Below are 66,923 nucleotides of genomic sequence, written 5' to 3'. Positions count from 1 at the left end.
GTGGTAAAATGTACATAAAAATCTACAGTGTGCAGTTCAGTGGCATTAGCACATCCATGTTGTTGTGTAACCATCACCACCATCCATCTCCAGAACTTTTTCATCTCCCCAAACTAAAACTCTTGTACCTGTTAACACTGACTTTCCATTCACTCCACTCCCTCACCTCTGGTAACTATCATTCTCTTTTCTGTCTCTATGAATTTGACTATTTTAGGGACCTCATATAAATGAAATCATATAATATTTGCCTTTTACTGACTGGCTTATTTCACTTAGCGTAATGGCTTCAAAGTTCATCCATCCACACTGTAGCACGTGTCAGAAGTTTATTCCTTTTTAAGGCTGAATAATGTTCTAGTGTGTGTGTGTGTGTGTGTGTGTGTGTGTGTATAGTGTATATATATTGTGTATATATATTGTGTATATATATGTGTGTATATATATATACACACTCCCATTTTGTATATACCCATTCGTCCGCTGATAGACATTTGGGGTTGTTTTCACCTTTGGGCCATTGCAAATAATGCTGCTATAATCATTGGTATAAAAATATTTGTTTGAGCCCCTGCTTTCAATTTATTTGGGTATATACCCAGAAGTGGAATTGCTGGTAGCAGATCCTTTTTTATTTACTTATTTATTTTATTTTATTTTTTCTTTTTTGGTACGTGCTCCTAGCGGGAACCGAACCTGGGACTCTCTGGTCTGCAGGCCGATGCTCCAGCCACTGAACCAAACTGACCAGGGCTGCAGAACCTTTTTTAAATCAGTGAGCCACCCCCTCTCATTTCTATGGGTCTAATATGATGCTAATTGGTTTGTGGTTGAACTTATTGAAAAACTGCTATTCCTTCTTGTATTTATTTCATGTGTTCCATTTCAGGTAAGTTTTCTTTATCTTCTTGGTGCACACTCATTAGAAATTTCTTTACAGAAGACTCTATTGGTGGTAAACTCAGTTTTTATTTATTTGAAAATGTCGTTTTTAAAACTTTTGTTCTTGAAAAAAATTTATTATACAATTCTTTGTTTACAGATTTTTCATTATTATTATTATTATTATTATTTGGCACTTTAAATCATTCCAGTGTCTTCTGGCTTTCACCATGGCTATTGAGAAGTATACTACTGGTTTAGTTGTGTTCCTCTGTAAATAATCTATGTATTCTTTTTTTTTTTTTTTTTATCCTCACCCGAGGACATTTTTCCATTTTCTGTTCAGGTAGAGCGGGAGGGAGAGAGAGGAACAGAGAGAGAGAGAGAAACATCGACGTGAAAGGAACACATCGAGTGGCTGCCACCCGCACAACCGACCAGGGCCGGGGACAAATTGCAACCAAGGCACGCGCCCTTAGCGGGAACCGAACCCGGGTCTCTCAGGACCGCAGGCCAACGCTCCAACCGCTGAGCCAAACCGGCCAGGGCAATCTATGTATTCTTTATTCTCTCTAGCCTTTGAGATTGTTTCTTTGTCTTCATTGTTCTGCAGTGTCACTAAAATGTATCTAGATGTGGGTTTCTTTATATTTATCCTTCTTGGTATAAATTGTGCTTCCTATATTTGTGGATTCTTGCCTTTCATCAGTTTTTGAAATTTCTCAGCCATTTTCTTTTCAAATATTGTCTTGCCCCCATTTTTTCCCTCTTCTCCCCTCATGGGAAACCAATCTGAGAGTTGTTTTCTATCTGTTTGTCTCTGCTGCATTCTGGGGAATTTCTTCAGATTCATTTTAGCACACTATTTCTCTCTTCAGCTGTATCTTCTGTTTAACCAAGCATTGTGATTTTAATTATAATGGTTACATAAAAGTTTTTTTAATATTCTGTTTTTTTAAATCTATCTGGGTATTTTTATTTTCTCTGATTTTTTATTCAGTTTTTCTGCTCCATCTTTTATTCATTAAGCACTTCACAATAGCTTCTTTCAATTATCTGATTATTCCAAACTCTGACATCCTTAAAGATCTAAAACTGGTGATTATTATTCCTGCTGATTCTCCCTCATGGTGATTTGAATCCTTCTATATATTTAGTACATTTTTTGTAAGTTTATATTGGGCTGAATTTAATCCAGAAACCTAGATTGAGGATGCTTTCTTCAAAGGAGGATTCAGTTTGCATCTGCTGGACTCCAGAGAGCATTAATAATCTTGAGCTACTTAAAATTTTCAGTGTATGGTTTATTTGATCAGAGGGAAAGAGAGCAGGTCCCACAGGGAAACTAACATTTTTATTAATTTTAACATCGAGTGCTGCAGCCTAGACAGGTTTCCTTGTAGGTTCCTTCTGCAAGCAGGCGAACCTTATTCTTTCCATTAAGAATGTAGCCTCACCCTGACCAGTTTGGTTCAGCAGTTAGAGAGTTGGCCAAGTACCAAAAGGTTGAGGGTTCAATTCCTGGTCATGTGGGAGGCAACCAATCGACGTGACACATCAATGTTTCTCTGTCTCCCTCCCTCCCTTCCTCTCTTCCACTCTCTCTAAAAATCAATGGAAAAATATCCTCCGGTGAGGAGTGACCATTAAAAAAAAAAAAAGACCCTAGGGCTTACTCTCTGGTTCTCCCCCAACCTCCCATCCCCTACCCAGTCCTCCAAAATACTAGGTTTCCAGTTAGATGAACTCTGTGTTTATTTACTATTTACCTTATGTTTTGTATTGTTTTATTTTGTTGGCTTCAGGGGGATGCCTTTGGGAGATAACTTTTATTTTGGGGAGATCATTAAGGAATTTTAAAAACATCAATTTGTTGTGTTCTGTATAGCATTTAAATTTTCTGCTATGGGAGGCTTTTGAGACCTCATACTACTGGAAGATAATTTTGAAACAAACCCAAAAAGTGATTATATGATACATTTTTTTAAATTATTTTTTTAAGTTTTTTTTTTCTTTATTGATTTTAGAGAGAGAAGAAGGGAGAGAGAGAAAGAAACTGATGAGTGAGAACATCGATTGGCCACCTCCTGCATGCCCCCTACTGGGGATTTGGCTCACAACTTTGGGCATGTGCCCTGACCACGAATCGAACCAGCAACCTCTTGGTGCATGGGTCAATGCTCAACCAGTAAGCCACACAGGCTGGGTGATACATTTTGTTTTATAACCTCTTTTTTCTTACCATTTGATATATGAAAAACACCTGTCATATAAATAAATATGAGTGTAGAGCATCATTTTACTGACTACATCGTCTTCTGCATAATATATTTAATCTTTTTCTTCTTTTTTTTTTTTTTTTTGGTTCAGGTAGAGTGGGAGGGAGAGAGAGGAACAGAGAGAGAGAGAGAAACATCGATGTGAAAGGAACACATCGAGTGGCTGCCACCCGCACAACCAACCAGGGCCGGGGACAAACTGCAACCGAGGTACGTGCCCTTAGCAGGAATTGAACCCGGGTCTCTCTGGACCACAAGCCAACGCTCTAACCGCTGAACCAAACCGGCCAGGGCTATTTTTTTCACTATTTGAACAACACTTCAGTGAATATCCTTTGCATAATCATGAACTTCTTCCTTCTTTAAGTGTTTATAAAAGTAATATATGCTAATATAAAATATTCAAACAGTAAGGAAAATGAAAATTCTCCACAACCTTTTTTGCCATCGCCTCAATGAATATCATTTGGTCTATAATTGGAATCTGTAAATCAAACAACAGATGAGAATTAGTTAGGGCTAGAATATGAAGAGAGACCGCACTCTCTGATCTCGCCCCAACAATTAGGGATAGGGAGCCGGAGCAAGTACTAGGGATGGGCTGAAGATAACCAGAGTTAATCAGGAGCACAGAACTGAAGGGATGACAGACACCCAAATAGAATCCAAACACCTGGAAGGAACAGCTGGGGTCAGGGGCCTCAGGCCTCAGGAAAGGCCCAAGCTTCAGAATCTAGCAATCAGCTCTGCCTTGCCAGTCCCCTCCTGCCAGAAGCAGAGAGTCTTCTCAGGCATTCACTCCGGGCTCCCATCCCTGCCCCTCCTTTTTTAAAGGGACTTGGTTTATTTTGATTCAAAAAGCAGTACAGGCTCTGACACTATCCCCAACCCTATACTTTATAGTGGCTTACCCATGATTCTCAGGGTCTTGTCCCAATCTAAGAAAGTCAACCATAGAAAGGTCTCTCTCTTTCTATTTCTCTCTCTTTAGAAAGGTCTTTAAACACCCCTCTAACTCCTTTCTGCCTGCTCCCCTTGAGTGGAGCTGAGATGTTGATCCCAGGGTCTTCTCCCTAAAGAGAATCATGAAAGGAATGACTGCCTCTATGATGGCTCTTAGCTCCTGACTACACTATTTTGAGGACCTGCTGCACTTGCCCTTAGAGTCTGTGAGATATTGCCATATTTCTGTAATAAGGTCTATTTCAGATGGATTCTGTCAACCGTGCAGGTGAGAGCCCCTAAATTGTAAAGAAGTTCAACCTCCTTTTTCCCCCCAATGAGCATGGTGTTCCAGCTGGGATGATCAGCATCTTTTTTTTATCCTCACCCGAGGACATTTTTCCATTTTTTGTTCAGATAGAGTGGGAGGGAGAGAGAGGAAGAGAGAGAGAGAGAAACATTGACGTGAAAGGGACACATCGAATGGCTGCCACCCACACGACCGACCAGGGCTGTGGATAAACTGCAACCGAGGTACACGCCCTTAGCGGGAACCGAACCCGGGTCTCTCTGGACCACAGGCCGACGCTCTAACCACTGAGCCAAACTGGCCAGGGCGATGATCAGCATCTTAAGGAAGCCCCAGAAGCCATGGTTGTTCATTTAATTCGATTCAACGAATATTTGGTGCATACTGTGTACTGGCTTTTATTATTATTTTTTTTTGTTACAGATATTTCTCCTTTTTTACCCCATTGGCACCCCCCTCCCCACCCCACCCCCCGCCCCGTCCCCGGCTTAGTTGTCCATGTCCGTTGGTCATGCATACATGCATGTAAGTTCTGTGGTTTATCTCTTCCCACCCCACCCCCCACCCCCTCTTCTGAGGGATGTCAGTCTGTGCCCTACTTCCATGTTTCTGGGTCTACCATATTCCTCAGACTGTTATGTTCATTATATTCCGTATATAAGTGAGATCATGTGGTATTTGTCTTTTTCTGCTTGGCTTATTTCACTTAGGATAATACTTTCCAGGTCCCTCCATGTCGTGTGTACTGGCTTTTAAACAGACTACAATCGAAAAGTTCCCTAAGTAACTCCAGAATAGCATGGACTCCACCAGAATTCATGAGGTGGATTCTGGAATTTTCGGTTTCTCTAAAAATCACAGTTAACTACTGGCCACTTGTACTCCAACCAGCAGAGCCCATGGACCACTGGACAGAATGGAAAGTACATACCAATGCTCTGGCTGGTTTGGCTCAGCAGTTAGAGCATCGGCCTCTGGACCGAGGGGTCTCAGGTTTGATTCCAATTAAGGGCACATACCTGCGTTGCAGGTTCAATCCCTGGCCCCGGTTGGGGTCATTTCGGGGAAGCAACCAGTCAATGTGTCTCTCTCACAAAGATGTTTCCCTCTCTTGCTCTCACACTCTATTTTAAAAATCAGTGGGACACGCCCTGGCCGGTTTGGCTCAGCGGTTAGAGCGTCGGCCTGCGGTCCTGAGAGACCCGGGTTCGGTTCCCACTAAGGGCATGTACCTCGGTTGCAGTTTGTCCCCGGCCCTGGTCGGTTGTGCGGGTGGCAGCCACTCGATGTGTCCCTTTCACATCGATGTTTCTCTCTCTCTCTCTGTTCCCCTCTCTCCCCTCCACTCTACCTGAACAAAAAATGGAAAAATGTCCTCGGGTGAGGATAAAAAAATAAATAAATAAAATAAAGCTAACAGTGGGACAATGTCTTCAGGTGAGGATTAACAACAACAACAAGAAAGAAAGAAAGTGCATACCGAAATGAGCACCTTCCAGTGAGAGCGGGCACATGCGCTGCAGGGCTGGGTCTTCCTGTGAAGGACTGCGCGCCCCGCGCTGGCTACATCTAGTTCCCACATGGTCAGGCCTTGCATGGGTAAAATAACTTGTTGTCTACCCTAAATCCTTAAGGCTCCCCAAACTCCTGAGTTCTGAGCATATGCTTGTGGGTAAGGTGTATTAACCAGGGAATGTGCATGGAGGAGCTGGCACGGGGGGAGAGGGCCATGAGGCTCTGAGGTGTCTCCGCTGCTGCGTACACCTCCATGTCAGCAAGCCCCTGGCTGGCCCGTTCATCTAGTCTTGGTCTTGACAGCAGACAAGTCACTACCAATACCAGGGGCTTGCCTCAGTGAGAGCAGCTGTCAGGAACTGGGCAGAAAGACAGACCGGGACCTGTCAGCACACTGTTGAATGCTTCACACCTTCTTCTGCCACCTTCACCACCGACTGAGTGAAAACAGGAAAGCTTCATGGTTGGCAGCCAGGCTCTGGAGTTGCACACGGGCTTGGGCAAGGTAAACTATCAGTGCCTGCGTTTCCTTGTCCATAAAGAAGTAATGAAAGCAGTGCCTATGCCCTTGGGGTTGATGTGAGAATTAAACAAGCTTATATATGTGCCTGGCATGTGGCGAGCATTACAGAAGTGTTAGCTATGATCTTAGGGGAGCCATAGGAGAGCTGAGCCTTAGGACCATGAAATCCTCCTCACACCATCCCACCCCCAGCCCAGGCCTGGCAGGTGGTGGAGCTGGGAGCCCCGGGGGAGAAGGGGAGACACCAGCTGCAGGAGTGGGTGGAGTATGAGTTCCTGGAGGGTGAGAACTCCTTGGTGGCACCTTAGGTGCCAGTGACACCTACCCAGCCTATGGCATGTAGCAGGTTGCTTGAGGAAATACTGATTAGTAAAGACAAACACTAAGCATCTGTTTTCCCAGCCCCTTTGGGGCGGGTCTGTGGAGGCGGGCAGACCTCTAGAGACACGTGAGTGGACCAGTTCTTGTAAAAGGAAGTTGTTCAGTAACTCAGAGCAAGGAAGCGGAATTAGTGCAGTGGCTTAGGTGGCATAAAGATTGACCCTTCTCCCCACCCCGAGACCCATATCTACCACAAAACCCCACTCCTAGAAGTCACTCCATCCGTGTGACCGCGAAACTTCCAAAAGCCCCTGAACTTTCCAGCCCGATGTCCTGCAGCAAGATGTGGTGAGTGGAGAACGAGACACAGGATGCCCCTGGACTCGCTCGGGAGCTGCCTTTGTGCCTATGCCCAGGCCAGGGGACAGTGGGGCCCACGAGATCCTGCTGAGTCACGGGGGTCATGGGGCAGAGGGCTTGTGGGAAGCAGGGGGACTTGGGGCCATGGTCAGCTGGTGAAGAGGCCCCTTCTCTCAGGCAGATCGGTAACCCAGCCCCCCTGGTGCCCATCAAGAACTTGCAGAACCTGAAGTTCGTAGCCCAAGGCGGTTTCGGCACCGTGTTTCGGGCGAGACACCAGGAATGGGGTCACGATGTAGCAGTCAAGATTGTGAACTCGTGAGTGCTCCAGCTGCTGGCAGGCCAGTGTCTTGCCCTAGGAGGCAGGTTGCTGTCCTGGGGGGCCTGGGCGGGAAAGGGAGGGGTCTGCCCAGCAGAGCAGGACCCCATCTCTCTCCTGGAATATAGGGAGGCGATATCCAAGGAAGTGAAGGCCATGGCAAGTCTCCGTAACACAAATGTGCTGCCTCTGCTGGGGATCGTGGAGAAGCTGGAGTGGAACTACGTGTCGGGGCCGGCCCTGGTGACTCAGTTCATGGAGAACGGTTCCCTGGCGGGGCTGCTGCAGCCCCAATGCCCTCGGCCTTGGCCACTTATCTGCCGCCTGCTGCAGGAGCTGGTGCACGGGATGTGTTACCTGCACAGCCAGGACCCCGTGCTTCTGCACCGGGACCTGAAGCCCTCCAATGTCCTGCTGGACTCCGACCTGCATGCCAAGGTCAGCCTACCCACATCCCAGCCCAGCCTCTAGACAAGGCCATGCCCCAGAGCTGCTCCAGCCCCACCACTGACGTAGCATCTGCTGCAGCCCTATCTACTGAACACCCTCAGCATCTCCCTCTGGACACAGCTGCCCAAGTGTCGAGGCCTACCCAGAAGCTTTAGCCCCTGCCACACCCAGTGATAAGAGTCCCTGGCCAACATGGTCATTTCCACAGGCCCACCCCACTGGGCCCTCCAAGACCCATGGCTGACAGCTCGAGACTCAGACCTCAACCCAGCCTCATAGAGAGGGGACCCAGACCTCCAAACCAAGGGCCCCATTGGTCCTACTGTTCCCCTAACGCTCCTCACCCCTTTACAAGGCTGGCCCCATACCTTCCGGGTTGGAGTTGGGGAGAGAAGGGGGATTCTGGAAGCTGCCTGGCCCTGTCCATCCCTTACCTCTTCTTCCTTCCCTTTCCTCCCTTTGCAGCTGGCAGATTTTGGCCTGTCCACATTTCTGGGAAGCTCACAGTCAGGGGCAGGATCTGGGAATTCAGGGGGCACCCCAGCCTACTTGGCCCCAGAACTGTTGGCTAATGTAAACCAGAAGCCCACTATGGCCAGTGATGTCTACAGGTAAGGTACCCATGCCAAACACACAACTCCAGTTTTTGCACATCTCTGGGACCTTCTGGGGGAAGGCATATAGGAGTGGAGGGGTTTTGTTTCTGTTTTTGTTGTAATATTTTTTCTTCATTGATTTTAGAGAGAGAGACAGATAGAAACATTGATGAGAGAGAACATCAATTGGCTGCCTCCTGCATGCCCCCCCACTGGGGATTGGGCCCATAACCTGGGCATATGCCCTGACCAGGAATCAAACTGGTGACCTCCTGGTGCATGGGTCGATGCTCAATCCCTGAGCCACACCAGCTGGGCATATGGGAGAGGAGTTTTGCTAGAGGTTTGGGGAGGCCTCAGTTTTGTGTCTCCCGCAGCTTCGGGATCCTAATGTGGGCAGTGCTCGCTGGAAGAGAAGCTGAGAGTAAGACTTGAAGCAGACTCTGGTAGCCTAACCCCAGGTGCCCTCCTCCTGAAAGCCCCCAAGCCCCCCTCTTCCTGCTTCCCTGCTCAGATTGTCCATCCCCTCCCCACCTCCCCTTGGACTATACTCCCTGCCTAGTTCCATGGTGGAGAAGGTGGCCCTTCCTATCCTGAAAGCTTTCTCTTCATATCTCCCACCCCACCTCAGTAGTGGACCAGATATCTCTGGTGCAGGAAGCCGTGTGTAAGAGGCAGACCCGGCCCCTACTGACAGAGCTGCCCCAGCCAGGGCCTGAGACTCCTGGCTTGGAAGGACTGTTGAAGTTAATGCAGACCTGCTGGCACCATGAGCCCAAGCGCAGGCCTTCCTTCCAAGGTGAGCTGGTCATTCAATGGCAGCTGGTTGGGCCTGGATATGTCCTCAGGCAGCTTTCCCAGAGAAAGAAGTTTTGCTCACCTGCCACCCACCCTGCCTTCTCTCCAGAATGCCGGCCAAACACTGAGGAAGCCCTCCGCCTGGTACAAAATGGAGATGACGCTGGTAAAAAAATGTATGCTGCAGTCTCCACAGTGAGTGCCTAACACCAGACCCGACCCAAGAGCTGGGTGGGAATGGTACCACATGGCTCCCTTGGCCACCCAGTGACTCCCCACTGACCACTGCTCTTTCTTCCTTAACCCTCATCCCCACTCTTCCCAGCCCACTCCTGAATTCCAGGGCAGCAATTTATGAACCAAGAGACTCTTCCCACCGCCACACCCAGCCAGTCCCCCCTGTCCTTGCAGGTGAAGAAGTTCCTGTCCGAGCACAGGAGGTTGTCTGCCCCTGAGATAGGTTCAGAAAGGACAGAAACCGATGGCCCTGGGGGAACCCCAGGAATCTCTGATGCCATGATCTCTGACATGCTGGAAAACCTGAATCTGAAAGGGCCTCCCAGCTCTGTTCCTGAAAAGTGTGCAAACCTTCCTGAGAGGACTGAGGCACGGGAGCAGGTTCAGTACGCCGGGACAGCAGGGACATCTGATTCGACAGCCCAGCTGCCCCCGACTTCAGAGACCTCGCTATTTAGAAACCAGAAAACCTCGGCTTGGACCCCAGGGGCTGGACCCCAAGGAAATCAGGTGGGACTTTAGAAGGACTAGGATATGCAAGTCCTGTCCTCTTTCCAGGGTAAACTTGGGGCTGAGGCCGTGCTCTGGAAACAGGCCGCGCTCTGGAAACAGGCCGCGAGACAGGAAGCCTGAGAGCGCTGTGTTGTTCACAGGGGACTGAGAGATGTGGCACCACCTGTCCTCCCAGGGAGCCAGAGCCAAGTCCAGCAGCAGGTACCCACTCCAACGCCTTCTTGCCCCTGCTCAGTTCCTCCACCAGCTTCCTCCTCAAAACTATACACAGATCCAGGGTCCCTTGGGGAGAGAGGGAAAGGAAAGGGCTAGAGGTCGCCTACCCTAACCTTCTCATTTCATAAATGTAGAAATTGACCCCCTTTGGGATAGTATCCTGTTGAGATCACAGCAAAGCCTGGATTTGTCTCTAGGCCTTCTGGCTCCCCAACACTAGCTCTGTGAACCCCCAAATTCCATTGTGGCTATGTCAGTACAGAGGGCCTCCCAGCAGAAAAGACCCAAATATCAGGGTCAGAAACATCAGCTACCACCACTCTTGAGCTTCTGCATCCCCAGTTCTGAAGGGGCAGCCTGCAGGGGAAAGGCAAAAGCATACACCTGACACCCTCCCTGGGAGGCCCTAAGACCCCATCTTTGCATTTCCCTGGGGTGAACACGAGGTGCCGCTGCCCCTCCACTCTGCTGCTCCTCCTAACTGAGTGCCCGAGGATTTAACCCTCCCACCAACACCACTTTTTCTCTTAAAGGGCCACAGAACATTTCCATCCATAACAGCGCATATGTGCAGATCGGAAGCAACAACTACATGAGTTTGCCAGGAGGACCTGCCTTACATACGTGGGGCATGGGTAGAGGCCCGCGGCGCACCCCCCACAAGTAGCTTCAAAAGAAGTGCCTTGAGAACCTGACAGCTGGACTGGGCCAAAGGGAATTGAGGAAGCAACTAAACTGCCTCCTGGACTTCAGGCTGGGAGCCGAGACTCTGCGGGCCTTGAGGCCTGCACCTGAACTGACTTTGTGCCCCCAAGAGTCAATAAAATGGTGGAATTTTAACCAAAGTACTATGCAAGAGGCTAAGGTGTCAGCCATAGGTGGGAAGGGACTTGGATGGGAAGTTAAAGAGTTGACATCGAGGGTGGGGGAGGCATTGCAGTCTCACCCAGACGGAGACCGGAAGCAGAATGCTGAGAGCTGGGAGTGAGCAATGTCACGGCACACAAGGTCAGGGCCCAGCTGGTGGCAGGAAGGAATCCCGGACGCCTGGCTCCTGGGGCCCACTCTAATCTCAGGGCAGAGCACTTCCTCTAGAGTAGGCAAGACCCCACCCTACATCCAAACTCTAGGGGTAGATGCTGTGGTCCCCTTTTCTTCTGGGCTACAGAGACTCTGCTGTGGGGTCCTGGGGAGGGGCTCTCCATGGGAATTTGCAGATCTCAGCCCATCTTGTGCCCTGCAGGAGAGCCCCCTCCAGTATCTCTGAGGTCAGTCCCTATACTATCCACCACACACACTCATATGCACCTTGCTTCTGAGGTGACAGCCTTTGGGTTCTCAGCTTGTGTCTGGGAGTGGAAAGCTATGGCTCCTCAAAGCTATGCACAGACATGCCCCCTCCCACGGAGCTGGAGATGGGTGGTTGTTCAGCCACTGCCACAGCATTTGCTGTCCAGTCTCGGAAGTGAAGGGGGAAATGAGCCCCTGCGCCCACCCTGACCTAGATCCTAACCCCCATCTGACACCACGTTCATCCCTACATCCTGACCAGCCTTCACTCCAGCTCTCTTAGCCTCCCCACATCCAAGCTTTCCGCCTCTGTTTTCACACTTGCCACTCGGTGGGCCCACCCCACCCCCTCGCATCCCTCCCGTAGTCTGCATCCCCCTTTCCAGAGGGGGCTGAGGGGAGAAGGCGGTAATGTTGGGAGGGACAGTAAGAATGGGGGAGGAGGCCTGTGGAGTCCCGCACTGGCACGGGAAGGGCCGGGCTGTTTCATCGGGGAAGTGGGAGGGGGCCGCGGCGCCGGGAGGGAAGCGCCTGTCGCCCGGGGCCCTGAGCCACTAACTTAGCAGCGAGCAGTGACTCCGCAACTAGCCCCCCGGGCTCTCTCCCCGAGCCTTGCACATTCAGCTTCGGCAGCCTCCTAGGCGGTGAGTTGGGGGGTAGGGGGAACCCCAAATCCTGTCTTCCTGGAGATGAGGCTCTTGCTCGGGCATCTCCACAGTCTGGGTTTGAGGGAGGAGGAGCGAAGGATTGGGCAGTGTCCTCACCACCAACTGGGAGAAGTCTGGGAGCCCCAGGGTGTGCCTGGAAGGAGATGGCACTGCTGCGAGGTTGGGGGCGGGGATGCAAGTAGCTTCTACCAGGTGAGGGACACAGTTGGAGCGGCTGGAGCCGCAAGCGGTAACCCGCACGACCCTCCTCAGCCCTGGGGCCTGCTTCCCGGCGCTGCAGCGCCTGACAAGGGGAGACCATGGCCCGACTCTTCAGTCCCCGGCCGCCGCCCAGCGAAGACCTCTTCTACGAGACCTACTACAGTCTGAGCCAGCAGTACCCGCTCCTGCTACTGCAGCTGGTGATCGTGCTCTGTGCGCTCCTGGCGCTGCTGGCTGTCGCCTGGGCCAGCGGCAGGGTGAGCAGGGCCTCCGGTGCCCAAGCTTCAAGGGCGTGGGAGGGTCACTGCCTAGGGGGCATTTTCGGTGCTGAGACCCGTGGGGTCTTCTTTTCAGTGTGCTTTCTTTGCTGGGACCCAGGAAAAAAGCGTTGAAACTTTCTAGGAACTATGGTGACCCTGGACATGTCACGTCACCTCTCTGGGCCGCAGTCTCTGGGTCTACATGGGGAAATAACTGAGCCCCGGATGCTTCCAACTTCTTTCAGGGTTCTGACAGACCTTATGAGCTTCTGAGGTCTACTAGTTCTTGAATAAATCCAACACCGGATTTTCCAATTTTCCGGGGGTGGGGTGTAAATTACACTGGGTCCCGTGGGAACTTGTTTCCTGGGTTTCTTTCCCACTTAGGGGCTGTGGGGCAGTTATACCCACAAACTCCCAGAGGCACCCTCCATCCCGCTCTCATTTAATCCCAAATAAACCCATTTCCAGTTTATTTTGGGGGAGAAAATGGGTCTTTAATTCTATTTCTGGAAACATCCTGCTCCCAGTTTTTTTCTCACTCTTCGGGGCAAGGTGGGGGAAATCACTGGACACAGCCAGTCCTTGTTGATCCACTTCAAAATCCAGAAAGAGAAGGGACAAAGGGTAAAGACACCCGCGGGACTTCCACGCCCTGCACGGCGTGGCGAGAAAGTAGCCCCTGGAGGCGAGGAGGCTCCTGGCGCCCCCTGCTGCCAAAGCACTGCTTCGCAGGACCCGGAAATTCGGAGCCTTGTGCCCCGGGGCAGGGAATCTCCCGAGTAAATGGGCCAGATTTGGGTGCACTCGTTTCTAAGTGCCTTCTGTGAGCTAGGATTTTTCACTTGCTTCCCGACCCCAGGCTGGTGCTATGATTCGTATTTGATAGATGAGAAAACTGAGGCACAGAATGATCACGGATACACAAATGGCCGATATGGGGCCGGAATCAGAACTTCTGGGTAGATAGATGGCCTATGGCTGAGCCGCCTCTGCCGCATGCAAGTGAGAGTTTAGGTTGAACCATTCGAGATTGCTGGCTCTGTACATTAAAAACAGATATTGTCGGCAATTCACATGGTTCAGCCTAATACGAATGGCAAGCAGAGGTGCCCTGCCTCTTTTTTGTACTTGGGTTTGAGACACTTTTCCGAGCTGGTCTGAGTTGCTGCCCACTCTCTCTCTTCTTGGACGAACTCCCCAAACTCCACACGCGCCCCTCCACACAGGAGCTGGCCTCAGACCCGGGTTTCCTGACCACAGTGCTGTGCGCGCTGGGCGGCTTCTCACTGCTGTTGGGCCTGGCTTCCTGTGAGCAGCGACTGCAGCGCTGGACGCGTCCCCTGTCGGGCCTCGTATGGGCAGCGCTGCTCGCGCTAGGCCACGGCTTCCTGTTCACCGGCGGCGTGGTGAGCGCCTGGGACCAGGTAAGCGGGGAGGCAGGTGGAGCAGGGGAAAGAGGGCCGCCTGGGCCTCGAACTCGCACCCAGGACATCAGCAGCGAGCAGAGCAGCTGTGTCAGCCTGCAGCTTCCTGCCCCTTTCCCCCAGGTGTCCTTTTTCCTTTTTGTCATCTTCACTACGTATGCTATGTTGCCCCTGGGCATGCGGGACGCCGCCGCTGCGGGCCTCACCTCGTCACTCTCACACCTGCTGGTCCTTGGGCTGTATCTCGGGCCTCAACTGGACTCAAGACCCGCGCTGCTGCCGCAGGTGAGCACGCAGGTAGAGCAGGCTGCGCCCAGGGCCGGCCTCGCTGGGCATTACTTGGTTCATCAGGGCATTCACCAACCCTTTGCTGAGCTGTGACTGCACGGTAGGACGCAACGCTGGGCGCAGGGCACAAACACAGATAGATCCGCCTGTGCCCTGGTGGAAGGGGTACACCAGTGCAGTGCCATGCCTGCAGACACCAGAAGAGGGTTCTGCACCCACGGGGAAGGGAGTTAGACAGGGGACCAGGGTGGTGGGGACAGATATGGATGATAGAACCCTCACAGAAAACGCAGAAATTGGAGCTTGAGTAGTTTGGTGCTGCTGTGTGTGTTGGGTTATGGGGGAGTGGAGACAGCTGGGGTGATGGAGTGGTATTCCAGGCAGAGGAAAGAAGTATGTGCAAAGGTTTCTTGACCTAAGAAGCCATGTTGTTGGTACAGCAGCCACGGGTCTGGAGCAGGGGGAACGGGGAGAAGCGCCACCTATGGATCCCACTGTGTGGCACTCATTGCCTGGAAATACTTGGGTCTCTAACGGCAGTGTCCTCCCCAGCCCCTTTAGAGACCAACTCCACCTACACACACAGGCACCCCCACCCCTACCTGGGTCTAGCGCGCTCTGAGGCTGACCCTCACCCACAGCTGGCAGCAAACGCGGTGTTGTTCCTGTGCGGGAACGTGGCCGGAGCGTACCACAAGGCGCTGATGGAGCGGGCACTGCGCGCCACCTTCCGAGAGGCGCTTAGTTCCCTGCACTCGCGTCGGCGGCTGGACACCGAGAAGAAGCACCAGGTCTGCCGGTAGTGGGGGCCCAGAGGGACCGGGGCTCCGAGAGAGGGGTTACTTAGATCACACAAGGTTCCTTCACAAGCTGAACGACTTTGAACGGGTCACCTGATCTATTTCCTCCTTTGTCAAAAGTGGCTGTTGCCCTCTTTGGAAGGTTGTTGGGAGGCTCAAACAAACTGAAGCTTGTTAAAGCCCTTTAGAACCTTAAGACACTAAATGAACTCTGATTCCGGCGTTGGTGCTGGGAGTTCAGTCCCTAAAGGTGATCAGTGCAGGATGGGGTACTGGAGCCTAGCTGTATGTGGTGGAGAGGACCTGGGAGAGCACCCTGGGGAACACCTAGTGGGGCTGGAGAAGGGCGTGGGCTCCTGGGGGTTTGGGCAGCTGGGCTCCTAGCTTTAGGGTGCCAGAGGGTTGTTTCTCATAGTGACCTCCCCCAGGAACACCTTCTCTTGTCCATCCTTCCTGCCTACTTGGCCCAAGAGATGAAGGCAGAGATTATGGCACGGCTGCAGGCTGGACAGGGGTCCAGGCCAGAGAGCACCAACAACTTCCACAGCCTCTATGTCAAGAGGCACCAGGGAGTCAGGTATGGGCAGGATGGCTGGAGGGGAGGGGCCATGGGCTGAGACCATGCCCCCACTAACTACAGTCTGCCCTGCCCAGTGTGTTGTATGCTGACATCGTGGGCTTCACACGACTGGCCAGTGAGTGCTCCCCAAAGGAGTTGGTGCTCATGCTCAATGAGCTCTTTGGCAAGTTCGACCAGATTGCCAAGGTAAGAGGGGGACTCTGTCCCCAGCTTTAAACACCCCATTCTGGAGAACCTGTTCCAAGGGCAAGTCCTAACTTGTAAGACCCCAGTCCCACGTCAGAGCCCATGTGGGCTCCCAGATACACCATCAGAAGTAGGAACCCCTTGCAAACATCCCAGTTATGGAGCCACTCACCACATACCTCAAATTCGGAGAGACCTCTCAACATCTCCGTGGATGCACCAACCACAGTACCCCACATGTGCTCAGAACCCCAACACAGGTGTCTCTGGACACTACAACCAAATCTAGGTATTCAGATGCTTTAACCTCAGGAGGCCTCCCCAGAGAAATCCCTGGCTCGGCCCTGCATAGACCCCAGGGATGCTCCCAAGCAACTTAATCTTGGATTTCCCACCAAAAAAAAAAACAAAACTCAATTCTAAGACTACTTTTTATAAGCTCTGATCTGAATACACATTACACATGCCAAAGCTGGGGAGAATCACAGATATCCCAACCCTTGGGAAACCCTTCTGAGAAAGACACCTGCATGGGAGACCTCAGGCAGCCCCATATCAAGTTAAGGGAGTCCCTAGATCCAACCTAGACACTCCCAACATCAGAAGTTCTTCAGGAACACCACATTTGCTCCAACTTTTCCCAACTACCTCCTGCCTCCTCTGGCTTCTAACCAGGTGCCCCTCTCCCTCCTCCCCCGTCCCCGCACACACACACTCCCAGGAGCATGAATGCATGCGGATCAAGATCCTGGGAGACTGTTACTACTGTGTCTCCGGGCTGCCCCTCTCCCTACCAGACCACGCCATCAACTGTGTGCGCATGGGGCTGGACATGTGCCGGGCCATCAGGTCAGCGCAGGTGGGCGGGCAGGAGGAGTACTGAGGGATGGATGTGGGAGAGGAGCTGGCAGGGTAGTGGAAGTCTTCCTGCAGAATGGAGGGGTGTGGCCTGGGTAGGGCTGAAGACAATACTCAGTGTCCCTCACACACCCTGCTCAGGAAATTGCGAGCAGCCACCGGTGTGGACATCAACATGCGTGTGGGCGTGCACTCAGGCAACGTGCTCTGTGGAGTGATCGGGCTGCAGAAGTGGCAGTATGATGTCTGGTCCCATGATGTCACACTGGCCAACCACATGGAGGCAGGTGGCGTGCCAGGGTGAGACCTGGAGCTCCAGGAGGCCACAGCAAGAGGCCAACCAGGTCTCCCCCTTGCTGCCTCTCTTTTCATAGTTCCTTAAAATGAGCACAGTTCATGTGGGGTTCAGGGAGACCCTGGGATGCAGGGAGGGGAGCTGGGAGAAGCCTCCTGTAGTACAGGGTCTTGCTTGAAGTCAGACCTTCAGGAATGATCCTTGAAAGAAATAGAGGTTGGAGCCCCTCCCTCCTAACTCCCATGGTCCCCTTCTTCCAGAAGAGTACATATCACAGGGGCTACCCTGGCCCTGCTGGCAGGAGCTTACGCTGTGGAGGATGCAGCCGTGGAACACCGGGACCCATACCTTCGAGAGCTAGGGGAGCCCACCTACCTGGTCATCGATCCCCGGGTAAAAGCCCAACCTGGAACCCAGGGGTTGGCGCACCCTAACCACCCACAGCCACAGGCCTGGTCTTTTCTTCTGTGCCAGAGACTGAATTCCTGGGTCCTAGTGTGCATGTCGCAGGGGGAGGGGACACGAGCCTCTAAGGCAGTGGTTCTCAACCTTCCTACTGCCGCGACCCTTGAATACAGTTCCTCATGTTGTGTGTGGGCTTATCTGCATGTGGGCGGACCCGCCCGGAGACGGATAGAGGAGAGGTGTCTTGGTTCCTAAGACCATAGGAAATATGTTTTCTGATGGTCTTAGGTGACCCCTGTGAAAGGGTCGTTTGACCCCCACAGGGGTCGCGACCCACTGGTTGAGAACCGCTGCTCTAAGGGGTGTGGACAGAAAGGAGGATTTGTCATCTTGACTGTCAGCCCTCATATATCCCAGGCTGAAGAGGAGGATGAAAAGGGCACTGCTGGGGGGTTGCTGTCCTCTCTTGAGGGCCCCAAGATGCGTCCATCAGTGCTGATGACTCGCTACCTGGAATCCTGGGGCGCAGCCAAGCCTTTTGCCCACCTGAGCCACGTAGAGAGCCCTGTATCCACCTCCACTCCTCTCCCGGTATGTTCACCTCCGTCATGAGCCCCAGCATAAACCCGCCCCTACTGCCCATTCCCAGCCTCCCGGCCCCCAACACCAGTGAGTCACCTGATAACATCCCAAGGTCCTGAACTCTGGTCATACCAGTTACTGGCCCAGAACCTTCTTTGCCCCTCTTTCCAGAGAAAAAGCAGAGATGACTGCCCTCTGAGTTTACGCAGAGAAGAGATTCCCACAGTCACCATGTCTATTGCTCCCCAACCCCCACTCAAGAAGCCACTTCCCCTGGTACCCCGGCGCCTCCTGATTGTGAAGCTAGTGCTCACACTCTCTCACCAGGAAATGTCTCTTTTCAACTTAATTCTTGGGATTACATGCTCTTTTCTTCCATCCCTACTACGCCTGGGAAGGTGGGGGCAATTGGTTGTTGCCCCCACTCTTCAGCACATGTACACAGGTAAAATGAGGTGACAGTGAAAATCTCACATGGCTTTGAAGAAGGAAGTCGCCAGGAGCAGGCAGGGGTGGGGGAGGGAGGAGAAGGAGTGGGCCTGCCTTCGTCTAGGGGCAGCCAGGGCAGAGCTGATCACTGGTGGATCCTGTGCACAGCACCTTCAGCTAATCACTGACCCCCAGCTGGTGGAGGAACCTGGATTTCTCCTACCTCTAGCTCCTGGGGATGGTGCTTGGTGATGAGTGACCAGAGCCTTCATTCGGGGAGCTAGACTGTGTCCCTCAAGAATTAGGTCCCTCAGCCTGCTCGTTCATCTTACCTGATCTTCCCCAAACCTGATAGATTCCGAGCCACCTTCTGCAGATCTTCCCAGGATCCTGTCTGTAGTCGACCTGAATGGATTTATGAGATGACTGCAGAGCACCCTTTCCGTGCCCCATTGCCCTCATCTCCCACTCATCAGGGACGCAGGCCGGACATAGTGACCACTGGGGAGTGAGGCACATTGGCAGCTGTGTACTTAATTTTAAGCCTCAGCATAGGGTCGAGGAGAGGGCAGAAGGGCTAAGCTGTCAGGAGGGAGAGGAAGGAATAACCCAAGACCCTGCTGATGGTTGCAGAATGAGGCCTCCAGAGTGGGGATGGAGTAAAGGGGGGTGTTGCTGGGAGCCCAGGGATGTGAGACAACATTGGGTGCAATCCCCATTATGGGGATGCCCCCCAGAACCCATGCCAGACCTTTCCAACTCCCACAAAGGTGCAGGCTAAGAAGTATCATGATGAAGGGGTAGAAGCCCCTTGTTTTATAGGCAGACCCTCACCAGCCCAGAAATTCACCGCTCAGCCCCTAAAGCTCCAGGGTCCCAGTCACATGTTAGAAATCCCGAGAATCACGATTGGCTTACTTTTAAACAATATAGAACTTTGGGGCGATGGGGCCATGTTTGTTCTGGTAGATCTCATTCATCCAGTCACTCCTTCCACAGTTTGGAGCATCTACTATGTGGAAGGCGCTAGGCTGGTTCTTTAGAAGACAGAGTGAATAAGGTGTTTTCCCTGCCTTCAAATAACTTATAGGCATTGGGGTGGGAGGGCAGGTAGGAGGTTTGAAAAAACTTAGGCCCAGACATAGATGCACAGATGGGCTCATAACTAGATCACGTCTCTCAGTCTTTCTTTGTCTCTGTCCCTTTCTCAGTGTCTATCTTGGTCTCAGTCTCTCCCTCTACTCTCATATACGTAAGGTTTGATTGAGGGGAAAGATGTGGCTCCCAGTGACCCTTCATGTGAGCCCAGGGGGCCAGGGAAGTCACCACGCTCTTGCCCTGGACCGTGGTTGCAGTGTTCCACCCTCTCCCTTGGTGCTTGTCCTCGCCTATTCATTCGCTGTTTGTTTTGTTACCTCTGCACACACTGCACAGTTCTTAAGCTGCTGAAGGGAAGGACTGTAACCAAGTTTCTTTCTCTTCCTCTTTCCCATTCGTCTCCATTTTTTGTTTTCTGCTCCCACTACCTCCCAGTTCAGCCTGATCATGACACAAGGTTAGAGGGGAGTCCAAATGTTCTACATTGTCACTTTAATTCACACCAATAAGGATTTTTGGCAACCCAGGTTGATAGAAAAGTCCCCGACTTTGGCATTGTGTAGTCCTTATGGGAAATGAGACATAGGAACCAACAGTCACTCAAGCCTGTAGAAGATACAGGGTTGCCTTGTAAGTGAGAGAAATTAACAACGAGGAGATCAGAGTATAAAGGCCCTGGGAGTAGCCCTGGCTGGTGTGGCTCAGTGGATAGAGCATTGGTCCATGAACTGAAGGGTCGTGGGTTCAATTCTAGGTCAAGGGCACATACCTGGGTTATGGGTTCAATCCCCAGCCCCAGTCAGGGCACATACGAAAGGTAACTAATCCGTGTGTCTCTCTCAGATTGATGTTTCTCTCTCCCATTCTCTCTCTCTCTCTCTCTCTCTCTCTCTCTCTCTCTCTCTCTCTCTCCTTCCTTTCCTTCTACTCTCTAAAAGTCAATGGAAAAAAATATCTTTGGTTGAAGATCAACCGAGAGAGAGAGAGAGAGAGACCCTGGGAGTCAGGAGGGAGTTTGAGATCTTGGCTCAAATAAATTCTTAAAAAAACTAATAATAAAATGAAGAGTCTGGAGGACCCTTTAAGGAGCAAATGTGGTTTGGATTTCCCTTACGAGCAGGTGGGGTTTGTTGGAGAAAGAGAGAGTCATTAGAGGCAGGGAAAACAGCCAATCAAAGGCTCAAGGGGAAAGATGTGTGTGAATATGGAATGCCTCGCTGCAGAGAGCTTCCAAGGATGCTAATGCTCTCCCCATCTTCTCCCCTCCCCGTGTCCTCCCAACAGGAGAAGGCCCTGGCTTCCTTCAGCCCCCAGTGGAGCCTGGACCGGTGAGGAGGCTCAAGCAATTTTGACAGTGGGCTGTCTGTGTGACCTACCTCCATCCTGGGGGTGGGGGTGGTGTTGCTCCTGCTTGCCCAGATGCTTTGGAGGGTCTCTGTGGTGACAAGCCAGGCTTTCACTTTGCAGGAGCCGCACACCCCGGGGACTAGATGATGAACTGGACACTGGGGATGCCAAGTTTTTCCAGGTCATCGAACAGCTCAATTCTCAGAAGTATGGAGACCAGAAGAGGGCTGGGAGGGCTGGGAGGGCTGGAGCCCGGGGCTCATGTGGTAGGGTAGGGGTGGTGTTCCCCCGATGACCTGGAGGGAAGGGGGTGTCCTTTCTTCTCCAGCCTGAGACAGTCGCCTGACAATTCCCTCCTTTCCTCTTTCCTCTCTGGGGTTGACTGTCCCCACCTCCCACCAGACAGTGGAAGCAGTCAAAGGACTTCAACCCACTGACACTGTACTTCCGAGAAAAGGAAATGGAGAAGGAGGTGGGCTGCACCAGGGGAGGGGATGCCCTGTGGCCCCATCTCCCCTCCCCAGGTCTGCTCAGTTTGTGATCCTAGGGGTGATAGAGGTGGTTGTCCCTCTCTCTCAAAGGAAAGTTGCCCTGTAGATTGAATTACTGAGTGGTGATGGGAAAGGGCAGGGCAGCTCCTAGGAGAACCCGTAGCTGCCACCTGGGACTGAACTGAAGGATGGGGATGTGAGTCTGGGTACCCACTCCTTGCCCTGGTGACCCTGTCTCCACCCTGACCCCCTCCCTTTTAGTATCGACTCTCTGCACTCCCCGCCTTCAAATACTATGCAGCCTGCACCTTCCTGGTTTTTCTCTCCAATTTCATCATCCAGATGCTGGTGACAAACAGGTAAGAGCGCCCCAGAAAATGGAAGCCCTGATTCTCAAAAAATGGACCTCTAATTCTTTCTGATATCCGACACCCACTTTCTTCTTTTGCCTACTCCCCCTCGGCACTAACCCACAGTGGAAATGGAAATGTGTGTTCTGGGAAACTGTGGTAATCACACCCCCAACTCACCATTGTCCATCCTGTGGGTGTTCTACGTCCTGTGGACCAGAGCATTTTCGCACGCCTGTCTCTTGATTCTAACAACATTCCCACGAGGGAGGTTTTCTTCCCACTGAAAAACCCAAATCTCACAGCAAATGCGCACAGAAAGTAGGTCCTCACTCCCAGCCCACTGCTAGGCGGGGCAAGGACGCGGTCAGTCAGCCGGGAGAAAGCTTTGGCCTGAAGGCAGGAAACCAGCCTGCTGCAGCCTCGGCCATTTTTGTGAGCCCCCTGCCCCCTTTCAATATTGTTCCTATCTTATTAGTTCCTGTCCCACCGAACACTGCCCTAGACCCTCAGTTTTCCCATGTCATCGTGGAACGTCTTTCATCAGCCCAGACCCCACTGGCAGCCAGTTCCGATCCCCAGAACCACTGTCCCCCATGCCTTCCAACCAGATGATAGAGCACTCTCCCACGCACGGGGAGCCTGGGCTGGTTCCTCAAGGCCTCACTCTTGTCTCTCTTTAGGCCCCCAGCTCTGACCATCACCTATAGCATCACCTTCCTCCTCTTCCTCCTCCTCCTCTTCGTCTGCTTCTCAGAGCACCTGACGGTGAGGTGGGCTGTGGGGTGGCAGTGGAGAGCTGGGGCTCCGACCATGATCTGGTCCCTGCCCCATGGCTAAGATTCCCACGCTCCTTCCACAGAGGTGTGTCTTGAAAGGCCCCAAGATGCTGCACTGGCTGCCCGCACTGTCTGGCCTGGTGGCCACACGGCCCGGACTTCGAGTTGCCCTGGGCACTGCCACCATCCTCCTCATCTTTACCATGGCCATCACCAACCTGGTGAGGGAAGAGGGGGCCCTATGTACCCCCATCGGGGCATGCTGGACCTGCTAGAGGCTGAAAGGGGACCCCTGGATTTGGGAGGACAGCTAGACTAAGGCCAGGGGATGCTGACACTGTTGGACAAGAAATGAAAAAGAAGCAGTCACCCACGATCAACCACCTGCGCATAACCATTGCTAACACTTGGTGGACATCCTCCTTCATTAAATTTTTATGTAGACAGGTCATCATTACTTTGCTCACTCACTACAATTTTGTAGTGGAATTTGGCTTATTTTTCAGAACTTAGAATCATTCCTGGAATTCTATCCCTGAAAGGTACCTTAGGAATCATCCCCCAGCCAAGAAGAGGAAGCTCAGGCCCAGAGAGGTTGAGTGGCTGGCAAGAAATCACACAGTGGATCCTTGGCAGTCTAGTGCTCATGACACCCACTTCCCTAATGCCTGCTCCCCCCACCAGTGAGGGCCCTCACTGACCAGAAATAGCCGAATCTGTTCCTTTGGAGGAGTCTGGCCCTGACTTATCCCTGGGTCCACTGAAACCAGAACAAGCCACCATTGTGCCCAAGGAGCTGCCTGACCACCTCAGCTCCTCATCCCCTTCTGCAGTTCTTCTTACCAGCAGCATCGAACTGCCCTTTCTGGGCCCCCAATGTGTCCTCCATGGCTTTCAACCTCTCCTGGGAGCTGCCGGGGTCCCTGCCTCTCATCAGCATCCCAGTGAGTGTCCTGAACAGCCCTGAATCTCCTTGTCCAGAACTTTCCTTGGCTCCTCCCCCACCTCCTTATTGAAGAGCACTCCATCCTGTGAATTGGGACCAACATAAGTCACATTTGGTGTGTGTTTGTGTATGTGACACCCCCTGGTCCCCTGATATGACCTGGAAGGGGCAGGACAGGAGCCCTCAGGTGTCCCCCTCCCCCTGCCTGTGGGATAAGCCCCACCTCCTGACTGCCTGCCTGGCCCCACAGTACTCCATGCACTGCTGCGTGCTGGGTTTCCTCTCCTGCTCCCTCTTCCTGCACATGAGCTTCGAACTGAAGCTGCTGCTGCTCCTGCTATGGCTGGTGGCCTCCTGCTGCCTCTTCCTGCACTCCCACGCCTGGCTGTCCGACTGCCTTGTCGCCCGCCTTTATCTGGGCTCCTTGGACTCCAGGTGAGCATGGCTGCTGGACAGAGGTGCCCTGTGAGATGGGACAGGGCAAAACTGTCCTCACTTCACTAACCTGAGCCACCCACAGGGCAAAGCAGGAGGGAGGCTGAGGACTCCATGGGCACTGAGGACAGGGGGAGGCTATCGTGAGGGGCAGGACGAGAGATAACCCTGATCCGTGGCCCCCTCAGGCCAGGGGTACTGAAGGAGCCCAAACTGATGGGAGCTATCTCCTTCTTCATCTTCTTCTTCACACTCCTTGTCTTGGCTCGGCAGGTAAGTCATCCAGCTCAGCCTTCCAGGGCCTCCCTGTGAAGGGTGAGGTGGGGGTCCCCATAGTTGTGACTGGTGTCTCCAGGGTAGAGCCCGAGTTATATACCCATTGAAAGCTTCTAAGCGAAATTTCTTGTTCCCTTTCTTTAACTCCCCAAGGAGAGTACCTCAAAGTCTCCCCTCCCTCCTCCTTCCACCACCAATCTAGGAAAGCCCATGCTTAAGAAAAAGACGTCAATTCTTCCCACCCTGGTTTGAATCTAGTTTCAAGGTAGTTTCCTCAGGGCTGGTTGCACATTAAGCCTTATCTCTAAACTGTGGGGTGGGGTGGTTTTAGTCATCATAGAGTCAAGCAGGAGTTGGGGGGGACACTCAGGATCTGAGGTTTTCCCTGCACGGTGTCTCCCCATGGCCCCTGGTGACCCTCCCCAGAACGAGTATTATTGCCGCTTGGATTTCCTGTGGAAGAAGAAGCTGAGGCAGGAGCGTGAGGAGACAGAGACGATGGAGAATCTAACTCGGCTGCTCTTGGAGAACGTGCTCCCTGCACATGTGGCCCCCCAGTTTATTGGCCAGAACCGGCGCAATGAGGTGACTCCCCACCCCTGACTCCTGAGCCTCAGACACCATAAGGTCTGATTTTGGATGAAAGTCTTGGTCTTTAGCCCAGCCTCTGGACTTCCCCAGAGTGGGTCAGGCAGCTGGCCAAGCCCCTCCATATCCCTGTTAGGTGCCTCCCATTCTCACAAGATCTTAGGCTCTGTTTTTGGTGAGCACAGAATCTCTGCATTCCAAGTTCTCAGAAAGAGTATCCTCTAACTCATCACTACTCCATACCTTCAGAAGCTTTGTAAAGCGTTGATGAGAGTTATGTGGAGGACACAGTCCACCATCTAGACTCGCACTGTTCACTGTAGTAGCCATTAGCCATGTGTGGTCATTTAAATTTAAATTAATTAAATGGAAAATTCATGTGACAACATGGATGGACCTAAAGGATATTACGCTAAGTGAAATAAGTCAAACAGAGAAAGACAAATACCATGTGATTTCACATATAAGTGAACAAAGTACAGGACGAACAAAACAGAAACAGACTCATAGACACAGAGAACAAACTGATTGGTTGCCAGATGGGAGAGACTTTGGGAGGCTGGGTGAAAAAGGTGAAGGTATTAAGATGTATAAATCAGTAGTTACAGAATAGTCATGGGGGTATAAAATACAGCATAGAGGCCCAGCTGGTATGGCTCTGTAGTTGAGCATCAACCCATGCACCAAGAGGTCGCCAGTTTGATTTCCAGTCAGGGCACATGCCCAGGTTGTGGGCCCATTCTCCAGTGGGGGGCATGCAGGAGGTAGCCAATTGATGTTCTCTCTTACTGATGTTTCTATCTCTCTCTCCTTTTTTCCTCTCTAAAATCAATAAAGAAAAAGAAAAAGTATAGCATAGGGAATATAGTCAATAATATTGTAATAACTAAGTATGGTGCCAGGTGGATATTAGACTTACTGGGAGATCACTTCATAAATGCTATAAATGTCTACACTATGCTGCACACCTGAAACTAACATAAAATAATATCAAATGTCTGTAATACTGAACTATAATTGACAATTTTTTAAAAAGGTGAGCCTGAGAAATCCTATGCCCCCGTGACTTAACCCCAATGAAAGCAGAATCTCAGGCCCAGGCCCGTGGGCTCTGTCTCTCTCTCTCTACCCATGACCTCGCTCTGTGGCCTCAGGCATGCTGTGTAATTTTCAGGTCTTATAAGTAAACCTGTATCTTAAAAGAGAGAGAGAAAAGGAAGGAAACCAGTTCTTCAGTCACACTGGCCTCATTTCATGTGCTCAGTGCTGCATGTGACCAGTGGCCAGTGTGTTGGACGGCACATTTATAGAACCTTTTTATCGCCACAGAAACTTCTATTGGACGGTGCTTCCCTAGATCCTCAAATATCTTGCTATAGTCAAACCATCACAAGGTCATACACATATTTGTACCATCTTATTTGTACCACCACCTCTTCTGCTTTAGAAACGCTCTTGACCTGTATTGAGGGACTGTTGAAAGAAACAGCCCAAGGATGTCCTGGCTGGTTTTGCTCAGTGGTTAGAGCATTGGCCTGAGCACCAAAGGGTTGTGGATTTGATTCCAGTCAAGGTCACATACATGGGTTGTACCTGGGTTGCAGGTTTGATCCCAGGCCCTGGTCTGGGTTCGTGCAGGGTGCATGCAAGGTGCTTGTGGTAGGCAACCAATCATTGTGTCTCTCTCACATTGATGTTTCTCTCTCTCTCCCCCTCCCTTCCTCCCTTCCATTCTCTCTAAAAATCAATAGGAAATATCCTCAGGTGAGGATTAACAAAAATAAAGGAAGGGAAGGGAAAGGGAAAGGGAAAGGGAAAGGGAAAAAGGGAAAGGGAAAGGGAAAGGGAAAAAGGGAAAGGGAAAGGGAAGGAAGGGAGAAGGGAAGGGAAAGGGAAGGAAAGAAGGAAGGAAGGAAGGAAGGAAGGAAGGAAGGAAGGAAGGAAGGAAGGAAGGAAGGAAGGGAGGGAGGGAGGGAGGAAGGAAAGAAGGAAGGAAGGAAGTCCAGGGGCTATTTCACAGCCTCATATCCCCACCATCTGCTCTCTGCTGACAAGATCAGAAGTAGCTCTACTTCTGGTTTATTCTCTTATATACACTGGTATCTTGTAACTGATCCTGTTTCTGTGTTCACACTGGCTCTAGAAACCTCAGAGCCAGAATCTAGGACAAACATGGTGCCCATTTAGTGAACCAGCCTCAGATCTGATTCCATCATTACCATCTTACCCTTATTTTTTCTTTGCCCCATTTTCCCTTTTATTGCTTTATTCTATCTTGCAAATTGTAGATCTTTATAATCTTATTTAACTCACTTAACACCATTCAGCAATAGATAAGCTATAAAGATCGTTCCATTGGCATGATCCCAGTTCTAAAAGTGACTCCCTTCATGTTCCTGTGAGGTGATGTTGACCCCAAATCTTTGTCTCTCCTAGAATCACAATGAGACCCAACCTTTGACTCCTGAGTCATATCCTGGGGTAATCTGGCCCTCCTCCTCCCCCTTTCCCTCCTCCCAATCCTTCTTACACAGAGGGGAAGGCATGGGGACACAAGGACAGGAGGGGGAAGAATGTAGCCTCACTCCAGTCTCTCACCCTCCCAGGACCTCTACCACCAGTCCTACGAGTGTGTCTGTGTCCTCTTCGCCTCAGTCCCAGACTTCAAGGAGTTTTACTCCGAGTCCAACATCAACCATGAGGGGCTAGAGTGTCTGCGGCTGCTCAATGAGATCATTGCTGATTTTGATGAGGTGACAACTCCAAGGGTCCCCTGGATCCTATGTCTAGGATTCTAGAATTTCCCACTAGTTCCTCCTCCTACTTTGCTCCTCTGGCCATGAGGATCATTTCGCCCCCTCAAGCCTTCCCACTTCTCCTCTGATGCCCCAGCTCTGCCTTCTCCAGCAACTCTGGTCACTAATGACTCTCCCTCCTGCCACCATCCCTGACCCCATAACCAGTCCATTAGCCTCCAAAGGCCTGGGGTTGGGCTTTAGGGAGAGAGGAGGGAGAGAGCAAGAGAGACTGGGGACACAGCCTCCTCTCTATACAGCTGCTCTCTAAGCCCAAGTTCAGTGGGGTGGAGAAAATCAAAACCATCGGCAGCACCTACATGGCAGCTACGGGCTTAAATGCCACCTCTGGACAGGATGCACAGCAGGTACAGCATTCTTCCTTAACTATCAACCCTCACCTGGGCTCTCATTGGTGAGTCTGTAAATGAGCCTTATTCCTGTGCCCTCATTGACCCATTCCGGTCGCTGGCCCATTGCCAGGATGCCGAGCGAAGTTGCAGCCACCTTGGCACCATGGTGGAATTTGCAGTGGCCCTTGGGTCTAAGCTGGACGTTATCAACAAGCACTCATTCAACAACTTCCGCTTGCGTGTGGGTAAGGGCCTTCCCTTGCTGGGGCAGTCTGGGACCTTCTCATCTTCCCAAGCTCTCCCTCCCCCAAGTGCTTTGGTATCTGCTCCCCAGCTCAACCCTGGACCTCCCTCCAGACTCATCCCTTGAGATGGAGCATTAAGTTTCTGGGCAGGGAACTATGATGCTCATCTACTCCCTTCTCTATGCTACACTCCTCCAGCCTCATACTCCTTTCTTTTAAGGCCCCCAGTCCCTTCTCCCTAGTTCCCTGAGCTTTTTCTTCTCCTCTCCCTCCTTAAATCTCCCCCATCTTTACCTCCTATCAGGGTTGAACCACGGACCTGTAGTGGCTGGAGTAATAGGGGCCCAGAAACCACAATATGATATCTGGGGCAACACGGTGAACGTGGCCAGTCGCATGGAGAGTACAGGAGTCCTGGGCAAGATTCAAGTGAGGGAACCACATTGGAGGCATGGGGGCAGTGGATAAGGTTAGGGCCATCCCCATACTCCCTCACCCTCCTCCAATTGCAGGTGACTGAGGAGACAGCCCGGGCCCTGCAGTCCTTAGGCTATACCTGCTACAGCAGGGGTGTTATCAAGGTCAAAGGCAAAGGGCAGCTGTGCACCTACTTCCTGAACACAGATTTGACACGAGCTGGACCTCCCTCAGCCACCCTAGGCTGAGACCCCACTCCCTACTCTTCACCTCAAAGATCCTCAGTAAAGAGACTGGTATTTCTGGAGCCAACTGATATCAGAAGCTGCTGATATAGCTTCTGGGATCACCTCCTTGCTTCTCAGCAGGACTGCTTTTTCCCAGGACAAACTAAGTGTGTGTGTGTGTGTGTGTGTGTGTGTGTGTGTGTGTGCGTGCGTGCAAGCATGAGCATGAGTGTGTGGGAGGGAGTGATTCTTTTCACAAGCTGGGGAAGAGAACTGCCTCAGCCTCCTTGTCTGCCTGCCAACCTGATTCCAATCTTTTGTAAACCTTGGAAATATAAAGAATTTTAGCCATATGACTCAAAACAAGGATTTGTCCTTTCCTGCTCTCTACCTACAAATAGTGGAGGAAATCTCCAGGAAAAATAGAATTTTACCTTTATTCATTCAACAAACACTAAATAAACACTCATTATGTGCTTACTATGTGGCATGGCTGAGAGGCCTTGGAAATAATCTATTAGGTCCCTCCCCGTTTCAGCTGCTGCTCTAAAATTGACCCACAATGCTTTCCAGTGAGGATCTGAAAGCAGTTATGGGGCTCTCCTATTATCAGGCCCCTCAGATGCCCCCCTGCTTTCTTCTGCATCCTTCTGCTGATATTATGTGGGTCTTGAAGCATCCATGGTTCATTCCCACCTTCTCATATTTTGGGGTCCATGAGGGACACCCTAGCTTCGTTGCTGATGTTGCACATGGATTTTTTTATTTTTCTCCTAGTTGCTCTTTCTTATTTTTTATGGGAAAGATTCAAAAAGGACACTACTGCAGCTACCGTCTTCCTAAAATGTTACTAGAACAGAGGCTCTAAGACAACAGTCGTTCCTAGAAAGAATGACTCATCCTTTGTACTTTGGGGACTCTTCATTTCCTAAGGGCCACCATAGTCACAGTACTGTCAGCCCCACCCTGTGCCAGAGTGTGTTTTAGGGGCTGACGAAATGCTGATGTGAATTCTAGGGGATAAGATCTGCTGACGTGGTTCAAGTGAGACCTCCTTGGGAGATGGGCCAATCTCCTAGAACATCTACCACTGAGAGGATGTAGGTTACTAGAAAAGTTGGAGTCACGTTAACAATGATAACTATCACTAGCTTCAGGGTAGAGGACCCACAGTAGTGCTAAATTTTCTCAGAAAGTGGGCTGAGCCGAGTCTGGAGTGATGAGCCCATATGAGTTGTCTTCCCCGGTCAGCTCCTTCAGGACTCTGCAAACTTGCGTTGTTCTAAGTATGATCTGCAGGCCACCTGTCTCAGAATGAGGTGTGTGTGTGTGTGGGGGGGGGGGTGATTTCTATGTCTGTCTTTGTGTCCCTTCCAAAATCAAAAACCATGGGAAACTAAAGGATATGCCTCTCAACTATCGAGACGGACTCCTATAAAGGCACCCAGGAGCACCCCAGTACCCCATTAAAACACGGCCCACACACAAGACGAACCCAATTTCAGAGTTCATTTTTAATTGCAAAGCTGCCCAGGCTCTGACTCTGCCCTTACTTACCCCTCCCTTCCCTCTTCTTCCTTTCCACCCCCACACGCCTTCTCGAGGTGCAGAATTGGGTCAGGCCAGCCTGGGGCCTTCCGCCAGGAGGAAAAAAAAAGTGTCCTTCCACCACCATCCCTCCCCAGGCCTGGTTCAGTTCGCTTCACTCCAGGGGGTTGGCGGAGGCAGTGAGGCTCTCGGCTGGGCCAGGCTCGGGAGGGGCGGGGGCGCCCCGCACCGTGTGGCCCAGGGTGCCGCCGCGTCGGGTGCTGGACGCCTCGGAGCCGGTGCCTTCCAACAGCTTGGCGATGAAGCCCACGCCGGCCAAGCGCAGCAGGCCGCCTCCGGCGCACGCGTACAGCACGGGGTTCACGCTGCTGCTCAGGAAGGCCAGCGTGATGAGCACTCGGCGGGCCAGGTGCAGCCGCTGCCCCCAGGGCCCCGACCCTGGGGCCCAGCCCGCCAGCGCGCGGCCGGCCTCGGCCAGGTTCACCACGTGGTAGGGCAGCCAGAAGGCGGCGAAGGCCAGGATGATGAGCGCCACCAGGCGGCCGGTGCGGCGGCTGCGGCGGAAGCGCCGGGCCCGCAGCCTGCGCCCGATGTCGGAGTAGCTGGCCACCACCGCCAGGAAAGGCAGCAGGAAGCCGGTGATCGCTTCGAAGAGCAGATGGAAGGCCGTCTCTCTTGCGCTGCCGTATTTGGGGAAGCAGACCAGGCTCCCGTTGTTTTTCGGTACCACGGTGCGGTATACGATGACGGGCGTGGCCAGGAGGACTGACACCACCCAGATGCCTGCCAGCAGCCACCAGGCAACAGCCTTGGTGCGCAGTTTCTGGGACACAAAGGGGCGGGCCACCGCCAGCGAGCGGTCCAGACTCATGGCGGTGATAAGCAAGACGCTGGCATACATGCTGACTCCGCAAACATAGTGGAACAGGCGGCAGCCTGTCACTCCAAAAACCCAGGTGCCTCGGGCCACGGAGTGGAGGAAAAAGGGGGCAGTGAGCAACACGGCCAAGTCAGCCAGGGCCAAGTTCAGCACCAGCAGGGCAGTGACAGAGAGCGTTCGCATCTTTACAAGGATGCTCCACACCACAAAACTGTTGCCCGGGAGCCCCACAGCCAGAGCCACTGATAGTAGGGTGATAGCCATGACACCCAGTGAGGAGGGTGCTGCAGGAGAAGTAGAGTTCGTGGCCATTGCAAGGATCTGGAGGGTGAGGTGGACATGTGCATGAGGGTAGAGGTCCAAGGTTTTCCTGACACCCTAGACACACCTAGCCTGAGTAGTCTAGTCTTTCTCCAAATCAGCAGCATCAGATGCACCCTCGCAATATACTGCCCTCAACACTGCCAACTGACCTGTCTTAGGGGATCTGGCTGAGTAGAAAGACTAATTTCCTAACTTAGCCAAAGGGCCCCTTCCTGCCCAAACACCCAATTGCAAAATACGCAGCAACAGCATCAGTAACATTTCTGGACCCTTTCTGCCTCTTTCCCTTAGGAAATCCTCAAACTCAGAGTCAAACTAGGGGGTTTCCTTACCAATGCTGCACCCCTTAAAAGGCTAACTCCTCTGTCCCTTGCCACGTCCTTAGCCTCCTCAGTCCCATTGATGTCCTCCAATCTCCTACCCACTCTCCCCAGAGCTACCCAGCGTCCACCAGGAATAACGGGGGTGGGAAGGAGAGAAAGGAGAAAAGAACAAATCTTCCCAAGTCCTTTTACCACTGGTCAGGTTCTCTTTGGAAATTCCTTTATACCTTCTCTCATGGCTTCACCCTGCCCCTCCACCACCTTCCCAACTCCCAGGATCCTTACTTACAGGTTTTGCTGGATACTGGTTGGAAGCTGGTGCCAGTCTCAGGATCAGGACAGAGTGGTGGAGTCTATCCCCAGATCTGTCCCAGTGCCAGATGTCTGGCCCCAGGTCTGGGTGGTGTCAGCTAAGTCAGCCAGAGAGGAAGTACCACAGTGCAGGGGAGGGGGAAGACACATCTTCCTAAGGGTGGGGCTGAACTCCTACCCCTCCCTTCACTAGGAGGAAGGATAGTCTTTGTGTTCCAGAAGAAGCCAGCAAGAAGGAAGACCCTCAGAGGCAGGGCCAGATGAGAAGAGCCCAAGAAAGGGAAGTAAGATAGGAAAGAGGGATGCAGAAGTGAGAAGGCTGGGGTGTGGCCTCGTATGCAGGTCTAGACTGGATAATTGAATAGAGTAATAAATTGTGTCATGGAGGAGGAGGAGGAGGAGGAGGAGGAGGAGGAGGAGGAGGGAGGCAAGTCAGAGAGGGGAAATAGGCTTGGATTGAGAGGCAAAATATTGAGTATATTTATAGTTTGTGTGAACAGTACTTTTTTAGAGTAATAAGAAATGTAGGTTAGAGCTGTGGTTAGGTTCCAGGTTTGGGTTGTAACATCATGACTTATAGAGGTCAGCACCTTGTCCTTGGCTTGGGTTCAAGCTTGTGAGTGGAGTTGGGGGCAGAAGTCCCTCTTCCAGCACCCCAATCCCTCCCCTCACTTAAAAGGATTGTCCATTCTAGGTTAATCCATTTTCCCTTCTGTAGAAGCCAAAGTCCAAAGTCAGTGTTAATACAGGATGCTGCCTATTTCTTTTCCTTCCCCCAACCATTTGCCTCTGCTTACCCATGTGGCTACCCTGACACATGAGTTTGGACTTAAAATCTGGGCAGAGGGCAAGGAGGTCAGCACTGCTTTTTTCCTACCTTCCCATGGCCAACTGTCCAGTCCCACCTTAGACATACAGAGAAAGTAGAGGCTGAGCATAGGGTACAGGCATGAGAGAGTAGGGGTGATGATGCTTCATGCCTACCCTGCCAAGAGGAGAAGCCAGGGTTGTAGAAAGGAAAACAGCCTCCCAAAAAGGTCACTCTTTCCTTCCCTCTTCTTCTGGAACTCTCTCGCAGAAACAAAGTACTAAAAAGTCCTTCCTTCAATCTGACCATAAGCCTTCCTGCTTCCCTTCCAACTCTGTCACTCTTAGGAAATTTGCAGTGTAACAGTGGTCGTGGAAGTTCCTTACCCTTTGCAGTGCCCCCACTTTCTCTGCTTTGAGTAAAGCCAGGGCAGATTTCACCTAACAGCTATCAGGCAGAGGATATGAAGAAAAGAAATGGGGGTAAACCACAGCAAGCAGGCAGGGTTGAGGAAGGGCTTTCTGACCACAGAGGGTGTGTGAGATGGGGAATATGTAACAGAGGAAGTTAGGGACCTTCTTCCCCAGTGCATGAAGACAGGAAGAAGCCTCTGCAGTTGATGTTTCAGGATAGAAGCTTCTGACTCAGAGCCCTGGGGTCAGTCAGAGGCCCCTTCCGACATAAACAGGACTGTCTTTGACTCCTCTCCCAAGCTGTTCCCCACATCCATCTCTGTGTGGTCTTTCTTCCTCCACTCCAGACTAGACATTCTGAGCATACCTGTCCCCCAAGTCCAGAGCTCCACCCTCAACCCCAGTTTTGGTGGCCCTGTTGTGACCCTGAGGACTGGGTTTCCTTTGCTATCTCTTGGCATCTGCCTGGGTGATGTGAACAGTTATTTAAAGCAGAATCAGAGGTAACGGTCAAGTTGACCAGGACTTACAACCATCTAGGGCTGCCAGGGACTGAGAGGACTGGGATAAGACTTCCACTGTTAAAACTGGGAAAGTCTTGGGCAACCCAGGTTGAGTTGGTCACCCTGGTGACCACATGTGTGTGCACGTGGCTGTCCCCTAAAAAGAATCCCATCTTGCACCCCAAACTCAAAAGTGTCAGGATCCAGAACAGTTTTGAGGCCTGGAGGTAAAGAAATTCCAGGGGAGGACGGGTAAGGAACAGCTAGCAGTCTGGGGAGGAGTCAAGACTTAGCAGAGAGAAAAGGGAGAAAGGAGAGGTGGCACCTCCCTGAAAAATTCTTCCTGTCCTCGAAATATCCACACCGTTCTTCATATTCCCTCATCTCCAACCCCCAAACGTCCTCTGGGTGAACAAGTGCCTGCCCCTGGGCTCCTTTTGAGTCTGGTGATCTTTAGGGGGAAGAACTGGATTCAAAGAAGAGAAGTCTCAGACTCCCAGGGCCCCTCCCCCATTGCACCAACCACAAGGCAGACAGAAAAACTTTCAAACTCCACAGATTGACTTTCACCTTCCAGGGCCAGTCCCCCTCACCCCACTTGGCTCTTATAGATCCCAGAGAATGGATTCCACATCTAAGCACATACTTTTCCTTCCTCTTTCTCCCTTTACTTACAGAGTTGTTTGTGTTGGCCTGAGGGAACCCGGCCACCTGAGCTGGGGAGGACAGGTCAAGATGCCACTGAAGGCTGGCACTGCTCAGCCTTGGCCTGAAGCAGCAAGGAAACCAGGTGGCTTCAGTACAACTCAGGCATGCTGAACCACCAGAGGAAGAGCACACTTAACCATGGCATAATGGCTGCACAGTGTCTTTCACAATAACTATTGGCAACAAGTTAGCAGCTCTCGCACATGGGCACATGCCGACCTGCAAGGGCACAGTGTTCATTAACATGAACCATCACCCCTGGCAATCCCTTTGTTTGGAGGAAACTGGGCCTGCCCCAGATGTATAATAATTCTGCCCAGACAGAACCGAACTGGTCAGAGGATTCCGAAACGCTCTGGAGTGGTTCTCTGAGTTCTGAGAGGTGATGGGAGGGGATAGGGAAGAGCAGGATTTGGTGTCAAGGGTCCCATTCCTGACTGTCTTTTGCTGCCCCTCCCCCAGGGTCTCCATTGCTCAGGCCCTGCCCCACCACTTTGAGACGAGGGGTAGCTCGGAGCTCCATGGTCCCTTCCCTAGAGCGGCCGCCTCCTCGGGCTTCTCCGGAGCCCTCAAAGAGCCGCGTGAGAAAGCGGGGACCTGCGCGGGGCAGCAGATCCCCAGCGGTGAAGAGGTAGAGCACTGGGTTGATGCTGGAGCTGAAGAAGGCCAAAGCCGTGGTTCCAGCTCGAGCCGCCTGGCCCGTGCCGCCCAGCTTCGCCAGGGCCCCTTCGGGTGGAGCCAGTGCAGCCACGGCCTGCATAACGTTGACCACGTGGTACGGGGCCCAGAACAAGCCAAAGGCGAGCACGATGGCGCTCACCAGCCGGCCCACCCGCGTGCCTTGCCGCCGGGAGCCCCAGCGGGCGCCCCGCAGCCGCGCCAGCGTTATGCTATAGCAGCCGAGCACCAGCCCGAAGGGCAGCACGAAAGCGGTCAGGGTCTCCAGGCTCAGGTGGACGGCGGTGTGGGCCCGAGACGGGTGGCACAGCTGGCACAGGTTGCCCCCCCAGAGGTGGCGGTAGACGGCGGCCGGGATGGCGAGCAACAGAGCGGTCAGCCAGACGGCAAGCAGCAGGCCGCGGGCCAGGGCCGGGCTACGCAGGCGGGGCGCCAGGAAAGGGCGGGTGACCGCGAGGCAGCGCTGCAGGCTGAGCAGGCTGGTGAACAAGACGCTGGCGTACATGCTGAGTGCGCACACGTAGTGCACGGCCTTGCAGCCCACCTGGCCCAGCGGCCACGCCTGCCTCACCAGGAAGGCCACAAAGAGCGGTGTGAGCAGCAACACCGCGCCGTCAGCCAGCGCCAGGTGCAGCACAAGAGTGGCCACCAGCGGTCGCCCCCTCGCGGGCCGCCAGCCCGCCAAGCTCCACACTACGAAACCATTGCCCGGCAGCCCCAACAGCGCCGCCAGCAGCAGGAAGGCTGCGCCTGTGGCCCGTGAGGCCGGTGAGCTCAGCAGTGTCTCGTTTCCTGGGGGACGGTAGCAGTCTGTCATCCTTCTGCACCTACAGGGGGCTGGAAATGGCCACAGAGCGCATTCAGAGGGTGGGGCAAAAGCCACGTTCCCTGATGCCAGGTGAGAGGAACTGTGCCTCCTCTCTTCCCTGCAGCCTGCCTCTTTTCTCTCTGGGAGCCTTGGCTTCTTCCGGGACCCCAGCCCCAACTCCAACACTACTTCTTGGAACCCAAATCCCCTACTCTCGGTCAGCTGACCTCCCCAGTCCTGACTCCCAGGCCGTCACCTCCTCTACCCTTCTTTATCCAGCCTCGTTCCTTATACCTCCGCGAAAACGTGAGTGGCGGCGAGTAAAAGCACTCGGGCAGATCTACTTACCCAGCTGGGAGCTAGCAGGGTGGGCACCCCTGCAAGGGGCCTGGGGAGGCTGAACGGCAAAGTAGCAATGAGCTAGATGCCTACTCCTGTCCTGTGCTGTCAGATTTACAGAGGGTGAGGCGAGAATGGGGAGGGACAAGTTGGGGCCTTTCCTGGGGCCCCTCCCTCACCCTACTCCTTCTCATCACTGACAAGTACAGGCGTGTGAGGTCCTGCCTCTCAGGAAACAGGGTAAACTGAAGGGATGCAGATAAGGTTCCCTGGTCCTGTAGGTGAGTGAGTAGAGACACCGCTGAATCCTGACCCTGGGTCCAGCTGCTGCTCTAGTCCCTCCGCCAGCTCTGGTCCCAACCCTCCCAACCCTGCAGCCCTATGCTTTCTGGCCTGCCTGGTCTGTACTCAACAGAGAAGGTGACCCAAACTACTCACTTCCCCTGCTGCTCTTTCTTTGCCTGTTTTCAGCCCCCTGACCCTGCTGAGCCTCCTTTTTCTTTATTTTTCTAATCCTCACTTGAGGACATTTTTTCATATTTTGGTCAGATAGAATGGGAGGGAGAGAGAGAAACATCAAACTGAAAGGGACACATCGAGTGGCTGCCACCTACACGACCCAACCAGGGCCCGGGACAAACTGCAACTGAGGTACGTGCCCTTAGCGGGAACCGAACCCTGGTCTCTCTGGACCACAGCCTGATGCTTTAACCGCTAAGCCAAACCGGCCAGGACAAGCCTCCTCAGCTTCCGACTTACCTCTCTGGTCTCTTGCCTTGGGCCCTGGCCTAGTCACTCCACCCTCAGGGCTCTTACTGACAGCTTTCAGTGTAAAGCATGGTACTAAGTTCTGTGAGGAATGGGGGCGATGCATGGAGGTGTGAAGGGCATATAACCTGGTTGAGGAGTTATAGCACACACTCATGAGGAGACCACATTACTAGGCTGCACCAGGATACACAACGAGAAAAAAGGAAAGGGTGCAGTGGAAGAGATATGCTGAAAAGAAGCCTTCTCTGGGTGGAGAAGTCAAGCAAACCTTGGAAATGAAGAAATTTGAGGGGACCTGATAGATTGATTAAGTTGAGGGAAGGGGAAAGGCTTCTGCCAGTCAACAGCCAGAACTTGGGGTTCCTTGGGAGCCAGGACACCAGTGTTGTCTCTGTTTGGGTTCCCTCCAAAGCAGAGTCTGAGTTAAGGGCATGGGTGCAGGTAATCCTGTATTTGGGAGATCAGCTTGGGAAGCAGTAGTGAGAGGAGAGAGGGGAGAGAAAAGCCAATAAGAGCGTTATTGAGATCTGGCCGGTGTGGTTCAGTGGTTGAGTATCGATGCATGCACAAAGGTCACCAATTTGATTCCTGGTCGGGACACATGCCCAGGTTGTGGGCCCAATTCCCAGGGCGGGGCATGCAGGAGGAGCCAATCAATGTTCTCTTTCATCAATGTTTCTCTCTCTCTAAAAATCAATAAAGAAAAAAAAATTATATATAAAAAAGACATCCCTTGTCCTGGCCGGGTTGGCTCAGCAGTTAGAGCATCGGCCTGCGGTCCAGAGAGACCCGGGTTCTTCCCACTAAGAGCACGTACCTCGGTTGCAGTTTGTCTCCGGCCCTGGTTGGTCATGCAGGTGGCAGCCATTCATTGTGTCTCTTTCACGTCAATGTTTCTCTATCTCTCTGCCTCTCTCTCCCTCCCACTCTATCTGAGCAAAAAAATGGAAAAGCGTCCTTTGGTGAGGATTAAAAAAAAAAAAAAGACATCCCTTTACAAAAAAAAGTGTTATTGAGCCCTTTCAGTGGGCATAGGAACGTCTAAGACGTGCACAGAATGCCTTCCAGAAGGAGGAGGCACTGATGCTCCTGTTCAGACTTGTAGCCTGCCCTTGTCAGGGGGCAGATTGGACTGCCAAAGCTTCAGATGAAACTTCTAGGCAGGAAAGCAGAGACAATTGCACCCTTGTGAGGTGTTCATTGTCAGTGAGAGTCTGAGCTCCCATACAGCTGTCCAGCACAATTACAGCTGAAATCAGAGATGGAACACGGAGCACCAAAAGCTAAAGTCCTGACGCTATTAAAGGACCACTCCGCCCCCTTTCACATCTCCTTCATGCCCATTAAGTGGCCAAAGGAGAAAAGTGAGAGAGAAAGTGAATAATTCAGTGTGGCTGAAGCAGGCAGAATTAAACCAGAGAAATGTTGAGCCAGCTGCTCCCCGAGAGCACGAAGGAAAGAGCAGGAAAGCAGGAAGGCCAGAGTCCCACACAGCATCCTGGTGACCAATGGAGCAGGACCCATCCTCTTCTCACACCCCTCCCAGACACACCACCCCACCTCCCATTTCTCCAAGCCCTGCCCATGATCCCATCCTCAGCCTGGCCTCCCTTTTCTTAAAGCAGCAGTTTGTGGATTTTTCAGTAGGTGGCAGCATGTACAAATCACGTAATGCAGCTTCTATACCTAGAAATTCCCTCCATACAAAGAAAAACACCAGAGATCACATTCCATCCTCTTACATAGTTCCCATTTACCCTCACATCACATGCTGCCACCAGAGACACACCCACACAAAGCTTCCTTGGCTTTTGCCTGGCAACTCTGGGCCTTAATCCATCTTCCAGGACCCCATCTAGGCCCCTCCTCTTCTCCCTCCACTTGAACTTTGCCCTTCTTACAGGCCAGGCAGCAGGGCAGAGTCCAGGCTTGACTCATCCCACACCTCACTGGGGCTGAGGTCCCAGCTCCGTAACAGAAAACATCACTTCAGCCCAGCACAGCGGAGAACTCACCTGCTCTTACCCTCTACCATGGAGTACCTCTCTGCCCTGAAACCGGGCAGCCTGCTCAGGTGATTACTAATCTTTCTCTCCACTCTCCATCTCTGGGTATAGGGGCAGGGCAACAACACTTCCTTCAGCCCCTAGGAAACTCATGAACCTGTACCCCTTCCCCTCCCCACTCCCACTTTCCACAGTGGACTTGTCCAGCTTCTGAACCACTACCATCCACCTTCACTGCATAGTCTCTCCCTCTCTCCCTAGGCTACTCTAATGCAAAAACCTAAATCCTTCCCTCCCTAACTCTCCAGCCACTCCACCCCCATTTTCCCTATTACACTCAGAAAACCACCTCATTCCTTCCTGACTTTATTTTCCCAACTATCAGGTCAGTATCCAATTTGAGCTCTGAGTTTGGCCGTAGGGTCTGGACTTCAGCTCCACCACCCCAGCGACCTTTCCGTGTCTGTGATCACAAACGGACGACTCGGAAAGGTCTGACGGCTGCCACCCGCCAGGAACTGCTAGACAAGGTGAGTGAGCTATGTCCCTGGATTCCTATCCCAGAGGCAGCCAAGGGGCTCAAGAAGAGTGAGAACTTGGAATGACCAGCAGAAAGGGCTGAGGTTATGCAGCTGCCCCTCCCTCTGAGGACTTAATGTAGGGGGGTGAGCCCAATAATCCCTACTGCATTTGGGTGGGTTTATTTTTCCACCCAAGGAGTGGGCTTTTCTTTGGGGATAAGGGAAGGAGTAGATAGAGAGGGTTGGAGGGGATAGCATTTAGAAGTCAGCAGGGAATGGCGATTTGTGTGACAAATCGAGTTCAAATCCTGATTCTGCCACTTCCTAGTGTCAAACCGTAGGAAATTATTTAACCTATCAAAATGTCAATTTCTTTTTCTTTTTTAAATTTTATTTTAGAGGACATGTATTAAAACTAGGGATGTGAAACAAGGGCTGGGGAAATGAGCCTAGGCTGATCTGCTTAGGCTCACTAAGGAGTCAGAAAAAAGGGAGCCTTGGGGACAGGTTCAGGTTTGCCTTGGATGAACTGCCACTGCCCATTGCTGCCCTGATTGCAAGCCTAGTGGGACCCCTTAGAGTCTGGGACATTTGTGCCTGCGGGCAAAGAAGGGGAGGGGGGGAGGCGTGGGCCTGCTCCTGGGAGGGAGAGCTGGCACTGGGTGAGATCTTGGTTTGGAAGGGTTTTAAAGGCTGGGCATTTAGGGGAGGCCTTAGGGGAGGATCGAAATAGAATATTCATCAGCTTTATGCTGATGTACCAAAATGAGATTTATTCTCTTAACTTTGTCTGTCCTTGGGTGTGCTTGGCAAATAGTACAAATTTGATTTCTGCTGTTTCCCTAAGTAAGATGATTTAAGCTATTTACCCTCTGGTTGGAGAGAAGTCATGTATAAAAAAGGGAATAATGATACACCTCCTTGGGTTATTGAAAGTAAAAGAGGATAATGTATGTAAAGTGCTACATAGATATCTGGCACTAGTAAAGACTCAAAAAGGTTGCCATTATAACTGAAAACAGTTCTGGACAACTCTGTGAGTGGGGGAGAGTGAGGTGGGACATTGAAGATCAGATTCCATCATGTCAGGCCCATCGTGTCTTATACCCCTAGCCTATGCCCACTCCCAAAGGATGGACTTCAGGAGAAACTAGCTAGCTTTTCAATTCCAAACCAGGGGTGGCTTGAAGGGAAGCCCAAGAGATAACGACATGGGAGGGGTGAAGCAGGAGCAAATAGAATAAAAGGTCAGCTCCCAGTGAGGGTCCCCCAGTGGAAGAACTCTGAGAGCTGGAGCCATTTGAAGGCATGCAAAGCACCAGGAAGCCGAATTGGGATATCAACCAGTGTTTTGGGCCAACCAATGGATGCTGGGCAGCTGGAGAGGGAAGGAGCACAAGGCAAGCTCTGCCATTTCCCTCCTGCTTACCACTGGGCAGGCACTGGAGACCCTGCTGCTGAGTGGACTGCTAACCCTGGTGCTAGAGGAGGATGGGACTGCTGTGGAGAGCGAAGATTTCTTCCAGCTGCTGGAGGATGATACATGCTTGATGGTGCTGGAGTCTGGGCAGAGCTGGAGTCCCAGTAGGGTGAGGCCTGTACCGGGGCTACTATAGGCCACCAGTCCTTTATATCTCTCCCAACCCTCTTCTTTTGACTAACCCTCGTCTCGGGGGCAGAGGTGATGAAAGAGGTAAGTTTTCAAGGAGATCTTACAGTGGACTAATAGTCCAGGGTGGGTCTGTCCCACTGCTGATGGGGATTAATGGTGGATGTCATTGAGGGTCCACTTCATTCATGGGTGTGTCCTACAGAATGGGGTGCTGTCATATAGCCTGGGCCGGGAGAAGCCCAAGCACAGTAAGGACATCGCCCGCATCACCTTTGACGTGTACAAGCAAAACCCTCGAGATGTGTTTGGGAGCCTGAACATCAAAGCCACATTCTATGGGCTCTACTCCATGAGTTGTGACATTCAAGGACTCGGCCCAAAGAAAGTACTCAGGTCAGAGACCATCATGTTTTACTTCCCCATTCCTACAGTTGCAGTCCCATAATTCCTCTGCACTCACCTAACCCATTAGCTCTTCCTTGTGGAGAGTCCCCAGCCCCCAGCTCTGTGGCTTCCTCCTGCCCATCTGACTGCCTCTTGTCTCTGCCCTTCAGGGAGCTCCTCCGATGGACCTCCACACTGCTGCAAGGCCTGGGCCACATGTTGCTAAGCATTTCTTCTACCCTTCGCCATGTAGTGGAAGGGGCTGGGAAGTGGCAGCAGCAGGGTCACCTTCATCGCTACTGAGGAGGGGCTCGGAGCTTCTGCCCCAGGAATCATTCCAAGAGATGGCTGTAGGAACTGTGACATCAGGTTTGGGGACCTGTAGACCACTGCAGACTAGATAACTCGCTAGTTTCCCCACTGTCCTTTGACCCCATCAGCATAATGCTTTACACCCCTAGCTTATACCCATTCCTGAAGAATGCTGTCCCTTCCTAGCCATCTTTTCAGCCTCCCACCTACCCTGAAAGACCACAAGCTTGTCCCACGCATCTTTATACCACCCTGAATGCTGCTACCTCTAGATGTACCTACAGTTTCTCTCCCTGAGCTCCCCAAGTGCACTGAAGACAGCCCTCTTGGACTTTACCTTGACATCTCTATTTCTTCATACCCTCCCCCCAAAATAACAGACATTTCCGATAAAAATACAAAAATATTTACCAATAAGACTTTTGACTTCAATGAGTCCAACTTAAATTAGTAAGGAGACAGGACAGACATTCTTTGCCCTCCTCCCCAACAACACCCAGTCCCAGATCCCAAGGCTTCAGTCTTCAAGAATTGAGTTCAAAACCCGCCTCCGCTTGGCTATGGCCCCCTGCTGCTGTTCCCAAGCCTCTCGACGCTTCAGAAAGGTAGTCAGGGCCACATTTCGAGCCACATGGTGGCCAAAGGGGTCTCTTATCAGCTCCTGGTTCCGCTCTCCTGCAAAGGAACCATTCATGTTCAGTATCAGCATGCAGTCACCATTCATGCTTGAAGAGACTGTACTTGAGGTGAAGGTCCATTTTCCCTGGATCCTGGGCCTGCCTTGGGATAGAGTCAACCCCTCACTCTCCAAAGAACAAGCTGGGAGGAGGGGTGGGAACACAGGGCTGCACACTCAACAGAAGGGAAGAGGAGAGCAGGCTGCTAAGCACCATGGCCAAGACCACCCTTTGGAACTGATGTCTCTGCTGAATTTAAATCCATCCCCCAGCCACCCAGCTATTTGGAGTAAGAAAAGGGAAAGTTTGGAAAGGTCAGAGAGACCTGCTGATACTCACCCAGCTCAGCAGCAATTTCCTTCCGGGCCCCCAAGGCTGCTCCTCCCCAAATGGCATCTAACACACGGCTGCCATGGCGACTGCAAGCCAGAGCCACATACTGTCCCTGCATTGAGATAATAAGGTAGGTCCCTCTAGGATAGTCCATGAAAATGTGCTGGGGAGGGCAAGAGGGAGCGGAGTTTCAGATATTTAGAAGCTGAGTTGAAAGAGTCTAGGAAAGGCATATCCTCCCTCTGACTCTGAAGGTCTATTCTGGGGGAAGCTCATGTTCTCTACATGGATAATGGCAGAGGAGTCAAAGCAGAAGCCAGAAGTCTAACCTTTAAGGTCTTGAGCACACGGCGGCGCTGCTTGCGTGTCACAGAAGGGCTGGTCAGGATGGCATCGAGCACATGGGAACCAGCAGGGCTTTGGGCCAGAGAGAGAAGCTGTGGTCCTGTCAAGGCACCCAGACTTCGAAGTATAAGGGCAGGAGTAGAGAAGTGTAGCAGATGCTGTAGCAGTAGTGATCCAAGGACTGTCACTTCCCCCAGGGCCCTGGTTGTGCCCATTTCAACCTGAGGACAGGGATAGGAAATCAAGAGGCAGCCATCAAACTGCCACCTCCACCTGGATGAAGCCAGAGATCTCACCACTCTTGGGAGAGGCTTCCTAAGCCCAGGGAGGCCTGGTCCCCAATCAGTCACTGGTTTGGCCTCCCTGCTACCTCACCTGGTGCTCCGCAGGCACTGCCCCCTCCTCCTCCAGCAGTCCATAGTACACCTCGTAAGTCATCAAAGTGGCAAAGAGAGGCACACAGGCCACTTGCCGGGAAGGGGGCTCTGCACAGTGGAATGCCTAGATGAAAAGACAAAACAATGAATCTGAGAACTGACGTTAACCCCGACTTTCTGGACAAGGGAAAGCATTCAGGAGCAGTGAGAATGCCTAGCTCCATAAGAATGTAAGCTGCATGAGGACAGAATTTCACCTCGATACATGTAACAGGGGTCAATAGATATTTATTTCTTAAATAAACATACCTCTTTGTTCTGGGAGACATTTTTCATTTTAGGACTATGAAATGGCTTTGGCCTCATTTTCCCCGTTATCTGAGAACTCCCTGGGCAATGAATCTCTTGGGTCCACAGATACAATGACTAAAGATTCAGTAAGTCTTAAGAGGTAGAATTCGAACCTAGGGCATAATAGGTTGCAGGTAATACCCACTCACCTCTAACAACAACTGCAGGACTTGGGCTTGGTGAGTCCCAACTCTGCGGCAGGCCCCCACTAGGGCAATGACTACCCCTGGGTGACCCTGTGCCAGCACAGCTTCCAGGGCAGGGCTCAGCTCCTCAAACACAGGGGACAGCTGAGGGGAGACATGGGATAAAGAATCGTTGGCATTCTGGTAGCTGTGGGCTAAGTTATTCAAATAAATCTTTCTACCCAAAACAACTAAAAATGCTAAATAAGGTACAAAAGCATTGCCAATATCAGGACTTCGGTCTGATTGGATAAGAAAGGTCTAGGACAAGGGGGCAGTCTTAGAGGAGCTGCCTCACATAGAGAAGGGACTTTAAATGACCATACTCTTCAGTGTAAAGGAGAACTAGAATCAAACCTGTCCTTCCACCCTAACTCCCAACCCATGAGATCCCAGGGAAACATGCCCTGGCGCTAAGCAGCAAAGGAAAAAAGAAGCTATGGCAATAGCTCCGGTGCTCATTTAGATTTGTAGCCAAGTACTCAGTCTGAGTGGGCCATGGAACCTGAAGCTGCTAACTTGAATTAGGCCAGTCTCCTGCTGGTATTGGCATTTGAAAGAAGCTGAAGCAGCCCAGCTGGTGTGGCTTAGTGGTTGAGCATCAACCCATGCACCAGGAGGTTGCTGATTCGATTCCTGGTTCAGGGCACATGCCCAGGTTGTGGGCCCAATCCCCAGTGGGATGCAGAAGGCAGCCAATCAATGTTCTCTCTCATGGATGCTTTTGTCTCTCTCTCCCTCTCCCTTTTTCTCTCTCTAAAACCAATAAAAAAAAATATATTAAAAAAAAAGAAAGAAAGAAGCCAAAGCAAAGAAGAAAGCACCTTCACCCTATGCTTTGGGAAATTCCCAGGAATAACTTTTCAAGGGGAATAGCCAGCACACAGTCAGAGATACAGAGGTAGGCACACCATAAAATAAAGCCCAATGAACAAGAACAAATAGAAACAACAGTATACAGAAACAGAACCAGCCAAGTTCCCAACTCACCAACTCAGGGGTAGTAACAGCATCCAGTAAACGCTGCAAAGGGAAATTGGCAATAGGATGTGCAGCCAGGGTCTGCAACCGCCCTTGGAAGTGATCCTCAAAAAGGCTCTGGAGCCTTGGGGGATCCAAGACCAGCAGCACCTGCTCCAGGAGTCTGGAGCTCGTCTGATCCTGCAAAAATAGTAATAGGGGGCTGGAGACAAGGAGAAGGTACTTATAACTCCACTCCACTAAAAATACCTACATACCTCATTTATTTCACACAGCCCCATCAACTCTGGTCAATTCTGAAGCCCTGACCATACCTGCCATCTGCTGAGGAATTGCGGTTGCTCAGATAGTCAATCACAGCATTACAGAGGTGGGCACAAAACTGGGGCAGTTTACGATGTAAGATCTGTAAGGCCACTTGAAAGCAGAAGCTAGAGATCTTGTCCGTGATAAACACTGTGGGGAGAGAGCAGAAATAATAAAGCAGCTTTCCCAAAATCCAGACAACCTGCACACCGTCAAACAACAAGGTGCAAGGGACCATGGACAAGGGGTCTATAGAGTCTTTGTAATACCAAATCAGATCAGATTTGAAGACTGTTCTAAATAAGGGCCTTTTTTGAAGATAATCACCACCAGAAAATGAGATCCTAGACACTCCTTCTATTTCCCTCCTTACCAGCAATGTCCTTCAGAAAGCAGGAGCACAGGTCCTGAAGACAATTCAAGAAAGATTCAGGAACCTCGAAATCAGTTGGTTTACATTCCCGAGTTGGAGCCCTTTGCGCTTCTGAAGGAAAATCAAGAGTGTGTGTAGTGATTAGATCACAAACCACCATCCAGGAGGGAGTATAATTCCATAAATCATCAATTTTCAATCTTTTTCATCTCATGTCACACATAAACTAATTACTAAAATTCTTTGGCACACCCAAAAATACATTTTTTGCTGATCTGACCAGAAAAAGGTATAATTTTGATTCATTCATACTGAATGGCTATTGTGTTGGATGCTGTCATTATTTTATTTGTCAATCTAAGGGAAAAGAGGTCAGTGCCACTGACTAAATAGTCAGGTACTGCATGTTTTAAAAATTCTTGCAGCACAACAGTGCGCCATCGCAGCACATGGATTGAAAATCGCTGGCGTAGATGCAGAACACAACTGAGTATTTCTTCTCTTCTCATCTAGATGACTAAATTGAGACTACATTTCTGTTTTAATTTTTCTAAGAAACTTCAACCAGCTCCCCCATGAGAGATATTCTAAACTCCTCAGCCAGAAATTCAAAATGTTTCAAAATCAGACCTTATCTAAATTCTCTAACCTTATTTCCCAGAGTTTTTTTTTTTTTTAAATGAAGGTCACTGCCTATGAGTGCATCATGAAATCAATTTAGTGGATCTCAACCAGCAGCTTTTTAATGGAATAGAGCAGAAAAAGAAAATATCAGGGTAGGTTGCATGTAGTAAGGTATTATTTCCTGATCTTTTGCTTTAATCCAGTATGTGTATAAACACAAATGTACACTGAGTCATGTTTAGCTTTCCCTAAACACACCTAACCTCTGGGCCTCTGTGCACAACAATGTTTGGCCTGCTAGGCCCTGTCCTAATTTCTTTGTAAATCCTTCAAGGTCATGAAGAATTATTCTTCTGCTTACTCTTTCCTTCTGAAATTCCTAAACTCTCCTTTCCTCTAGGTCCACTTCCCTCTTCTGTGATACTTACCAGGTGACTGGGAACCACGGTGTCTGGCCCTCTCAGACTCCAGAAGAGTCCCTCCTAACATCTGCATCAGAGTTCTGACCACGAAGCTGCCATGTGTGTCTCCACAGTAGATAAGAAAATCATCACACACCTCAGAGGCTAGTCCCAGGACCAGCTCCTCCAGGGTCTCTGAGGGAGGATCCTTCCCATCCTCCCCCACCTCCACCTCCTCCTCCACACGGCTCCCCAACAATCGAGGCAGCTGCAGCAAAGCACTTTGCAATACATGGACCCCGCATCGATGACAGGCCACCAAGTGCAAGTTGGAGCGCAGAGTGGCCAATACTCGACACAGAGGTTTCAGGGGACTGAATCCCAACAGTTCCTGCAGCATTTCACTGCCAGTCCTGTTTGTGGCCAAGGCGAGGGCCTGAGCCTCCGCTTCCTTCAAAACATTGTGCACCATCAGCTCTGGAAAGACAAGGAAAGCGATATTTTAAAGAGGCTGCGAGGACTATAAGGGTATGTTCCACCACTTAACAAAGGGGCTGGGAATGAGGAAGAGGATAGAGGAGGTAAAACTAAGTCCCCACGCCCTGGGAACCCAGGAAAATGTCCTTGCCTGTACTGAATTTTATACCCACAAATCCTTCTCTTGGTTCCACCCGGAAGATCCTCCCTACCTCGTTCCTCTCCGGCCTCCGGGGCCTCTTTCAGTGCCGACAGCGCCCGGCGGAAATACCCCAGCGCTTCGGGGCTCAGGTGAGGGTGTGGATCTAGAGCCGGCTCCGAGCGCCCGACCCCAGGCGGGCCGAGTTGTCGCTGGCGGCCTGATGAGGGACGCCCTGGCCCCTTGGCCCCGCGCCCTCGTTTGCCGCCAGCTGGGAGCCGGCGCCTGGCCTTATGGGGGGAGCGCGGGCCCAGCCCCATGGGTGCTTCGGTCCCTCAGCCCGCGAAAGCTACCTCTACACCAGCGTGACAGGGTACACAGCCAGGTGCGCGCCACTCACGGCGGAGCTCAGAAGCGCCGGCGCGCCCAGGGCGCAGCGCACACGTCACAGTCCCGCGACGGCGCCCAGATCGCCCCGCCTCCCGTGTCCGACAGGCCCCGTGTGCTGACTCAGCCCCGCCCCCGCAATCAAAGTTCACGATTCGCAGAACTTTGCGAGTGAGGTGGAGCGAGGACTCCAGGGGCCGCGCAGGTGACAGGTAAGGGACGCGAGTTCCTCCCAGGTAGAGCTCAGAGTCCCAGGACCTTGGCTCACCCCCGACCCAGAAGCCGCGCCAGGGGGCTTGACCTGACGGCCAGGCCAAGGGCCAGAGCTCCAGAAGCCCAGGATTCTGCGTGGACACTCCGCGAGGGTCTGCTGCTCCAGAACCTTCCACCCAGCCAGCCTCACTCGGAGTCCCAGTAGGCGACCCGCCCTGGACATCCCCACCCAGCCCCCTTCTTCACTTCTGGGCATCCCCAAACCGACAGCCTGCCTTTCCCTGGGGCCTGCACCCGGTTGTCCCCCTTCTGAAATTTCTCTCCCTTCAAAACATCCCAATCGTGGCTCCCCTTCCTACCGTTATTGAGGGTCTCCCTTCAATACACAATCTGCTGGCTTCTCAGAGCAAATCTTTGCTTCCACAGATTATACCTCTTTGCTTGTGAAACATACATAATGGCAACTCCCATGATGGGCCAAGTGTGTGTGGTGACTGGTGCTTCCAGGGGTATTGGTCGCGGCATTGCCTTGCAGCTCTGCCAAGCAGGTGCCACAGTCTACATCACTGGCCGACATCTGGACACGCTGCAGGCTGCTGCTGAGGATGTGAGTGCTTCCTCTGGGCCCACAGGGGCAGAAACCACCTGCAGGACCCCTTCCTATTAACCACTCCTCCCAGTCCCTTATCAGAAACCATAATATTCTTCATTGAAGTGTGAATATTTCCTCAACGTGAAAATGAACCCCATAAATAACTTCAGAGCAGGTCAAATTTACCACCAAGTGTTTTTTATTGGAGGGGGGGGCGTGTTTGAAAGCTTTTGGAATTTTGGAATTGCAACTAAATAATTGTGGTTTCCTCTTTTTTAGGCAAGACTTTATTGAACTGTGTGCACTTTTACTTGACTTTTCTACTGGTTTTCGGTTAAATAAATACTTGGGTACACTTGATTCCCTAGTCACAGGGTGAAGCACTGGGGTTACCAAGATTAATAAGATATAACCTCTGCTCTTAAATGCTAGAGTCTAGCCAAAGGCAGAAACAGTTCATTTCAATGTAATGTGAATATGGTAAGTGATGAGAGGCAAATGTGCACAGAATGCTCTGGGATCTTGGGATGGGATTCTAGATGATATGGGAGACTAGTCAGGGAAAGCATTCTGGAGGAAGTGGTTCTTGAACTGAGCCTTGAAAGGTAAAAGGACTTCCAGTCGAGATGGTGGCATAGGTAAGTTCGGTACTTGCCTCCTCCCACAACCACATCAGAATTACAACTAAACTACAGAACAAAGATCCTTCAGAACTGCCTGAAATCAAGCTGAATGAAAGTCCTACAACTATGAAATTAAAGAAGCCACAATGAGACCGGTAGGAGGGGTAGAGGCACAGACCCACACCCACGTGTGGTGGATAAAAATCAGGAGGGATACCTGGGCTGTGAAGGTCCTCCCTGAGAAGTGAGGGGTTCCTGTCCCACACCAGGCACCCAGCACAGGGTTCCAGTGCCAGGAAGAGAAGTCCCAATAACTTCTGGCTGTAAAAACCAGCAGGAACTAAGGCTGAAGAAGGCTGAGGCTGCTGGAGCCCCAGGCAGTTCCTCTTAAAGGGCCTGAGCGTGGACTTACTCGGACTTGCTCCCTCTGAGCTCTAGCGTGGAGGGGAGGCAGCTTGAAAGGCACAAGAGACTAATGGGAACCCTGAGTTGTTTGGCATTGCTGTGAGGGCTGGAGAGGCAGCTTTCTCTCAGACAGATGTGCTGGCAGAGGACTTTGTTCCTTTGGTGAGCCCTTCCCTAATGAGGTCAGCAGACCCGTGCCATATCTGGGACTCCAGCAACCTGGCTCACACTGTTTGCCCTGCTCTGGTGATTCCTTGAGGCCCTGCCCCACCCAACTTTTGTGCCCACCCAAGCTGTTTCCAGTGGCTTTACAATAGGATTGGCCTATTTTCACTCCTGCTTCAGATTTTCCTAAATTCTCTCAAACAAGCAGCATCTGGCTACAGCGAGCCCCATACCTCTCACTAAGTGGCCCCAAGCCTGGCTCTAGAAGCAGCCAGACTTGTTTCACAACTTCACTTTGCCTGGGTACCTCCAAGCCCAACACAAGAAGCAGCCATCAGCAGTTTGCTTTGTAGCTTATGCCTGGTGGTCCCAGGTAGAACACAGGCAGTGGCTGACCTTGCCCCAGAGCCAGCAAACCCAGTGGACAGCTTCAGACCTCATCAAAGCACCACCACCCAACCACCTGCACAAGTGACACACTCAAGGAATGGACTCAGTGGGTACCAGAGCCCTGCTGAAGTAAGTGTTGCTGTGGGTGGTGGGCCCCTGCACAGCTGATCATCCAAGGTAGTCAGAGGTTGGTGGTTAGTGGGAGCTCATCAGCCTGAGTAAAACCTTCCCATTGATGTGCTAACAGCAATCAAAACTCAATTACAACAGAAGGGTATAAAGTCTACACAAGGGGTGTACCTCAAGGGCCCAGCTGGGTGACCAGGGAGGCTGTGCCACTAGACCCTACAGGACACCTACTACAACAGGCCACCCTAGGAAATATAGGAAATATAGCAACTCTACCTAATACATAGAAACAAACACAAGAAGGCAGTCAAAATGAGGAGACAAACATGTCCCAAATGAAAGAACAGAACAAAACTCCAGGAAAATAACTAAATGAAATGGAGATAAGCAATCCAACAGATGCAGAGTTCAAAACACTGCTTATAAGGATGCTCAATGAACTTAGTGAGAATTTCAAGGAACTTTGTGAGGACCTCAAGAGCATCATAAAGGACCAACCAGAAATGAAGGATGCACTAACTGAAATAAAGAGTAATTTACAGGGAATCAATAGTAGAATAGGTGAAACTAAGAAGCAAAGCATCAATTTGGAATATAAGGAAGCAAAAAACACCCAATCAGAAAAGAAAAAAGAATCCAAAAAAATGAGGATAGAATAAGGAGCCTGTGCAACAACTTCAAGCACACCAACATTTGTGTCATGGGAGTGCCAGAGGAGAAGAGAGAGGGCAAGAAACTGAAAACCTATTTGAAAAAATAATGACAGAAAACTTCCCTAACTTGGTGAAGGAAACGGACATACAAGTTCAGGAAGTGCAGAGTTCCAAATAAGATGAACCCAAAGAGGTCCACACCAAGACACATCATCATCAAAATGCAGAAGGTTAAAGACAGAGAATCTTAAAAACAGCAAGAGAAAAGCAGTTAGTTACCTACAAGGGAGTTCCCATAAGGCTGTCAGCTGATTTCTCAGAAGAAACTTTGCAGGCCAGAAGGGAGTGGCAAGAAACATTTAAAGTGATGGAAAGCAAGGACCTAAAATCAAGATTACTCTATCTTGCAAAGCTATCATTTGGAATTGATGGCCATATAAAGAGTTTCCCAGGCAAGAAAAAGCTAAAGGAGTTCATCACCACCAAACCAGTATTATGCAATGTTGACAGGTGGTCTTGAAGAAGAAGAAGATACAAAACATGAACAATAAAATGGCAATAAATACATACCTATCAACAATCGAATCTACAAACAAAATGAGCAAGCAGAACAGAAACAGACTCATAGATACAGAGAACTTTTTGTTGGTTGCCAGATGGGAGGGGGTTGGGTGAAAAAGATGAAGGGATTAAGAAGTATAAATTGGTTGTTAAACTGACAAACCTCAAAGGGAAGTGGGGAGGTGGGAAAGAAAGAAACCAAAGAACTTATATGTATATATGCATAACCAATAGATACAGACAGTAGTATGGGGATGGCAGAAGAGGGGTAGGTGTGGGAAGGGGGCGGGGAAAGGAGGGACATCTGTAATACATTCAACAATAAAGATAAGTTTAAAAAGGTAAAAGTTAGGTCAAAGAAGCTAAGACAACCATACTAGCAGAGGGAACTTTATGAGCAGAGGGGCAATGGTGAAAGAGTGTAGATATTGTGAGAACTCTAAAGCATTTAGGTACAAAGCAAGAATGGTTGGTGAGAGGCTGGAGAGGTAACAGAGAATGGGTTTTAGAAGACCCTAGTAGAGAACTTCAGCTTTATTCTCTAAGAGATGGTGATCCTGTTAGAGCATTTAAAACAGATCTGTGTTTTAGGTAATTCATACTGTGGGGCTGGGGTATGAAGAATTAATTTAAGGCAGAAAGACTAGTGGTCAAGTGAGTACTTAGGAAGCAAGGAGGATGGACCCAGAGGATGGAATAGGAAGCCTGCTCTGCTCTATTTTTTTTTTCCTTTATTGATTTTAGAAAGAGAGGAAGGGAGAGAAATGGAAACACAGATGAGAGAGAACATTGATTGGCTGCCTCCTGCTTGCTCCCCTCTAGGGATTTGGCCCACAACCTGGGCATGTGCCCTGACCAGGAATCAAACCGACAACCTCTTGGTGCATGGGTCAGTGCTCAACCACTGAGCCACACCTGCTGGGTGGAAGCCTGTTCTTGAATAAAGTACTCTTCCTCCTCTTAAGTTAGAGAATGGGGCACATTTGTAGAAGCTGAAATGGAATGGAAAGTAGAAATAGTTCATGCCTGAGAGCTTTGATTTCTTTGTTACCAGGCAGGAGTGCAGGTGGAGTGAGGGTAAGAGGGCTGACATTGAGTAGGGGTTCCACATGAGTGTTGAAAGGTGGGAGCTAAGGGTATGTGAGATGGAAGTTGCCATGGATAAGGAAAAAGATGGGTAGTCATTTCTTGAGAGCAGCCTCCATACCTAATTTGTCCCATACCCTCCACATAGAGTACAATGCCTTGCACATGGTAGGCCTCTTTATTTTATTTTATTTTTTGTTAATCCTTACCCAAGGATATTTTTCCATTGATTTTTATATAGAGTGGAAGGGAGGGGGGAGAGAGAGAGAGAGAGAGAGAGAGAGAGATCAATGTGAGAGAAACACATCAGTTGGTTGCCTCCCACATGACCCTGACTGGGGCTGGGATCAAACCTGCAACCCAGGTACGTGCCCTTGACCAGGAATTCAACCCCGACCCTCTGGTCTGCAGGCCAATGCTCTAACTGCTGAGCCAAACTGGCCAGGGCATGTTTGTATATTTTAAACCTGAGATCCCAATCCACCTTGCTCTAAAAAGGGAGAATCTGGCACTCCTGAAATTCCTCACACAGACATCAGAGGGTGATATTGCCAGCCATGTTCCCTCAGCTGCTGGTTTTGATTCCTATGGTGGCCTTCTCAGCTCCCAAGCTGGGAGTTGAGGGAAGCTGCTTAATATCTACACTCATATGTGACTATGAGCCCATATCGTATCTGTCTCTCTCCAGGCACAGTCCCGAGGGGGCCGGTGTGTGCCTGTGGTGTGTGATTCAAGCCAGGAGAGTGAAGTGCGAAGCCTGTTTGAGCAGGTGGATCGAGAACAGCACGGGCGTTTGGATGTGCTGGTCAACAACGCCTATGCTGGGGTCCAGGTACCCTTTGAACTGTCATCCCAGCTCCACACTCCTGACCTCCTACTCTGACCCGAGTCTTTATCCCCACTCATAGTCCCTTTCATGATCCAGCCCCTCATACCTTCCTGCCTTCAGGCCATCCAATTCATCACTCTCCCTGTGTTTTCCAGATAATCATGGACAACCACAAGAAGGCATTCTGGGAAAGCCCCGCCTCCATTTGGGATGATATCAACAACGTCGGACTCAGGTAGGTGTTCCCCCTGCCCCACTGCAACGACCTGGGCTCCCTTCACTCACTCAGCCAGGCTTAGGGCCCAGATCTTTCCCCATCCCTTTCCTTTTCCCTCTGAGCTCCCATCTCTTTCTTCCTTTTGTCCCATTTGTCCCACTCAGCTCTGGAGAAGTTCCATCCAAGTGAATCTGTACCTGGGAATGTCAACTTCTATCTTGTTTCTGTCAGTAATTTTCACTTGACCTTGCCCTTTGCCTCTCTCCTGCCTCACTCTCTGCCTATCCAAATGCATGACCCAGAAAGGAGACCTCCTTCCCTCAATCATTCACACCACCTGTAGCCAATATTCCAAAAATGATTAGAGAAAGAAATTGTTTTGTTTTAGACCAAGAGAAGGTCAATAACAAAGAGTGAGCACCAGCCATCCTAGCCTCCAAATCCTCACTCCAGGCCCTTAGGCAAGGGCACTCCCAGGTCAGAGCTGGGAGGGCAGCGGTGTCACAGGGTTACATGTACATGCGGTACAGGAGTGAGATGAAATACAGCATTTAGTTTGCTCAGCATGATAATCACCAGTCATGTCTGTGTTTATTATTTTTGGAGCTACACCCTCATAAACGACACTCCCTGAGTATGACCTGTGGGAGTAACTAAGATAGTATCTGCAAATCTGAGACTAAAGTGTATGAGAACACCCATGGCTTCTAGTGGCAATCACAAAGAAGCAGAATGAGAATCCAATTGTGATTTCAAAAGCAGAAGAAAGATCATGAGAACAGAGAGGGATGGTTAGCCAAGAGACAAGAAAAGAAAACCCGAACAGCTGGAAATAGGCAGTGCCCACATTCTTAACCTTCCAAATAGAGGGGCCTTTCCCACTCATCTCTTGCTGGTCAGTGTTTTCAGCCTAGAAGGCAAAGGCCCAGGCCTGACAAATTCTCCGAAGTCAAGGTCACTGTGAGCCTCTTGAAGCCCACCACCATCTCCTCTCACCCCACACACATTCGATACACATTTACTGTGCCTTTCCTCTGCATTACCGTAGGCTGGGATTCCTTTCAAAACCATAGCTCTCTCAACTTGTTTTCATTTGGAAGTTCCTGTTTCCTATGCAAAAGAAATTTATTTTGTGTATATATTTTTTTATTATGTGAAAATCAGTATGATCTTACTCTTTCGTCACCACCCCTTCCTCCCTTGACTGAGCTATAGCTACTGTTGATAATCTAGTATTCTGCCATTCTTTTGAATATTCGAGTTAGAGTAGCTTTGTCCCATGGACTGAGAGGTCCTGGTTTGATTCCCAGTCAGGGCATATGCCCTGGTTTTGACTCGATCCCCAGTAGGGGGCGTGCAGGAGGCAGCCAGTCGATGTTTCTATCTCTCTGTCCCTTCTTGTCTCTCTAAAAAAATCAATAAAAATATATTTTAAAAAATAAAAAGATTTAATAAACATTACCAAACTGTCCTCCAAAATGACCCCACCAATTTATAAATTCATGCCAAGGAAGGAGAATATCTTTTCCATGTCCTGAACTGTGCTAAACAATCAGGCCACTCAGGCAGGCAGGCTTTGCCACTCTGATAGGCCAAAGATAGCCATCCAAAGGTGGTTTTCATTCATACCTTTTTCTTTGTGAAGTTGAGCGTTTTATTCATTTATTTATTGGCTCTTTATTCTTTTTTTTTTTTTTTATAGTCCTTTGGTTTTATTTTCTGGGATTAAAAAAAGTATAGGCATAAATGTTTTTACATGATCCTCTTGAAGATATCCTTTAAAATAATTATCAAATGGCTTACTTCATGTCTCTTGGTTATCAGGACCCATCAATGTCACTGTCAGCCTTGATTAATTGGTGGAAAATTTCAGAGAAGTAACTTATGAATGTTTTCCCAATCCCTCAGAATCATAATCATCACAGAAATATTTCATCCTTTTGTCATACACCTCTGGAAAGCAGATGTGCTCGCTCATTGTTAACAGGACAGGAAGCGGTATCATAGAGGCTTCATTGTGTAAATTGGCTTCCACCTGAAAATCACAGATATAAGCCAGCAAAAAACCAAAGAAGGAAGATGACATAGACCATTCTGTTGCTATAGTGATCATGTGAAGCACATGACCTTTGCCCTCGGGGTTCCAGTGGAGTTTCTGTACTATGTCTGTGCCCAAACTGCCACTGTACAAGAGTGATGAGCAAGTCAGCATGCTGAATGCACCTTCTTCACACCAGGTGACCAATGGTAGTCTGATCCCAAAGATTTGTTTGCCATGAATTCTGGGCTGCATTTGGTAGGAAAGGATGGTCTGAACAAGCATACACAATGAGCCCATACCAAAGGTGAGCACAGCTCCACGTACACGTGCAGTTAAAAAGGTTGTTCTCCGGAAGTTTGCCACATAGAAAGTCCTAAAGAACTCAGCAATCCAAATATAAGGCCAGCCCGTTTAATCTAGTGGTACATTTCCCTTTAGGATTCAGAGTATGAACTTGCTTATAATGAACGTAAATGGTGGGAACACATAAAACTGGCGAAATTTAAAAAAAAAAAAAAAAAAACTGGCGAAATTTAACATTGCCCCAAACAAGCACTTTTCTGGAGCTACTTGTACCAGTGTCACTGATACAAGGCAAAGCAAGGTCAACATGGTGGAGTTACAGCAGTAATGTATGAAAATATGAAAGCAGCAGCCATCCAAATGAGAAGGGCTGAAGGAAGGAAACTGAGGCCTTGCTGAGACCACATCTCAAACAGGTCTTTGTGACTTGCTTGTCTGGTTTTGTCTTCCTCACTAAACTTCTAAGTTCTGTGAGAGCAGGAACCAACTGTTCTGTCCACCATTTTATTTCCAGCTCCTGTTTTAGTTATCAGTCTTCAAATCTACCCAAACCTGCCCCTTGTGTGGATCCTGTGTTCTCTGCTTTCTTGGATGATCAATGCATCAGAACTGCAGTTACAATTTTTAAATTTCATAAATATCTCAATGCCACTGGTAATAAGATGAATTCCTTATCTAAGTGGTGACTGCTTGCTTGGATGAGCCTCCAGGGCTGACTATTAGGTCCAGAGCCTGTAGGCTGGATGGAGATGGGGCGGCTCCAAGGGCACACTCCGCAGCAGCCAGGCCAGACCCAGGGTGTGTCACTGCCCGAGGACCATGCCTGCGCTGCTGTTCATTCCGGCTGCCTGTTTATTCTTTTGTGAGTTGTGTTATTTTTTTTTTAAATAATTTTTCTTTATTGATTTTAGAGAGAGAGGAAGGGAGAGGGAGAGATAGAAACATCGATGAGGGAACATTGATTGGCTGCCTCCTGTATGGCCTCCACTGGGGATCGGGCCCACAACCTGGGCATGTGCCCTGACCAGGAATTGAACCAGAGACTTCTTGGTGCATAGGTCGATGCTCAACCACTGAGCCACACCAGCCGGGCATGTGTTATTTATCCTTTTTACATCAATTTATAAGATTGTAGAATAGATTCCTAAGATATGTTTTACAAATATTTTTTTCCAATTTATTCCTCATTAATTTGCATTCATGCTCTCCCCAACTCTCCATATACATAAACATATAGATGTATTTGTACATTTATATATATGTCTTAAAGTCAAGTAAGTCTATCTTTTATATTTCCTATCTTGGTGTGATGCTAAGTCAAGCCTTCCCCACCTCAAGTTTATGAACATATTGTCATACTTTCTTTTAATGCTTTTGTACATTCATTTTTTTATATTCAAATAATTCATCCTTTTGGAATGCATTTTTAAATCAAAAGTGAAGTACACAGCTAATCCCATCTACCAAATAAGTGGCCAGTTGTCCCAAATTCATTTACTGAATGATCCCTCTTTCCCTGTTGATTTGAAATGTTCCCTTTATAATTCACTGAATTCTCATTTATACTTGGATCTAATTGTTGACTTTTTTATTTGACTATCTGTGTGTTGTTATATTAGCACTGCATTCTTTTTTTTTTTTTTTTTTTTTTTAATCCTCACCCGAGGACATTTTTCCATTTTTTGTACAGATAGAGTGGGAGGGAGAGAGAGGAAGGGAGAGCGAGAGAGAAACATCGACATGAAGGGACACATCGAGTGGCTGCCACCCGCACGACCAACCAGGGCCGGGGACAAACTGCAACCGAGGTACATGCCCTTAGCGGGAACCGAACCCGGGTCTCTCAGGACCGCAGGCCGACGCTCTAACCGCTGAGCCAAACTGGCCAGGGCAGCACTGCATTCTTTTAACTATTATGCTATTGTACATTTTAATATGGGGTGGCAGGATGGGGGAGCATATTCCCCACCCACAGATACTACTCTTCCTTTTTCAGAAATTTCCTCACTATTCCATGTTTATTCTCATTGAGCTTTAGATTATTCTGTCAGTTTCTCCAAAAGTCTTATTGAGATATATCTCAAATTGCCTAAATCTATGGATACTTTACGTAGAACTGATGTTTTACATGTTGATTCTTAATAAGTTACGCCTGCACTTGTTCTTTTACTCTAGACAGAATTTTATAGTTTTTCCATGCAGATCTAATATACTTGTTTTCCCCCAAGCTACATTAGATTTGTTATTGCTATTATAACACACCTCTTTTCTTCCATTACATCTTCTAGATGTGGCCATTTATCATCCTTCAATGGTTAATTTTACCAGTGTTCCTCTCAGAAGATGGCCTTAAGTCCTCCCTCTATTTTCTAGGTCTTCAGCCACCTCTACGCCACCTTCCCCTAGCTGACGACAGCCACTAGAGGGCAGAGGTAGCTGCCAAGGTTATAGTATACCCTGGCCAGCAATGAACAGGGTCCATTCCTTCCTTGTCCCACTTCTAGAGGCCACTACTTGTGCTCAGTGTATGGGGCACGGCTGATGGTACCAGCTGGCCGGGGACTCATCGTGATAATCTCCTCCATTGGGGGGCTGCAGTATCTCTTCAATGTCCCCTACGGTGTGGGCAAAGCTGCGGTAAGAACCCAGTGGCACAGAGGTTGGGGAGGTATAGGACAGTGACAGTACCCATTTAGCTCAGGATATAAATCCCCAGTGGTCAGAGTGGTAGGCCATCTAGCCATCACCTCTCCTTCTGCCCCTCCATGGACAATTCCTTCACCTGGGCTCCTCTCTGCTGGCCAAAGTAAGTAGTGCACTGGGAGAGGTGGGCAGCTGAGACAGAGCGCCTGGGAAGGGCATGGGACTGGGACATCCTCAGCAGAAGCAGGGAGGGCAGGGAAGGAAGGTGACATGGCCAGGTGCCCTGGCTCTCACTCTGACATCAGTCTCTCTACAGTGTGACAGGCTGGCTGCAGACTGTGCCCAGGAGCTGCGGCGCCATGGGGTCAGCTATGTGTCTCTGTGGCCAGGGTTGGTGCAGACAGAACTGCTGAAGGACCATTTGGAGAAGAAGGACAATGCTGAGGATCCCCTGTTTAAGCAGGTTGGCAAGGTGGTGGAGAATGCAGGGGAATCAGGCTCTCCATCCTCAATGTCAAGACAGTAACAACAGCAAGGAGTAAATACCTGGGTATTTACCATGGCAGTAAATTATGGGGCTGGGCACTGTACATATGTTAAGTCCTTTAATTCTGTAAGGGAGATAGCATCTTCTTTCTAGAGTGAGACTGAAACCCAGAGAGGTAAGAAACTTGTGGAAGGTCATGGATGCCTTAAGTAAAAAGGCTGTCCGGCTCCACAGCCCATGGTCTTGACCCCTACATGGCACTAACCAAGAAGGTCAACATAGCTGGCTTCCCCAGATCCGTCCACTTAGGAAAGACAGTGGGTCCTGGCGCTGGGGTACAAGACTCCCCAGGATGTGGGAAGAGTGGCTCCAGCACCTTCCAAGATGCTGAGTCCCACAGGGGCAGGGATGAGGGCCTCTGTTCTGGAACAGAAGCTGAAAGCAGGGAAGAGACTTGGGCAGTGCTCTGGGAAATCAACCCTCATTTCTCTGCTCTTCTGTTTCAGCTCAAAGATCATTTCTCATCCGGGGAGACTACAGAAATGAGTGGCAAATGTGTGGTGGCTTTGGCAACAGGTGAAGAGGTTGGGGCAGCTGGTAATATGAAAGGGCCTAGAGGATCTGCAGAGTGGTGGCAGCTAATTCTGGGTCCTGGCTCAGGAGATGGTTGAGGAATAAACCCTTCTTTTCTCTGGCTTCTGGACAACCCAAGGGTCAGGACTCCCGTTTTGAGGATTGGGGGCGTCAAGAACAAGCTCCTAGGAGGTGTGGCCAAAAGCTAGAGGCTCAGAAACTTCCTAGGAACAGAAGAGAAACAATTCTGGGCTCCTAAGCCTGTCTCAGTGGTGCCCTGTCCCACTGGACACCTACCTTGTCACCCTACACCACTCCCATGCCATTTCAATGTATGTGTGCTCACAGATCCCAATATCCTGAGCCTGAGTGGGAAGGTGCTGCCATCTTGTGACCTTGCTCGGCGCTACGGCCTTCGGGATGCAGATGGTAAGAGCTCTAGCCCAGCAGCCAGCCTGGACCTCTCTTCTTTTGTTTCCTGCTCAGTCCTTCTCCCTCACTCTCTCCCTGTCCCTTCTTCCCACTCAGTCTCTTCAGCCAAGGTGGAGGTATCCCAGGAGTGGGAAATGAGTGTGTAATCTTTCTTCTTCCTGTTGTCCTCAGGCCGCCCCATCGAGGACTACTTGTCTTTGAGTTCGGTTCTCTCCCACGTCTCCAGCCTGGGCTGGCTGGCCTCCTACTTACCTGGCTTCCTCCGTATGCCCAAGTGGATTATGACCCTCTACACAAGCAAGTTCTAACCCTCCTGGCCTGATGTCACCACTCTGCTTGTCTTTTTATTTGGACTGGGTGGCCGGGACCATCTCAGTGAACAAGGCAGGCAGCCTTCCCACCGATCACATGCCTCAATACAAAGAAGGCCTCCGCTGTGCATCCTTGGCGAGCCCTGGGGTCTTGCAGGTCCTCCTCGGTGCCTTGGTGCTCCTTGTCCCTAAATTTTACTTTTTGCTTAAGTATTGAAAAATGTGCTAGGTACTAGTAAAGATCTCATTTCTCCTTCATCACATGTTTGAGTGCCGAGTCTGTCCTAGGCCAAGTGTTAAGTACTTGAAAGACTCAAAGACATACAGAATATTTGGGTTCTCAAAGAGCTCCACCCTGGGACAAGACCCCTTCCCCCAGAACTGCTCCTGCTCTTCCCTGGAGAACTGTCCATCTCAGGGGCACTGGCCCTTGGGCTGGAAGCCCTGTTTGTCACGCCCCAGCTGGGGAGCAGGGCCCCTCCGCAACCAGAAGCAGGCACCCCTCAGTCCCACACTGCTTCCCTGCCCCTTCATTCCACCCTCTCTTCAGAGATGCCTCCTAGCTGGGCCTGATCCAGTGAAGGCACTTTCCTCGGTGTTGGTGATTTTCTGGAATTTGGCAGGAAAGTACTGCCCAAGTTCAAGTGAGGGGGCAAGGAACAACTGATGGTGCTAATACACTCTCATCTCTCCTTTGGGATGATACCACCTGAATTACTTTCTGAAGAACTTAATTGTAAGAGCCCCTTAGGGCTGCCTTGCCTGCTCAGGGGGCTGTCCCAGCCCGAGGCAAGGCAACAGAGGGTGTGATCCAAAGAGGAGCTGAGGACCACACTTGAGGAGCCTTCCAGCCAGCAGCCTGGATGGCCACTGAGGTCATGGGATAGCTGCTGTAAATCGGTTGGGCAAAGACCATCTCCAATCTTCAAAATGGCAGGGTGGCTCCCTCCCCCCTCTCCCCTTCCACTGCCCACTCCCCACCTCCTTCCTCCCTCCTCCCACCTCCTGGCCAAGTAAAGGCGGCACTCGGCTACTGCTGTGGAGCCCACTAGCCTGGAGCAGATAATGCTAGAGCTGCTGCTGCCACCAGATACCAAGCACATCCGCTGGGCCACCGAGCAGCTCCAGACCACTCTTTTGGACCCTGCCACGCTGCCCATGCTCTCTAACCCACGGGCCTCGGTGGACGGTGGATCCTCAGACAACTGAGCACCCACTGGCGACGGCTGGTGGCAGAGCACCAGGAGAGTCTCAAGTCCCTGGTCCTAACAACCCTCCAGAGAGACAGAACACAACGTGAGCCTTAGCCAGGCCCAGTTCTCAGCCACTATTTTTCGGAAGGAAGGCCTGGAGGCCTGGAGGCCTGGCCTTAGCTCTTGCAGCTTCTCCAGCACAGCCCCCACAGCCCTGAGAGAGAGGTGGGGCTTTTGCTGCTAAGTGTAGTGGTGACCTCCCGGCCTGAGGCCTTCCAGCCCCAGCAACCGGGCGCTCCTTCGGCTTCTGAATGAGACCTGTGGTGAGGTGGGCTCTTCTGGGCTTTTCTACTCTGCTACGCTGACCACCAGCACTGGTGATGTGTTTCTGGTGAAGATGTTAGTACCTAAGCTCATCATGGCTACGCAGGCTCTGATCTCTTCAGAGGTGCCTGCCATCACCTCCCACCCCGTCTGAGATCCTCACATTCTGCCTGGGGGTGGCTGGAAACATGGCCCTGGGCGATGCGGTTTGTCTCACTTTTTTGGTCCAAGTCAAGAGCAAGACCTTACTGAAGAATCATCTGCCCCCCTTGCTGCACACCTTCTTCCCCATTATGGCTGCTGAGCCCCCTTTGAACCAGCTGGATCCTGAGGACCAGAGCTTGGGCTGGTGGGGGAGATACCCAGGCACTTTGCTTTACAGGTTGTGGACACACTGGCACTACATTTGTGTCCTGAGTAGCTCTTTACCCCCGCTGAGGCAGAGACTGCTGCCCCCACTACTGCAGATTGTGTGCGAGGGCCTGGAGGACCCCTCGCAAGTTGTGCGGAATGCTGCGCTGTTTGCCCTGGGCCAGTTCTCAGAGAACCTGCAGCCTCATAGCAGCAGCTATTCGGGGGAGGTGATGCCTCTGCTCCTCGCCTACCTGAAGTCAGTGCCTCCTGGGCACATGCCACCTAGCCAAGGCCTGCTATGCCCTTGAGAATTCCATGGGGAACCTAGGGCCTAAAGTGCAGCCCTACCTTCCAGAGCTTATGGAGTATACCCAGCAGCCCCCGGGCCAAGGAGCTGGCTGTGAGCGCCCTGGAGGTCATTGCCACGGCTGCCCAGGCCTCCCTGCTGCCCTACTTCCCCACCATCATAGAGCACCTGTGGGAATTCCTGGTGACAGGCCACGAGGACCTTCAGCCTTTGCAGATCCAGAGCCTGGAGACGCTGGGGTGCTGGCACGAGCAGGGGGGAGCCATGAGCCCTCGGCCGAGGAATGCTGCCAGCTGGGCTGGGCCTGTGTGACCAGGGAAACGTGTGGGGCTGCACATATAGCCTGTCTGCAGCTGTTCTGGGGCTGATGGGTGGGGGTTGGCACCCTACCTGAGACACATCACACTCATGCTGTTGTCACTGCGTTCCACTGAGGGCTCTGTGCCTCGGTAGGATGGTAGCAGTTCCTTCTGTTTGATGATGAGAGTGATGGGGGGGGGGGGGCGACGACTCAGAGGTCTCAGGGCACAGTGTGGAGAATGCCTTCTTCAATGAGAAGGAAGACACCTGTGCTGTCCTGGGGAAGAACTCTGGGAACACCAGTGTGCCGTCCTTCCCGACATGGAAGTATCTTTGAAGAAGTATTCAAAGCTCTGGAGTGCCCTCGCCTGAGTGTGCGTAAGGCAGAGCGTGAGGCCCTGGGTCAGTTCTGCTGTGCGCTGCACAAGCCCTGGCAGAGCTGCCCCTCAGAACCCAACACTGCTGCTCTGCAGGCCGGCCTGGCCCAGGTGGTGCCGTCCCGCGTGCAGGCAGCATACGGGGAGCGGGAGCGCCGAGTGGTGACGGTCGTGCTGGAGGCCCCAACGGGTGCAGTGCAGCGGTGGGGCTCAATACAGGCACCTGGGCGCCTCACCGAGCTCTGCCACATGCTCAAGGCCGTGCTGCAGAGGAAGACAGCCTGACAGTACACTGAGGAAGAGGAGGACGAGGACCAGGCCGAGTAGGACATCAGGCTGAGTAGGACACCAGGTTGCTAGAGTACACTGCTCAGAACATTCCTGCCTGGGCAGCTGCGGCCGGGGCAGATGCTTTTGCCCCCTTCTTCGCTGGGCTCTTGCCATCATTGCTCTGCAAAATGAAACAGGGCTGCACAGTGGCAGAGAAGTCCTTTGCAGTGGGGACGCTGGCGGAGTCCATTCAGGGCCTGGGTGCTGCCTCAGCCCAGTTTGTGTCCCGCCTGCTCCCCGTGCTGCTGAGCACTGCCAGGGAGGCCGACCCGGAAGTGCGGAGCAATGCCATCTTCGGGCTGGGTGTGCTGGCCGAGCACGGGGGCCGCCCTGCCCAGGAGTATCCTCAGCTTGCAAGAGTAGCTGGGGTGGGACTGGGAGAGTGTCCCTGGGCTCAGGGATGGAAGGGTGCCTTTTCCTTGACTGTGGACCAGATACTTCTCCAAGCTGGTGGGGTTCCTGTTGCCCCCCCCCCCCCCGCACTAGAGCATCATGATCGTTTCCATGACATCTGTGGGGCACTTGCCCGCCTACTGATGGCCAGTCCCACAAGGAAGCCAGAGCCCCAGGTGCTGGCTGCCCTGCTGCACGTCCTGCCACTGAAGGAGGACTTGGAGGAGTGGGTCACCATAGGGCACCTCTTCAGCTTCCTGTACCAGAGCAGCCCTGACCAGGTTGTGCACGTGGCTCCTGAGCTCCCGCGCATCCTCAGCCTCATTCAGGCTGACGACAGGACCCCTCCACCTGGGTCTCACTGCTGCTGCTCCTGACATTCTTGGCCAAACAGCACACCGACAGCTTCCACTCGGCACTGGGCTCACTGCCTGGCGACAAGGCTCAGGAGCTCCAGGCCATCCTGGGCCTCACCTAGATGGGCTGCAGCTGGGCCAGAGAGAACAGCCTGCCCGGGCCCCAGACCGCCTCTCAGCCCGTTCCACCTCATGCCTTACCAAAGATTCTGGAGTCCCAGCCCTGCTTGCTGCCCTATGGGCTGTCCCTGGGGCTGGATCTGCTATGCTGTGGGACAATACAAATGGATGCATGAAACATACCATAATAAAGGCAGTTCATTTCCCGCTTAAAAAAAAAAAAGGCAGGGTGAAAGCTGAGGCTTCCCGAGGCTGCCCACAGTATCTGCACCAGCTGCAGTCCTCCTGCGGCTTTCTGGGGACGGCCCTGGTTACTGTTTCTTCGGTGTGCTGGGGCAGCTCACCGGCTTGTGAGAGCCGACCATACTCAGTTCTGCCGAGTCTGCAGTCAGCGATTCATGGTGGTTGCTTGAAGTCGGCCGTAGTGAGGGTATACGTATATATACCAAAGAAATGAACAAAAGCTACCAATCAGGGCTTGTTTTTATTTTGAGAGAGAGAGAGAGAGCTGGCTTATCACCATAATTGGAATTGTGTATCTAAACCCCACCATTTTCCCAGGCACCCCATTTAAATCACAATGATCAGACTTCCTCACCACACTCTCACCCCCTTCCACTGACCAACCTAAATTCCCGTTATCCCCTGAGGTTGGTGAGAGCAGAGGCAGTCGCCTATGCGCTCCAGTAAGAATAAGGGCCTCAGGCTCTCCTCCAGCCTTCCACAGCCTCCATTAAAAGCCATCAATGGAACAAATCTTTGTCTGCTGGCCTTGTCTCCTAAAGGCCACAAGGTGTGGAAAGAACAAGATCTTAAAGTCATCCAAATCTGCATATAAATCCTGACTCCACCTCTTTGGGAATTACGTGAAATAACATATATATAGCACCAAGCAATTTATAGCTGCTGAAACAGTCAATTCCTTCTCTCAACAAATATTTAAGAGCCTCCTCTGCACCAGTCACCCTTCTTGGTGCTGGGAGAGCAGAGAAAAAGACATACTGTGTGTGCCCCAGCCGACAGAGGACTTTCATTTCCGCCCTGGAAGAGCTCAGAAGTCCTCTACACCTTCCACTTCGTGAAAGAAGTGAGCACACTGGGCCTCCCAGAGTCCACACCACATGAAATTAGACCTTAAATTTCTGGTATCCCAAGATAGCAGAAGGATCCGTGTTCTTTATATTCCACCATCCTGCTTCCCTCCGATAAGATTTAATTAGTCTTAGCAACATAAGCAATAGAGTACAGAGCTCTGTGAACAAAGTACAAACAGTGATTTTTGATTGGAGGTAGAAGAGATTCAAGACTGAGAAGCCCAACAGTAGAAAGTCTTAGGATATTTGGAGGATCGATATTCATTCAAAAAACATTTATTTAACACCTGCTCTGTGCCCAGCACCATGCTAAGCACCAGGAAAGACTAGTTAAATTTGGCGAGATGGGTCCTATAATAAAGCTTATGCACAGTACTCTTAGCATATAGGAGGAAGCAACTAGCTCCATCAGAGAACTGAAGGAAATGATATTGACCAAAAATGTAAAGAATGGGGGGAGAGGGATAGAGAAGAGGTTTAATTTTTTTTAATTAAAAAAAAGCAGGTACTAAGATAAAACATGGCAGAACAGCTAGAACTTTGGTGCAGGTTGAATTTATTTTTTTATTTTTATTTTTTCCCTTGTTGATTTTAGAGAGAGAGGAAGGGAGAGGAGAGAGAACATCGATGAGAGAGAACATCGATTGGCCGCCTTCTGCCCTGCCCCCCTGGTGATTGGGCCCACAACCTGGGCATGTGCCCTGACCGGGAATCGAACCAGCAACCTCTTGGTACATGGGTCAATGCCCAACCACTGAGCCACACTGGCTGGGCAAGGTGCAGGTTGAATTTAGATGTGATATGGAATAGAATCCAGAAAGAAAAATGAGTCAAGACAGGTGACTGAAATTTAAGTTATGGGCAAGAGGTTTCCAATGAGGGATTCGTCTTAGATGCCGAGTGACGTACTACTAAGGAAGTACTCCCAGAGGAGGCCAGTGGGTGGGTGGGGGATGGGGACAGACAAGCAAACCACCAACCCAAACAGCTCTGCAGTGTAAGGCTTGGGGCAGCCCCAACTTGGGGCAGTCACCGGTTT

General features: G+C 50.9%; 7 protein-coding genes and 2 pseudogenes across 8 annotated transcripts; 5 read left to right on the top strand and 4 right to left on the bottom strand.

The window, feature by feature from the left end:
• The first annotated feature begins 6,954 nt into the window (after positions 1-6,954).
• On the top strand, positions 6,955-11,086 carry RIPK3 (receptor interacting serine/threonine kinase 3). 2 transcript variants are annotated; one of them, XM_036275371.1, is made up of 10 exons: positions 6,955-7,120; positions 7,314-7,450; positions 7,580-7,889; positions 8,367-8,512; positions 8,875-8,921; positions 9,129-9,296; positions 9,405-9,490; positions 9,707-10,042; positions 10,186-10,246; positions 10,795-11,086. In XM_036275371.1, exons 3-10 carry the CDS (start codon positions 7,608-7,610, stop codon positions 10,926-10,928), a joined length of 1,260 nt encoding a protein of 419 aa, XP_036131264.1. In that variant the 5' UTR covers positions 6,955-7,120; positions 7,314-7,450; positions 7,580-7,607; the 3' UTR covers positions 10,929-11,086. The 2 variants fall into 2 exon arrangements, with proteins under 2 accessions (XP_036131264.1, XP_036131256.1); XM_036275363.1 differs by having other exon boundaries at positions 7,310-7,450.
• A 1,353-nt stretch (positions 11,087-12,439) lies between these two features.
• Positions 12,440-29,025, top strand: ADCY4 (adenylate cyclase 4). The gene is made up of 25 exons (XM_036263838.1): positions 12,440-12,677; positions 13,910-14,107; positions 14,231-14,392; positions 15,037-15,186; positions 15,624-15,772; positions 15,850-15,961; positions 16,683-16,810; positions 16,961-17,119; positions 17,375-17,507; positions 17,937-18,110; positions 20,913-20,956; positions 21,096-21,182; positions 21,378-21,447; positions 21,728-21,825; positions 22,500-22,584; positions 22,679-22,816; positions 23,429-23,539; positions 23,792-23,976; positions 24,165-24,249; positions 24,679-24,837; positions 27,447-27,593; positions 27,896-28,003; positions 28,119-28,233; positions 28,538-28,662; positions 28,746-29,025. The coding sequence occupies exons 1-25, from the start codon at positions 12,519-12,521 to the stop codon at positions 28,896-28,898; spliced, it is 3,234 nt and encodes a 1,077-aa protein (XP_036119731.1). The 5' UTR covers positions 12,440-12,518; the 3' UTR covers positions 28,899-29,025.
• A 1,360-nt stretch (positions 29,026-30,385) lies between these two features.
• Positions 30,386-32,510, bottom strand: LTB4R (leukotriene B4 receptor). The gene is made up of 2 exons (XM_036276057.1): positions 32,242-32,510; positions 30,386-31,626 (listed from the first exon to the last, which is right to left on the bottom strand). The coding sequence occupies exon 2, from the start codon at positions 31,615-31,617 to the stop codon at positions 30,580-30,582; it is 1,038 nt and encodes a 345-aa protein (XP_036131950.1). The 5' UTR covers positions 31,618-31,626; positions 32,242-32,510; the 3' UTR covers positions 30,386-30,579.
• Positions 32,511-35,109: 2,599 nt separating this feature from the next.
• On the bottom strand, positions 35,110-36,547 carry LTB4R2 (leukotriene B4 receptor 2). Its single transcript, XM_036240447.1, has 2 exons — positions 36,531-36,547; positions 35,110-36,211 (listed from the first exon to the last, which is right to left on the bottom strand). Exon 2 carries the CDS (start codon positions 36,189-36,191, stop codon positions 35,115-35,117), a length of 1,077 nt encoding a protein of 358 aa, XP_036096340.1. The 5' UTR covers positions 36,192-36,211; positions 36,531-36,547; the 3' UTR covers positions 35,110-35,114.
• Positions 36,548-39,325: 2,778 nt separating this feature from the next.
• On the top strand, positions 39,326-42,118 carry CIDEB (cell death inducing DFFA like effector b). The gene is made up of 5 exons (XM_036245541.1): positions 39,326-39,366; positions 39,684-39,828; positions 41,259-41,408; positions 41,634-41,824; positions 41,986-42,118. Exons 1-5 carry the CDS (start codon positions 39,326-39,328, stop codon positions 42,116-42,118), a joined length of 660 nt encoding a protein of 219 aa, XP_036101434.1.
• Positions 42,119-42,568: 450 nt separating this feature from the next.
• NOP9 (NOP9 nucleolar protein) lies at positions 42,569-48,051 on the bottom strand. Its single transcript, XM_036273300.1, has 10 exons — positions 47,770-48,051; positions 47,108-47,557; positions 46,056-46,166; positions 45,691-45,832; positions 45,386-45,578; positions 44,360-44,500; positions 43,858-43,983; positions 43,467-43,703; positions 43,144-43,249; positions 42,569-42,802 (listed from the first exon to the last, which is right to left on the bottom strand). Exons 1-10 carry the CDS (start codon positions 48,014-48,016, stop codon positions 42,645-42,647), a joined length of 1,911 nt encoding a protein of 636 aa, XP_036129193.1. The 5' UTR covers positions 48,017-48,051; the 3' UTR covers positions 42,569-42,644.
• A 132-nt stretch (positions 48,052-48,183) lies between these two features.
• Positions 48,184-60,994, top strand: DHRS1 (dehydrogenase/reductase 1). Its single transcript, XM_036271848.1, has 9 exons — positions 48,184-48,295; positions 48,723-48,903; positions 53,589-53,732; positions 53,885-53,964; positions 58,795-58,927; positions 59,250-59,396; positions 59,927-59,996; positions 60,342-60,422; positions 60,597-60,994. Exons 2-9 carry the CDS (start codon positions 48,754-48,756, stop codon positions 60,731-60,733), a joined length of 942 nt encoding a protein of 313 aa, XP_036127741.1. The 5' UTR covers positions 48,184-48,295; positions 48,723-48,753; the 3' UTR covers positions 60,734-60,994.
• On the bottom strand, positions 55,890-56,697 carry LOC118639745 (annotated as a pseudogene).
• A 672-nt stretch (positions 60,995-61,666) lies between the features above and the next one.
• LOC118617080 lies at positions 61,667-64,892 on the top strand (annotated as a pseudogene).
• Positions 64,893-66,923: the final 2,031 nt, after the last annotated feature.

Source organism: Molossus molossus, unplaced genomic scaffold (assembly GCF_014108415.1).
Source record: "Molossus molossus isolate mMolMol1 unplaced genomic scaffold, mMolMol1.p scaffold_m16_p_1, whole genome shotgun sequence".
Taxonomy (NCBI): domain Eukaryota; kingdom Metazoa; phylum Chordata; class Mammalia; order Chiroptera; family Molossidae; genus Molossus; species Molossus molossus.
Note: the sequence above shows the minus strand (reverse complement) of the source record. Positions and strands in the feature narration are given on the sequence as shown.

Excerpts from the sequence above, each read along its gene's own strand:
- ADCY4 (XM_036263838.1), top strand. The coding sequence starts at position 12,519 with ATGGCCCGACTCTTCAGTCCCCGGCCGCCGCCCAGCGAAGACCTCTTC. Across the intron at positions 15,187-15,623 it reads ACACCGAGAAGAAGCACCAG|GAACACCTTCTCTTGTCCAT; the intron begins GTCTGCCGGTAG and ends GACCTCCCCCAG. Across the intron at positions 21,826-22,499 it reads CAGATGCTGGTGACAAACAG|GCCCCCAGCTCTGACCATCA; the intron begins GTAAGAGCGCCC and ends GTCTCTCTTTAG.
- RIPK3 (XM_036275363.1), top strand. The coding sequence starts at position 7,101 with ATGTCCTGCAGCAAGATGTG. Across the intron at positions 7,451-7,579 it reads GCAGTCAAGATTGTGAACTC|GGAGGCGATATCCAAGGAAG; the intron begins GTGAGTGCTCCA and ends CCTGGAATATAG. Across the intron at positions 7,890-8,366 it reads ACTCCGACCTGCATGCCAAG|CTGGCAGATTTTGGCCTGTC; the intron begins GTCAGCCTACCC and ends CTCCCTTTGCAG.
- LTB4R (XM_036276057.1), bottom strand. The coding sequence starts at position 31,617 with ATGGCCACGAACTCTACTTCTCCTGCAGCACCCTCCTCACTGGGTGTC.
- LTB4R2 (XM_036240447.1), bottom strand. The coding sequence starts at position 36,191 with ATGACAGACTGCTACCGTCCCCCAGGAAACGAGACACTGCTGAGCTCA.
- NOP9 (XM_036273300.1), bottom strand. The coding sequence starts at position 48,016 with ATGGGGCTGGGCCCGCGCTCCCCCCATAAGGCCAGGCGCCGGCTCCCA. Across the intron at positions 47,558-47,769 it reads GGAGGCCGGAGAGGAACGAG|AGCTGATGGTGCACAATGTT; the intron begins GTAGGGAGGATC and ends TTGTCTTTCCAG. Across the intron at positions 43,704-43,857 it reads CAGTGCCTGCGGAGCACCAG|GTTGAAATGGGCACAACCAG; the intron begins GTGAGGTAGCAG and ends CCCTGTCCTCAG.
- CIDEB (XM_036245541.1), top strand. The coding sequence starts at position 39,326 with ATGGAGTACCTCTCTGCCCTGAAACCGGGCAGCCTGCTCAG. Across the intron at positions 39,829-41,258 it reads GCCAGGAACTGCTAGACAAG|GCACTGGAGACCCTGCTGCT; the intron begins GTGAGTGAGCTA and ends ACCACTGGGCAG. Across the intron at positions 41,825-41,985 it reads GGCCCAAAGAAAGTACTCAG|GGAGCTCCTCCGATGGACCT; the intron begins GTCAGAGACCAT and ends TCTGCCCTTCAG.
- DHRS1 (XM_036271848.1), top strand. The coding sequence starts at position 48,754 with ATGGCAACTCCCATGATGGGCCAAGTGTGTGTGGTGACTGGTGCTTCC. Across the intron at positions 48,904-53,588 it reads TGCAGGCTGCTGCTGAGGAT|GCACAGTCCCGAGGGGGCCG; the intron begins GTGAGTGCTTCC and ends GTCTCTCTCCAG. Across the intron at positions 60,423-60,596 it reads CGGCCTTCGGGATGCAGATG|GCCGCCCCATCGAGGACTAC; the intron begins GTAAGAGCTCTA and ends TGTTGTCCTCAG.